Source organism: Magnolia sinica, chromosome 14, assembly GCF_029962835.1.
Source record: "Magnolia sinica isolate HGM2019 chromosome 14, MsV1, whole genome shotgun sequence".
NCBI classification, from domain to species: Eukaryota; Viridiplantae; Streptophyta; class Magnoliopsida; order Magnoliales; family Magnoliaceae; genus Magnolia; species Magnolia sinica.
Genome location: NC_080586.1, coordinates 11,621,259 through 11,693,347, shown reverse-complemented (window position 1 = coordinate 11,693,347; position 72,089 = coordinate 11,621,259). Strand labels below are relative to the sequence as shown.

The window sequence follows — 72,089 nt, the reverse complement described above, 5'->3', positions numbered from 1 at the left end:
AGGGTTTTCTATGGAAAACTGACGCTAAGACCTCCTTCCCGCTGGCTATTTTTTCTAGAAAAACAGATAGAAGGATTGGATCCCAGTCTTTCATTCGCATTTGACGGCCCTGAGAGCAACTAGGGTATGATAAAAGGAGAGTGGGTCGCGTGGCAACGGACATCTCTACCATTCTTGCGGTAGCTATGAAAAATCTGCAGTTTTCTTCTCCATGCGAACCCACCACCCAAACTCTCCTAAAGCTTCGAAAAAGCTTATCTATAAGCTTCTTAGGGTCCATATGGACTGCCTTCAAGGGTCAGATTGGCGGAAGAAATGGAGATGGAAAAAATGCCATTAATAGCAGCCTTCTTATTCCCCGTTTGAGCTACACCAAGCATCTTGAATCGAGTTTGGAGCTGAGTTGGGTTGCTGTCACGGTAAGTTCATACCTTCTACAACCTAATAAAAGGGAGAAAAGTATAATGAAGAAGTGAAGGAGAGAGAGAGAGAGAGAGAGAGAGAGAGAGAGAGAGAGAGAGAGAGAGAGAGAGAGAGAGTTGGAGTGCTGGTCCGTTCACCAGGTTGGATTGCGAGTGAGTCTCGACCTTGCTAAATACTAGATGGTCCAGATTGTTGGGCATATTTGATATAAGGAAGAAGATGAGGAGGAGAAGAATGAGAAGGTGAGGGAGTGAGTTCGAGTTGGGAACTCGAATCGTGACTTGAGTCAGCGGTCCGTGAGTTGTTGGTGTGACTGCTCGCACTACAAGAAAGTAGGCCTTTAGCCTCAATTTTTTAGCCTCGGTTTAAAAAAATGAGACTAAATGTGCTTTTTAGCCTCCGTTGTAAAGGAACTAAGGTTAAAAGTTCATTTGTTGCCTCGGTTGGTAAGAAATTGAGGCCAAAAGTTTGCCTTTTTGCCTCAGTTGGTGAGCAACTGAGGCTAAAAATCTACCCTTTTGCCTTGGTTGGTGAGTAACTGAGGCAAAAAATCTGCCTTTTTGCCTCGGTTGGTGAGAAACTGAGTTAAAAGTCTGCCCCTTTGCCTTAGTTGGTGAGCAACTGAGGCCAAAAGTCTGTCATTTTGCCTCGGTTGGTGAGCAACCGAGGCTAAAAGTTTACCATTTTGCCTCGGTTGGTGAGAAATCGAGACCTAAAGTCTACACTTTTGCCTCGGTTAGTGAGCAACTGAGGCCAAAAGTCTTCCCTTTTGCCTCGATTGGTGAGCAACCAAGGCTAAAGGTCTACACTTTTGCCTTGGTTGGTGAGAAACTGAGGTCAAAAGTTTGCTCTTTTGCCTCGGTTGGTGAGCAACTGAGGCTAAAAGTCTACCCTTTTGCCTCGGTTGGTGAGAAACTGAAGCCAAAAGTCTGCCCTTTTGCCTCGGTTGATGAGCAACTGAGGCCAAAAGTCTTCCCTTTTGCTTCGGTTGGTGAGCAACCGAGGCTAAAAGTTTGCACTTTCGCCTTGGTTGGTGAGAAACCGAGGCCAAAAGTTTGCCCTTTTACCTCGGTTGGTGAGCAACTGAGGCTAAAAGTCTGCCCTTTTACCTTAGTTGGTGAGCAACTAAAGCTAAAAGTCTGCCTTGTCGGGTCTCCTCAGGGGTGGAAATGAGCTGGGCCCACCTAATGAGTCACCGGACAAGATGGTCATATGTCCAAAATTGGAACTTATAGTTTAGGTTTGGATTTTCGACCTGTACAAGTGGGGCCCATTGCTTAACGATCAACTGTGTTGATCTGATGGGACCCACCATAGATTGGCCATACATACATTTCTAATGAATGGACTGGATCTTGGATCTTGTACCAATGTGCTAGGTCCGCACATGTGGTGGCGTGTGTGCATTATCATTATTGTACACGAGTGTGGGCTTGGCTAAGCTCTAATATGCTGAATTATTTAAGGGCGTATTTGATTTTCCAAACATTTGGTAAATACAGATGGACGCAGTGGATTTCAAGTAGGTGGGCCTCACAGGGTTAAAGGCAAGTCGCGTTCGTCACTGAAGTATTCTGTTCTAAGCCTGCATTGTGTACAACGCGATGCGTACAGAAGACGTACTCCTCATATATAAATGCGGTCCACCCTCTCCGCCATTCTCTCATACAGACACTCTCTCCGTCTCTGTCTTTTTTTCCATGGCTGCTGCTGATTCCAATGGAAAAGACCAGCGACCTGAGATCTGTATTTCTTCAGGTCTATGCTCGCCTGAAATCCGAGCTACTTCAAGATCCGGCCTTCGATTGGACTGAAGATTCTCGCCAATGGATCGATCGGGTAAGAAAAATCCGATCATTCCGTCGTCTTCTCCTTTGATTCCTATCCAGATTTGCATTTCTTTCTCATGTATTTCATCTTGTCAGAATCTGGTCTCTAATTATAATAGATCCGTCGCTGTTTTCATCATTGCTTTGATTTGATCCCTTTCGGTGTCTTTTAGTAGAGAAGATTGCAATCTCGATGTTCATCTTGATTTTTTTTTTTTTTTTTTGTTTCTTTAATTACTTTGATTGAGATGCTACTTCTGCATTTTGTTCTGGTAATTGGAATGAGGAAGTATGGGGTAATGGCAGAGCAAAATGGCGTCTTTGGTTTGGTTACTTCGGTTTCATCTTTCGTTGATCCGGACCGTTCCATTGGTAGGGTTTTTCATGTACGGATGACACCCTCAATAAAAACTTCCCATCACAGAAACTCTGCGATAGCAGTCAGAGGATTTTCTTGTTGGGTGTGGACTGTTGGATTAGTTGTCAATTTGCAGGCTACCAATCAGACGTTTAAGATTGTTCTGTGGATGAGGTCTTTTTGGGCATGGCCCATCCACAATGGGTACAGTTGCTGAGTTGAAGAAGAGGTTTTGGATAGGAAAGATGATTTGTAGATTTCATCTTTAGGGGTCGTTTGGCTGCATGGGAAAGGCGATTTGTAGAATTCATCTATAGGGTTCGTTTGGCTGCATGGGACAGACGATTTGTAGAATTCATCTTCATAAATTAGGCTGTTTCTTGTGATTCATGGAAAACTAGACGACTTGTTTCTACCCACTCAATTCATCTTCACATTGGAAGGTTCTTATTATCTTAAAACTTGATGCTGAACCTCCTTTCTTCTCATTACATATAGGTTTGGCAAACTTTACCTGACTAGGCTTTTAAAAATCATTGAGTTATAGAACTAATACATCTAGCTGTTTATGAAGGATAACTCCAAGACTCCCCAATTTGCTTATTGCAAGGTTTTTTTCCCCCCTAGTTGTCTGTGCTAAACTGATGGTTATTTAGGAGAAACTTCATAAGTAGATCAAATTCATAAACCTAGATCACCCTGCATCTCCATGGTTTCTGTGCAATCTGAATTTATGTCCAGTTCTTTGAATGTTTGTACTGATACAAAATATGTTTCTGTGCATCTCCATGGTTTTTGAGAGATTATTAATTGTGGTATTTTCCTATGCACCCAATATGTGCTGTACACTATAGGGTTTATCTTAGTAAAAGTTAAAACAGTTTATAAGGTAGCCTGAAACTTTCACTTTTGAAAACAGAGTGAAATGCTTATAATAAAACTATGAAGGTACAAAAAATGGTGTATGCAGACAATAAGCTGTTTCAGCAATCTGAAATGTGAGTCTGTTGGGCTTGGTCTCTTACAGTTTTCAATTTCCCTTTGTTGGTATGGTTGGTAGGATTGAGTCCATGATATTTTGACCCTTGAATAGATGCCAATGCAAACCTTCGTGGGTATTATAGCTTTGAACCCATGACCTCAATGTTGGTAGTCCAAACAGTAGGAGCACAATGCTTGACCCAATTACCTTCAATATATTACAGCAACTACATTTGGACGCTTCCATTATTTTCTTATTGGGCTCATGTATCTGTGAAGTGAATTGGCAGGCCGCTCTTGAGGATGCCCATGTTCTGGTTGGTGATGACATCAAGTAGGTTCTTAGGCCTTGCCATCAGCTTCACTTCAATGTGGTTTCTTCATCAGACGGGTGCTACTACATACAGGTAAACTAAAGGCCCCAAGTCATTTCATACTACTAGACACATAAAACCGATGTCATGGCTGTAAAGTCAGTCCATATAAAGCTAACTTAACTCTAAACTGAATCCAAACTAATGTTTATTTTCTTTTAGAAAAGGAAAATTACTGCTTCGAGCATCATAATAACTTGATAACATGACTGCTTTGGCTTCCAGCTTCCTACGCGACATCTCATCTTTACAGTTTACAATGCAGACCCTAAATCATGGGGTTATGATATGCAGCTATTACCAATTTCTTTTTTATGTTATTCACCCATCCAATGATCTTCAATTACTACAATGGTTCTGAAGCCAGGATGGCCATCAAGCTCCAAAGCTACAACTGCAACAACTCCCAGTAACATAATGCCAGTCTAATTATCGAAACATAAATTTTATTCCTTCACTTCCAATCTATACCATAACAGGTAAACCATGTTAGGAGTCCTAGCTCATTGCCGATATTGCTGAACTTTCAGGGATGTGCTAGGTATACTGTGCACCCACATTTGAAGCCAGCCCTCTAGGAAGCGGAGTCTTCAACAGTTTGAGCAGTGGGGCCTATGGTTTAATGATCTTGTCATCATTTTGTTAGGGCCACAATATGTATGGGCACTCACCTGAGCTGGAGGGTTATGAATTTACTTTCTTCATTTTATCTATGGCAAGTGTTACATGTATATATGTTCATCGCATTCGACACATGTAAAAAGGTTATCTAATGATCCTATACTATATATAACTCTAGTAGTTGGAACATTGGGAATTCCAGGTTGGCTCTGTCAGAATTTCTGCCAGTGATGAGTTGTGGGTGGCCTGCTACATCCTTTAGGTATCTGTTAAACTAGAATTTACTTTAATACTAATTACTTTCTTGGTGAATGGCTTGAATCACATGTTTTTGTTTTTATTGAATGGCAGGGAGGCTAGATCACTCTCGTAAGGTCTATATCCTTTCTTTGATCCTTTCTTTATTGGGTTACTGATTTCTGAGCTACTTCATTTACTTACTAGTTGAAATTTCTTGTTTGAATTTAAGCAGTTTGCCCCCACCTTTTCTATTATTATTCTCATTTTGCTTCATGGCCTCTCTTCATATATATTGTCATTGAGATATCTATTTGAAAATGGATGTCTTGTTATTTATCAGTTTTTATTCTTCTGCATAACTGTTGTGATTTTTTTGTCTACAAGTTGCCATCCACATTTGTTTCTAAAGACTTTTTTTTTTGGACGAAGGTGGTCTCTTGCCACCAAGTTCAATTAACTCAGAAAGAGATTTGAACAGCCCTTCGGGCGTGGCCAGACAAAAAGAACGGGCCACACCTATTGTGAAGACTCTGATCATCTGCTATCCTTTTCATTTGTTAGTTATGCTTCTTTTAGGATCTCTTTGGATGCTTTGTTGAACCGTATTGCAATTTTTCAAATTCATTATGAGAAGAATATGGCCAAATTGTGACTGGCGCCATTTTAATTCGTTGCAATTCCATGGGCTTTTAAGTTGGCCAGTTGGACTTGGAATGACAATAATTTCAATTCGAGTGGCTAGCCTCACTGGTGTCATTTACTCATTGAATCGAACTATTGCAATTCAATTTTGGGTGAGCATCCAAACACGGCCTTAACTGTTGGGACTTGGAGTCCAATATGAGTTTTCTTCCCCCATGCTTATTACATTTCTTTTCCTTTTTCTCTATGGGTTTTGTATCATTTCCTCAATTAGATTTTGGGATTTCTAGTTTTAGATTCTCTCTAGCTATTCTTTTGGACAAGTGTTCTCCATTTTGTTCGTCTTTTGCTTACTTTCCTTGGCTGTCAAATATTTAAGCTCAGTTCTGCATTTCTGTTTTGTTCTTCAACAGGTAGAATGAGAGGTCTCCTATGATGGGTTTAGGATAGATGAATTTATCCCTCAGAAAACATCAGCATACATATTAGCCAACATGACTTGCACTGTTGCACATATTCCAAGAATGAATTTTTAAAATTTTATTTTTCATGTCATGTGATGGAAGAGCTCCTGAAGGAACTCAAGAAAGGAGAGAGAGGCCAGAATAGTTGCTGACTTTGATTTGGATGCATACATGAATGTGGTCTACTGTTTGCTTCCTTTTATTCTAGAGGTGGTTAGAAAGTTAGTTTCTATTGGCAATGAGTAAAAGCTACAATTAATTTTGACAGGCAATAACAATCGATTCAAGCTCGGGCAAGCTCGAACTCGGCTTGAATTTTTTTTGAGCTCTAAAAACCAACTCAACTCTGTCTGAATCCAGTTTCAAGCCGAGGCAAGTCAAGTGAGCTGACCGAGCTAACTCGACTTGTGTAGAGCTCATGTTCTACTTGCAAGGTAAGTGTGGGGCTAGGAAACCTCCAACCTATGGAGAAAATTTTTAGTTTTACTTTCAATGGTCTTTATTTGTTCGTCCTTTTTATATGATTATTTTCTATATAGACTATATATATGTTCCTTTCTGAGGAAGTTACTGTTATTTTCGTTGTTAACAGATAACTCATTGAAGCGCCAAGACGTTTGGATTTTGTGGTCAATCCATGGTTTCATGGCCATATAAAATGAGAATGGTACGTAATTATCCATCCAAGCTCAAAATTAATTGATTCGCGTTAGTATGATTTATTTCTGATTTTATGTGGAAGTTCCTGACCACAACTTTGTGCTTTTCGGCTTTTCCCTGGCTTTTGCGTTCTTTTTTATTTAACCATTTGTTTGTAGCTGTCAATCAAAAGATTAGGAACTTCCAGTGTATAAGCTTACTCAACCCACACTGAGATCCATCAAATTAATAGTCTGGATTACCACATACACTGCTTGTATGGAACTGACCCAAGACGGTTTTCACACCCCAATGCATCATGGCCCATTACTTTTATTCTATTTCTGAGTTGATTTTAGTTTTTTTTTTTTATTTTTTTGTGTGTTGATTTTAGTTTTTTTTTTTTGTGTGTTTGTGTGTCTGTGTGTGTGTGTGTTTTCTGGACATAATGTAGCGAATGGTTATGAAGGAAAATTAAATGTTTGCATCTTTTCCTTAATGTAGAGAATGGTTATGAAGGAAAATTAAATGTTTGCATCTTTTCCTTTGTGTCCTAGATCCGAAGGATTAAAAGCCCCAACTTATCATACGTGTGTGTTCTTGAAGAATTAGTATTCAACCTTGGCGGTACACCAAACAAATATATTCCTTTATTGGAGGAATTGCTATAAAATTCCCTTTAAGATGGCATTTTATTGTTTGAACACTTCTGATTTTGCTGAAGTAATGACAGTTTCTTATCATATCGTACCCAATGGATTTTGATGTATGGCTGCATGTATCTTCTTTCATACACTGCATATGGTGTCATTTGCTATGATATTGTTGGCTTAGAGAAACTAGGCATTGGGATGGTTCCTCCATGTGGGTGCTTTGCACATGACCTTTTCTATGTGTCGATGTTTGCTTGCCTTGAAATTGCCCCTCCATGACCTTTTTTATGAATTCCTAGGTGAGAATTTGGGGTAGAAATATTGCTTCTTCTGCCAAAGACTTGGTTACAAATCCTTTCTTAAAAAGCTAGGCAGTTCATCTGAACTTAGAATCTTTGTTTTTATGAAAGAATTTTTATTTTCTTTTTAGTTGAAGTCATCAGCCTGATCTTTTTAATTGGTTTGATTATCAGAATCCCTTCAAATGGAGTTCAAAATAGCAACATATTAAGGTATGTCCCTTTCTTAGTTTTTGTCATGTCATATTTTAAGTATATGAACTGTAATTTGTAATGAATTCCTGCCTGTTGAGTTTTCTCTTTGATAGAGTGAAGAAGAAGAGTGTGGATTTCATTTTCCGTTCTTCTTTATACTTGGAAGTTGTGTTTAATATTGCTCAAGTCATTAGGGTATAACCCATGCATTGAGGATTTTGTGTTTCCATGCTTGAACTGCCAACCAAAAACAGAGTTCTCAACCTATGGCTGGTCATGATGTGAGCTTTTGTGTTATTTGGATGGCAAAGAACCATCAATTCCACAAAACAATTGTTAACATTTTTTGTAGTTGTTGTTGTTCTTATTGTTATTGGGGCATGTTGATGAATAGTTTTGATTGTTTTTTCATTTTTGTTAGTTAAATTCTTCATCACATACCATTAATATCATAATGTTAAGTCAGGAAAATGACTAGAAATTCTTTTTTTTCCTCTTTGCTAAAATTTTGTCTGACATGTTTTTAATTGTTGTGTTTCAAATGGTTGCAGGGGAAAGGAAGTGCGTTTTGTGCTAGTGGTGATGTTCTAAATATGACTCATTTTGTAATCACCAGTAGATGTCTCTTTTCTAGCCCATGACAAATCCTTTAATGATAAGATATAATACATTGCAATAGATTTTTTTTTTTGTGATATTAAGTCAATGTACCGAACGTTTTATGAAACTCAGTTTTGGTTCTTTGTTTGATGATTTTTACTCAATTGCTATGGACTACTTTCATTTTTTGGAGAATTGAGCATTGTTAATGACAATTGTAATGCTTGGTTTTTTTAATTAATCAAATCATAGGAGCTAATGATTCAGGATGTTTGTCAGGCAGGTACACAGTAAAAGAAACACGGCTAAATCTACTTTAGTCTCAGTACCTAAATTGAGACTACAACTCCCGTGGTTAAAGGCTTTAGCTTCTGTTGTTGAAAACCAAGGTTAAAAATAGATTTAGCTTCAATTGGAGGCAACTGAGGCTAAAATTTGGATTTAGTCTCAGTTGGAAATAATGGGGGCTAAAATTTTGATTTAGCCTCATTTCGAGAAAACTGAAGTTAAAAAGGTTCTTTTAGCCTCACTTGAAGAACCGAGGCTATAAAAGTCATTTTAGCCTTTGTTGCTAAAACTGAGGCTAAAGCCTTTAGCCACGGGGGTTTCAACCTCGATTTGGATAACTGAGGCAAAACTGAGGCTAAAGGCTTTAGCCTCAGTTTTTAACCTTTTTAGCCACTGTTTTGAACCGAGGCTAAAGCCCCCTTTTCTTGTAGTGTCGACTCGCTAGGTTGAGCTGGGCGATTGGAGTCAGAGTTAGCTCTGCGGGTTTGGTCTGTCCTAGACCCTATGAAAAGCCAGGGAGAGAAGAGGGGCATGTAAGAGAAAGAGAACGGGGAGTGGGTTGTACAGCTAGCGAGTCGACTCGACCCACCTGTGTTGGGTCTCGCCAGTCTCCTTGCTGGAGTTTTTCTGCAAACACACAAAAAAGAAGAAGAAGAAGAAGAAGAAGAAACTAGTGAGGGAAGAGTCCGAGTCAACTCGGCTGGAGCCGAGTCAACTCGGTTGGGATCGAGTCTAGCTAGGCCGGGTCATGCTTGGGCCTCGTCCAAGTTTTGCTGAGGTTGAGTTGGGACAACTCAGTTGCAGCGAGTCGAGCCGAGTTGACAAAGGTGAGTCAACATGTTCTCCCCATTCTAGACTTGTTTTCGATGCATTGTTATCATTGCTACCAATGTTATTATTAGGATTATTAATATTGTCAATGATTAGCCATTAGTAGGTTATTTATGCTAAAACTAGTTATTATAAACGAATTTCAACTATTAAATCGTAGTATTTCATTTATCATTCTTAAATAGTTGTTATTGATAGTGGATTGTACTAATTGGTGTCATCATAATGATTATTAATTAATATTAATTATAACACTAATGTTAATAAATATTTTATAATTATTCAATTAACATTAAAATTAATTGCACATTAACTAAGGTTCAAACCCTAAAAATCTAGCCTAGACCTAAGCTCTAGGATAAAATCCTAAACCTAAGTAATCTAAACCCTAAGTCAATACTTTAAAGATAAATAGTGAGTTAAGTTGGGATCTAATGATACAATTTCATAATTCATGGTAGGATCCAAGTCTAAGGGCGTGTGTACTTCCTAACGACATTAGTTGATGATTCGACACATCAGGTAATGATTTCTTCTCCTTAAGCTTTTCATTTCTAAATTGGTTAAGTAATAGTCTTTATCAGAATCACACCTGTTATCTTATAGGATGTGATCTCTTACATTAGTCATAAACTCTTAAGACAAGACTTATATTTGATTTATGATTGCATGCAATAGTTATTTACATGATGACTTCCATTTAAATTTCAATTCATGATCTTTGCGATTATTATATATCAAGTGCTTCACATATATCTGACATGATATATTTATATACTTTCACATGAATTGTTGTAAGTCGCTTATGAATCTCTATTCACTACGCTTACTAGTGGGTAATTCTCTCTTCTGTACGTGAACTCAGACTTAGGATGTAACAAGATGGGTTGTGGTAAGAAATGGGCCCTCGATTTAGAGGATATGTGGGATATGGAACATTAATGTGAGATTTATCATCCATAGAGCATACGGCTTGAGTGGCTTAGAAACGATCTCTTTTAACCTCTTTAATTTAGCATTGCTTGACTATTTTTGTAGATTGATTTGATGTTCCATGTACCCTTTTTGCCGCCGCAATTTGACATCTGTCCCATGTTTTTAGGTTTGCTTGATGTGGCTTCGATGACCTATACCATGTAATGGTAATCCCTACTTATTGAATTGGATTGGCCATTGGTCGATGGGCATCCATTAAACATCCTAAGTTGGGAGAATCTCATGAGCTGGGGATAGTGGAATGGGACACTATGCCCAAGCTGTTGGCATACGCTGAGTGACGAGCCCCCTGTAGTGACCATTAAGTTACTCAAATCGGCTGTTATAATTGGACTAATAATGGCCTGGCTAATCATGCATTCATGGCATATTAACGATGATGGATGGCTATTTCTGGATGTTGTAGCACGTGCCCTTAAGTTTATTGGAGTATCATTTCACTAGTTGATTGACCACCGACTATCGACCTACAGACGTGATATACGATGGCTTGATAATTATGCGATACGTGATATACGTACGTGATGTGCTACGCTGATGACCGGCCTTTTTGCATGGGTGACGAGCCCAACTACCGACTGGATGAAAGCAGGGTAAAATTTTCAGAGATGCATGGTTGTATTTGCCAGGAGAAGCTGCGCGATCTTGCGGCTCAAGTTCATATGCATTTTATTATTTCTTTCGTGTAAATTATGTAATTTTTGTATTTACTATTATAAGAGGCATTGGTTTGTATAAGTCATTATGGGAAGCCGCTCGTATATTCTTTGAATGTAAATGCAAGATATCTTTTATATTTAATTTGTCTATCTTTCGCTATACTACTAACTCTGAAATATATATATATATATATATATATATATATATATATATGGAATTTGGCTCTCTAAAGGTTAACACTCGGGTTTTTGAAAAACGAGTCATATACTCAGGTTCCGAAAACTCGGGGCGTTATAGCTCCTGCTTGCGAACCTACGAGAACGGGTCGCTCTGTTGCCACTGGACCGACCTCCCCTTGATCGGGGGGTGGCTGCTATCTTGTCATCTGCTGTTTCATTTGGCTGATTTCGTTGACCAATGTCTGTACTTGGTTCTACAGCACATGGTACTTGCCTCCTCGACTCCGAGTTCGTTAAGATAGTCCTGTTGGAGCTGATTCAGTATGGAGTATAGAAGATGAGTGCCGTTGTCTAGTGGGCTCGGGTTCTGTCATTGCTACTAGGAGTGCTTTCTTCTTTCCCTTAGCCATTTCTGGTAAAGTTACAAATACTTTTTTCCCGCTTCCTATTGAGGGTCAAATATTTCATATTAGACCCCAGTTATCACTCGGTTTTATGAACATGATAATGCTTAACGCTCTATTTTAATCATGTTTGTGTTGCAAGGTGAATTTAAGAGCTTGGACTGAAAAGGATGCTAAAAGCATGGATTTGGTGCTCAAGAATCACCAAGGTAAGGGACGGATCTTAGAGGACTAAGATTGAAGAATTCACACGCCAAAGATTCGAGAAAACCCAGTAATTGAAGAAAAAAAAGCCTGCAAATCGTCATAAATGCAAGATCACAGGGTTCTCACTTTCCGTTTGGATCAAAACCTTATATCTGGCTTGAGGATCATAAAGTAACCATACACGTAAAATTTCAACCATTGGATCTTTGTGAAAGTGGACCAACAGAGAGATCAGTCATAAATCATCGATTTGGGGCCTACCTAATCTCTAGATATGCTTCAAACTTGGGCTCAACCTCTTTAATTTAGGTGGCAAACTGAATGGACGGTGTAGATCTTACACTACTTCGCTGTGGACCCCACCTTGAGTGGTGTGTGTGCACGCAGCGCACGCACACCAGCTGTGCACCGAATCAACAGGGCCGGTCAAAGATCGCTGACCCGATTTCCTTCGAATCTCGCCGCGCAGAGGATTTCTCCTGCAAACAGGGACTTGCGGCCCTCCCTTGTGGGCCACCATCTTGCCTCAAAGATTTGATCCAGACCGTCCATTAGAATCCCACGGTCCCTCTTATCATAGCCTAGGTGACCAAATTCCAAGAAACAGCGAGGATGAGTTCTCAAACCATTGCAAACGCAAGTCGGATGGCCGTAAGATCAATCAGGTGGGCCACATCAAAAGCACTCTAAAACCATCTGGTCCTGACCATTTTTTGGCTATGAATTCAATTAATGGAGTAGATTTTTCCGCCAACACCGATCATGGGCCCACTGCGCTTCACAGCGCAAGAAATTTTGCAGGCCTGTGTCCGAGAAAATCGACCGCTGTGGGCCGTTGTGCGATCTTGCTCATGGTCGGATATGTGATCCGGACCGTCCAGATGAGAGATAGGGTGGCCACGACCCTATCAATGACGTCTAATCAGGTTTTTCGATGCTCCTTTTGCTAAAAACTCCATCCAAACGCAAGGTGTTTGCATTTTTTGCTGCGCACGCACGGTTGCTGCGTAAGCTACACTCCACCGCCCTCAACTAGCCGACTGACTCTCTTTGGCTATAAAGAGAGAGAGAGAGGAAGAGACGTAAGAATCATCTTTGGACGTGTGGAGCACGAGAGAGAGGAGGATGTGCGGCTAGTCTTTGGCTAGGAAGTTTCTTCCCTTTCATTGCTTTGTTTATGTTTTTCCTTTAAGAGTTTTTAGTTTGATCATGTCTGTGATTAGCTAAACCTCTTAGCTAGGGCTAAAAGGTGAAGCTTGTAGCGTGATGAGAATATTTTTATGGCTTTGATTCATATTTAATGAACTCTCTTTGATTATAGTTTGAATATAAAAAAATACTTTTAGTTTTTAATGGTTTGTTGTGACTTAAATTACAATGAATCTGCGATAGTTTTGAATATATTCTTTTCATTATTGAGATTATGAATTTAGGAGAACCTGTTGTTCACCATCGTCTCCTGGGCATGGTCGGATGATGGAATCCTTCCTAACATTCATAATTATCTTAGATTGGTTGAGGATTGGTTAAATTCTGTTGTTTGCTTTGTCTCATGAGAATGGTTTTGTGAGGGAATCAACTCTGGTTCTCATACCTCTCATATATTGAAAACTAGATCAAATGAAGTTTATAATTGATTTTTAATGAATTATCTTCCAACTGGATGAAGATGGGACTCTGATTCTAGCTGTGTTTATGAATCAAGCATAAATCCCCCTGATCTCTACAAGTGGATCCTTGGCATCCTAGTTTCCCACCTTTGAATTTTACAAGTTTTAGTTTAAGAATTCACTATTATTCTCTTACATTCTCCTGATTTAGATTACATCTTCTTCTACCTCTAGTTCTGGTTACTTTTAGATCATGTACAAAGTTCAGTCCCTGTGGATTCGACCTCGGTCTTACCAAGATTATTACTACATCGCAACCTTATACTTGGGGTGGTGAACACTTCCCTCAGACGGTGCCAAAATGTTGATGCAAAAATTTGGTTCACCCTCGCTGAGTTCCGAGCACTCACGCAGAGCCCTGTAAGCTTGCATAGGAGAAGGACAAAGGAGACCCCGACTAGAGCAAGGGACCCTCCGAAACCTATCCACGCTACTTAGACCCAGATTCCTAGCCTGACTTTGGCATCAGAGGGTCCCCTGCTCTAGTCAGGGTCTCCTTTATCCTTCTCCTGTGCAAGCTTACAGGGCTTGGCGCGAGTGCTTGGAGCTCGGCGATGATAAACCAGATTTTTGCATCAACAACGACAATTACATGAGATTGAAATAATTTGAGATTAGATACCCAAACAAATGATAGAACATTATGGATTGTCTTTTTAAATCCATTTATACTCATAATGTTATATTAAACTCTTAAATATGATTTTAGTTGTCTGAGTTTGTTTCTATTTGAGTTTGTATTAAAATTTACTTATAGTATTAGATTGTATTTATAAGTAATATCAACAATACCAACTTGTCCCCGTTCTGCTTGTGGTGATGGCCAGTCACAGTCAGGCTCAACTTGAATCATTCAACCCCAAGCCTAGCCTGTTGAGAGCCCTAATGACCAAATGAATGTGTAAATTAAAAAATACAACTAATTAATTGTAGGTAGTGTTATTGTCTAAATCTGGTCGATCTTGTAACACCTTTTGTGAGCCGATGGGTACTTGCACTTTAATGGAAAACGAAATGAGATAAGGGCGCCGGTTGTGGCCAGAGACCCTCCAATGCCTAAGTCAGGTATATGAACCCAAAGCAGGTGTGGCTAGAGTCGGGATATTTTGTGCATAATTTTTTCCTTAGGCGAGGTAATGTATTTATATATTTTCTAGACAGCTTACGTATCTGAGTAAAGCTGCGAGATACGTTAGAGGGGCACGTATTGGAGTTGGAATATATTCTCAAATATATATATCCGATTGTGCCTCGATTGGCATAGTTTTCGATTAAAATCTCGCTGGGTAATCTTCATCGTATACAACGTGAGATTCTCTCTGGATATTTTCATCCCGAGTTCGATATCGATATCCGAAGTCAAGGTCAGCATCCGTGGTCAATATCAGTATCCATGATCGAGGGATGTCGATGATTATTATCAACCTTGGTCGACTGATTCCGTCTGGTTGCTGCGTTTCCTTCGTGAGCTCAATGTCCGCCGACGTATATCACAAGTCACGTAGATTTTCCCATAACAGTAGCTTCCAAAATTACTAACCAGTTATAAAGGCAGTCTAAGGTAGTTTCTTAAATCAAGAAATCCCAAAAGCGTGTTTCTTGCATATGGCTGTGGGCCATCTTGTCTGTTACAGACAGTGGGCCCAGCCCCACCTGCTCGGCGCACGTGGTGCATTCGGTGCTTAGTACTTGAAGATTGTGACAATCTGGGTTCAGCATTCGTAGTAATTCTCCTGCTAAAGACCAAGAACCACAGCCCTTTTCTTCAACTCCGACAGTGAAAGAGGGTAGAAACGGAGTTTTCAAAAAGTAAAGATGTCCAGCAACAGATCTCCCATTTTTCCAATGCCTCAACCACATCATTTCAGCGATTATGGTTTCGACCCCCAAATCGATTATTTCCAGGTATACCCATTTTGCCCCTCTTCATTTTTCTTTTCCTCTTCGTATTCAAGTCTCTCTTTTTTCTCTTTCCAGATCCTGGAAGAAGCCAGACAGGTTAGGAGAGAAACAAGGCCAGTTGAGGAAGCTTTGGATTTCAAACTACAAAAACCCATCTCAAGAGAAGAAATAAAGAAGACAAAGAAGCGAAAGTGGTGGAATGCGCTTTCGTTCTGGAAATGGGAGAGGAGAGAAGATCAACGACAGCAACAACAGCACCACCATCTTCCACGGAGAGCGTTTTCGGGGCCCGTGTACGAGACGGAGAGCGGGTCGAGTACGCCGAATCGGAGCAGCCGGCCGAGTTCGGGTCCGCTGGCGGGGTCGCTGACGCCGACTCGGAGTGGGGATCTTGAGACGCCGTACTTGAATCTGAGAGAGATGAATCCCGACGCGCAACAGCATCGGGTCTCGACCTCTTCCCTGCCCGTATATTTCGTTACTTAAAAATGTTTTTTTTTTTTTTCGGGTACTGATATTTACACCCACCTTGTTTGATCACATACGCCCTTTCTTTTCTATTTTTGGTCAAAAAGTAATACAATTTCGTACGGTTGTTGGGTGGTTCGACTTTCGATGAAAGTAGAGACTGGAAATCCGTTCAATACCTGTTTTACGCTCCCCACCACGTCAAACGGTAAGAATGGGACGCGGTTTGGCTAGTGACTACAGAAAGCTGATGTCAAAGCTCCGTGGGCCCCACTATTATGTATTTCTTTTATCCACGCCGTCCATTCATTTTTTGAATTCATTTTAGCCCACGGGCCAAAAAGTAGGCAGATCCAAATCTCAGGTGGACCACACCACATGAAAACAGTGTTGATTGAACTTCCACCGTTAAAAACTGTCTTATTTGCCATCCAAACCTGTTGATAAGGTCACACAGACATGGATGAAGTGATCCAAACCTTCTGTGGCGTCCCAGAAGTTTTCAACGGTAAGAATTCATTTTCGACTACTCTGCCTCTTCTTTTTTTTTTTTTTCTTTTTAAAAATTTTTTTTTTTTTTACCCTGTAACCTTGAAAAAAGATGAACGGCGTGGATAACACATACATCATGGTGGAGGTCACGTAGCAGGTAGCACCGACTACAAGCCACTTGACTAGTGGCAGTGTCACTGGGCACGTATTGGATACTGACAAGGTCAGCAGCCAAATCAGGCTCCGTGGACCCACCATGATATATGTGCTGTATCCATACTCACCAACCATTTTTAGAAATGGTTTTATGACATTACAAAGAGAATGAGATAGATCTAAAGTTCAAATGGACCCACCATAGAAAATAGTGGGGATGGTGACATCCACCGTTCAGAACTTCTTATGGGCTACACTAGTTTCCAATGAAGCTGATATTTTGTTTTCACTTCATCTATCTCTATGTTAACTTATGAATAAGATAGATCTCAAAAATACATCACTGTAGGCTCTGTAAATGTTTCAACTGTGGGTGTGATGGCTTCCATGGTTTTCTGTTGTGGGTCCACTTGAAACTTAGATTTATCTCATTTTCTTTGTAATGCCATAAAATGATCTCTACAAATGGTTGGACGGTATGGATACAACGTACTCATCATGGTGAGGTTTACCGGGCTTGGTGATGTCAATTCAGTAGCAGTTCGGCTACGGACGTTTTCAGTATCCAAACCGCGCCCAGTGTAGCTACTGGCAGGTTGGGTAGCGAGACTCGCTAATGAAGTGACGTAACTAAGTTCCGTGGGCCGCACCATAATGTATGTTTGGTATCCACGCCGTTCATCCAGTTAGAGTGATCATTTTAGGACAAAATCCAAAGAATGAGTTAAATTCAAAGCTCCAATGGACCCCGCACAGAAAGCAGTGGGGACAGTGACGCCTACCAATAAAAACTTCTAAAGGCCACAAAAATTTTCGATCTGATATGTGTTTTACCTTATTTCATGTCTCTTTTAACTTCTGAACAGGTTGGATTTCAAATAAACATCATGGTGGGCCTTAGGATAGTTTCAGCGGTGTGAATCACTCTCCCACTGTTTTCTGTGGTGGGGTCCAGTACAGCTTTTTATCTACCTCATTCTTTGGCTCATGAGTCATGCCCTAAAATGGATGAACAGCGTGGATACAACATATACATCATATTGGGGCCCACAGAACTTGGTGACGTCACTTCAGCTGCGAGGCTCGCTACTCGACGTGTAAGCACCTAATCCGACGTGTAAGTAGCTAATCCGCGTCCGCTGCCCATAGGTTTGTACGTGGGCCACCGCGGTTTGCATACCGAGACGGCCACTACCGACTCTCGATGGATGGTGCGCTGAGGGCCCACCGTGACGTATGAGTTTTATTTACACCGTCCATCCATTTTGCCAGCTCCATTTTACGCTCCTAAGGCAGATCAAGTCTCAGGCGCAGAGAACAGTGGTGGTTGAACGCCAACCGTTAAAATCTTCCTGGGAGCCACTAAGCTGATATTTATGTTTTTCCCTTCATCCATATCCTTGTGTCTTAGTCAAGAGCCTATATGGCAAATAAACATTTACTGATGGGGGATCCTTGACTCTTAGGAGTTTCAACACCTGGTCAAGGGTTCCAGTACCCATGGGTGGTGAAATCCCACTGGGGCGTGAGTGTGTAAATAAGTAAAATAAAATAAAATAAAACATCTACTGATGGGTGCTCAATCATCAATGTTTCCTGTGCGTGAACGGGAACTAGTGTGTGAAGATGCGGCAAAATGCAGCCTCATTTTTTTTATTTTTTCATTTTTAACCCTTTTCATTTGTTAGATTTGTTTTTGATTGATTTGAATGTTGGTTTCAATTGGAGATAAAGGAACGTTTGATTTGGGGTTACCATTGACCCAAAAAAGCTTAAAATTTATAATTGAATAGAAACTTTAAAATCACTTACAAGTTGGAGAATTGCAACTTAAAAGACTTTGATAGTTGGTTTGCAACTATAAATTCTTGGTAACAGCCTTGGTTAAAGAAATGGAAAGGGTTAGACACCCTTTTTTGGCCTTAGAGATACATGGTCTCTAATTAAAGGGTCTGTATGACTTTTATTTTGAAAATTTAGAGAAATTCCAGCATCATTGTGTTTAACCGTGCTCCACAGAGTTTAAAATTCTGTATGGGTCAAAAGACAATATAAATAGCACCTACTCTTACAATGCAAAGTTTAAGACCTCGTCTAAACAACAAGAAAATAAATGGAACTTAGCCTTTTAGGGTTTAAGATCCTATCTGGGCAAACAACATGTAAAGTATGTAGTTAAAAGAAAAAATGGTGAAATAAAATAAACAATGTGAGTGCTTGTACTTCCGATGTTTTAATATGTGCGAAATGAAATACGCTTTGATTTGAGATGTGAGAAGAAAAAGAAAAATTCAGACACTTCTTTGTTAAAATGGATGGTAAAATGTTCTAAATTTTAACCCTACTTGTTCAGCTCAATATTTTCCTTTGCTTTCAAAATCTTGACTAGCAGAGAGGTCCTTAGGAATGACAAAAGGTCGAAGGAATCTTAGTACGTGCAATTTTGGTAAAGAGGTACATGCCACAACTGAATCGACTTCATGTGATCAATCAGATGGACCTCCTATAGTGGGATTTCACCACCTGTGATTACTTGAACCCTTAACCTAGTGTTGAAACTCTTGTGAATCTGCAAAAGGAAATCTAAAGCTCTAAAAATAAGAAAATACCATAAAAATAGCAAAGTTTTCTCTAAATTTTTGTTTTTGAACTCGGAACGTGTGTTTTCTTGCAAAATAGATGGACGCGACTAACAACGTGGGTCGGTTGACTCTGGATGGCTTGTTATGGTAAATATTGTAGGTCTTGCGTCTTGAAAGGATATCTACATCAAAAGTTATGGCCAATTTATGGTTCACACTTGAAACGACAATTTCTCTATATCCGGATTGAATTTCTTTGAATCAAATGTACATAGGGGAAGTTACGTGATGCCATACATAACACTGAGCCCAAATATGAGAGATTACCACCACTTCCATTTAACCTTGTTTTGATCTAACCATGTTGGGAATGTATCTATCCTACGTTCTACATCATATCTTCCATCCAACACATTTTGAGTACACGGATCCTAGTATCCACCGAAGTGGGTAGTTCCCTAACCATGGCCCCATTGCATGCCTTACATTTACACTGTCAATCCTTTTTGATATATAGTTCATTTTAGCGCATGATTCTAAAAATGAAGCAGAACTAAATCTCGGTGGACCATACCATAGAAAAAGTCATAATTGAATCCCCACCATTAAAATTTTTATGAGGCCTTTAATTTGGAATGTTTATTTGTCATCCAATCTTTTGATAAGGTTACAAAGATGAATGAAGAGACCATGGAAATATCAGCTTGATCCAAAACTTTTGTGGCTAATGAAAAGTTGTGACGAACGATTATCATTGTTTCCTATATCATGGTCTACCAGTAATTTGGATTTATTTCATTTCTTAGATCATGCCCAAAATGGGTTTTCAAAATAGATGGACAACCTAAATATAAAATATAAGGTACATACATAATAGTGGCCCCATGGTCGGGGATCCTACCCACTTACTGTCCATCTATTTCTCAAGATGAAAAATAAATAAATAAATTTGAAAGGGTAGAAAGCTCAGCCGCGCGACACATCGAGAAACAGTGCGAACTTAATGTCCACCGTTGAAACATTCCTGGAGCCGACCATAAAGTTTATATACCATCTAAACCGTTCACAGGGTTATTGCAACTCAGATAAACGGTAGGCACAAATATCATCCTGTAGAAATCCTCCGTGGCTCCCATAAAGTTTCCAATGTTGAGTGCTCATGCCTGCTGTTTTGTGTGGTGTGGCCTACCTAAGTTTTGGGTCCGTATGAATTTTAGGTTCCCATCGTATTTTAAACGGTGTAAATTTGCCAAGGAAATCTCTGTTGGCCCCACATAGCTTCCAACCGCATGAACTTCATGTGGCTGGGGCATATGTAGTTCTCTTCCCAGGAGTAGTTTGGATTAGAGGTGGGCATTTTTGGCCTGATTCGGGGGATCCGACCCGATCAGACCCAAACCGACCCATTCCGAACAAAACCTAGGGCCTAGATCGGGCCTGATCGAGTGTGGAAATCCAGATCGGATCGTTTTTCGGATCGAGTCCGGATAGAGGTCTATCCGAACAGATCCGATCCGAATACCCGAACCGATAAGAACCGCACTGAACCGACCAGATCTGACCCGGAGCGGTCTGAAGATGGAGATAGGAAGCTTTAAAGGAGGAAATGGCGGCAAAAAGAGGAGAAATTATATTTTGGAGGGTTTGGGGATTATTGTAGTTGTTTTGGGAGAGGGGCAGTGGTGTTTTGTTGTGGTCGGGTTTGATTATGACAACACGTCGGCTGGTGATGATCTCGTCGGTGGAGTCGAGGAGAGAGTGATCGTTATGGTTGTTGTTGTAGGCATCCTCGCATTCGGTGTCATCTTCGGCAAAGGATTCGATGTTTTGATCTTGAAGGCGAGGGTGGACTTTTGGAACATTTCAGAGATCTGGGGCGGTTTTAAGGACCGCTCCATTGATAACATTCTTGGGTTTTCGTTATATGAAATGAATCTTAGTGTAGAGAGAGAGAGAGAGAGAGAGAGAGAGAGAGAGAGAGAGAGAGAGAGAGAGAGAGAGAGAGAGAGATGGAAGTATTCATTTGGAAAGATGGAGGGATCTTCACCATGGAAAGATCTACGGAACTTTCTGGATACGGGGATCTACTGAAGCCGCTTCCCGTGGGTAGTCGACTGGCGGACCACATTGGATGTACTGAGACATGAAATAGACTTGAATCTGAACCGTTCATCATCCTACGATCTAATCTGTCCAACTAAGGAATGACAGAACTCCCTCTAGCTCTGGCATGACCAAAATCTTTCCCAGTGCAAAGGACGTACATATTGAATGGCTTTGATCATCATCCATACATGTCCCAGCGAATGGACAACAAGTTCATTCAGTAGCGCACGGACTACAAGACTGGCTAAGGTGATGATCTGTGATGATGACGGCGTCAGGGATTTCAAACTGCAAGAGAGAGAAGAACCGCACAGACTGGGAAACAGATTGGCTACTCTCCCTGGTAGGTGCTCTATGGGGCCATCATGATGTATTTGTTTCATCCATGCCATCAATCAATTTTTACAAATCATTTTACTATATGAGACAAAAAATGAGGTATATCCCAATCTCAGTTGGACCACATTACAAGAAACAGTGTTGAATGAGCGTCTACCATTAAAAACATTTTGGGTTCACCTATGCCTGTATGACCTAATCAACAGATGGGATGTCAAATAAACAGTACAGTAGACCTTAGGTGGATTTTAATGGTGGATATCCAATTACTATTGTTTTCATGTGGTGTGATCCACCTGAGATTTATATACTTCTCAATTTTATTTTATTTTTATCAAGCCTACAATGATCTTTAAAAATGGATGAACGGAATGGATGAAACACATACATTATGGTGGGGCCCACAGAGCATCGAACCACCAGCCACAGGCTAATGTCAGGGAGAGTAGCCAATCCGTTTCCCAAAGACTGATCGATACAGCTATTAACGGCTGGAACCGGCGGAGAAAAGGCTGGTCACACCTGCATTGCCATTTGCCTCAGCGGTCATTTTGACAGGGAGTACAAAGATGGTGACACGTATACTTACATTTATGAGTTTGTAGGTCACTGATCAACGACTGACTTATATAGTACACTTAAAGCAATGGAGTAGGCCTAATATTTAAATACCAAAAGAAATATATATGAAATATAACTTTAAATCGTTGAGGTGTGCTAAGCCCACATGCGTGTTTGCTCTTGCATACGCAAACGTAACAGCATGTTATAATTATGTAAGATCGTGGCCTTCCATCAGGCGAAGGCATTGTTTAAATCAGGTGCTAGAAAACGAATGGATGGAAACACATCTTTTTTTAGCCATCCATTTGTTTTTATAATATGGCCCACCTAGAGAGTGAAATGGCCTAATTTAAGCATGAAGATCTAAACAGTGTAGTTCACGGAAATATGGGCTTTACTACATGTGTCATATTGGCATGTGTGACCGTGCACGGACGTGAAGGGCTGTACACGCGTTTGTGCTTTGCAAATCTTCTCTTATGAAACATCGGCTAATCACTCGAGGCGAGGGACTGTGGAGCCTAAAACCTCTTTCTCTACGTCTGAGAAACCATGGCTTCCATCATCCGCTCCTGCCTCCGGTCTCTATACCTCTTCCAACGCAACTTCTCTGCATCATCCATCCCAACGCATGAATACCCCAGGTTGATTCTCGCCACACCCATCCCAACTCCCGACAATCCCGGCTTGAAGAAAGAAAATCTTAGTTGAATCCGAACCTTGCACCATCTAATCCGGCTCGGTTTTCTTGACCGAGTCGGACTCGGTTTGATTCAGGTCAGTAGGGATTCGGATCGATGCGGGTTAGATGACCCAGACTCGATCTCGGATCAGTTCGAGTTCGAGTCAGGCCATATAAAATCCGAGCCGAGTCGAGTTGGGCCCAATCCAATCCGACTCGGTCCGATGCCTAGCTCTAGTTTGGATAATGGAACCATGGCCAGCAGGACAAATCGACCATATAAGCAAATTGGACATATTCACATGTGTTCAATCTCAAGCTTGTATAGTTCGACATCATTGGATTTTGTGTTGATCGAGGGAGTTTTCAGTTCTACCAAAGCTTATGTCAGTTCGACCAAAAATTTCAATTTTGTTCATATATTCAAAGTGATGTTTTACATTTATTCGGTTGGATAACCGGTAGGGCTGAAAGTAGGGCAAGTTCAACCCGACCAACCCGTGATCGACTTGACATTGGGTTGGGCTCAAGCAAAATGCATTGCGTTTGGTCTCAAGCTTAGGTTGTATAGACACTAAGTCGATAAAAATTGGGTTGGACTCGGGTTGAAGTCTCGGATTGCCTGACCTAACTTGAACCCGACAGATATATAAGTTATAAATTATAATTGAGTGCAAATCGTCTATGTTGAAGGCATAGGAAATTCTAATGCCATTGGGTCTCTTTGGTCCACGCCATTTCCGATGACTCAAGCTAACAAGATACGTCGGATTCCTCTCTCCCAAATATATATTTTAGCTTATTTGTTTAGAAAAAATAAAGTTCTTTATAGTAAATAACTACATACATAACAAAATCATAGGTGCAAAAAATAAGATGTGTATTGAAATGTAATATACTAATGTAATAACGAAAATATTAGTATGTATCCACGCGACCAACCCAACTGAGCTTGGTTGGGTTGGGCTTGGTTAGGGTTGAGGTATAGGAACCTTGGGTTGGTTTAGGGTTGAGCACCAACCCGCTCGACTTTCAACCCTAATACCCAGTATGAATGAAGTATATATGTCGGTTTTAACCGATCAAATTGACCGAAAAGTATAAGCATAGGTTTTGTTTTCTAATCTTATATGATAGCTTATGAGTAAGTTTGTAATTAGGATTAGGGCATGTAAAGACAAGCCAAAGAGAATTTTGAAAAAAGGTGGGGGTTTTTTACTTTAAGTTGATTCATTTCTTACATATATATATATATATATATTGTATTGGATTCATTTCTTGTATTTTTAAAAAATTATATTGAATTGATCGTCACTTTGTATCCTAATTTTTTTACAATATTTTTTCACATAAAAAAGTTATATTTTCTATAATTTGGTTGAACTTTTTTTTTATTACATTGTTTGATTTTATCTAGGGTTGCCTTCGTACCCAAAAATTTGCCCAAGAAGAAAAAGCTCTTTCATATCCAACTAATATCATATATATATACTAAAAGTAGAAATCCCAATGTTGTGGAGCACTCTCTTTAAAATGTGGTGGCAATTAACTAATGAGGGCTAAATGGCTGAGATATCTTATCAAAACTGATGGTGAGATATACTTCTCGCTGGACATTTATTTAAAATGTTAGTTTTGCACCATTCCAACGCACACATGGCATAATAGTACAAAAATACAAATCGTTCATATCATAGGCCTAGAGAGAGAGGGTTCCACGCAATTTAGTCATGACCGCCGACTCGTCTGTCAGATGGGTCGCGCAATGTTACTGAAAAGTGATGGGGTTTTTCCTCCCCAGGATAGAAGAGCAAACAGAGCTGCTCGACCGGTCGAGTGGCACTCGACTTAAAGTCCAACAAGCAATTGGTTTTAGAACTCCGTGGTGCTCGACCAGTTGAGTGAGGTGCTCGACCGGTCGAGTGGGCCGCTCGACCGGTCGAGGACTCTACTCGACTAGTCGAGGTTACGTAGATTCATGTCCGAATTTTGTGAGGACTGCATAAATTTGAAGCGTTTTTCACAGAGGTGCGGAAAGGAGTTTCCTAAACTATAAATATAGATCCTAGGGTTGTTTTAGGTAATGCAAGAGAGTTTCCTAAAGCTTTATAAGAGTTTGTTAAAAGGTTTAGGGCTATTAAAGGATGAGAGAAAGAAAAAAAAAAGAGAGGAAGCTTGTGGAAGGGAGGTTATGCTCGTAAAGGTGATCTACTTTGCATTCAACATCTCAGCACTTCTACGTCCTTGTAATCGGTGAGATCTCTCCGTTTTTCATTATTTTCTTATTGTTCATCCACTCCTGCATGAGTGAAGAAGGTTTGATCCAAGCGGTGTGTGCTTGTGATCGGTTGTAACGTTCTACTTCATAGTGAATTATTGCTCTGGACGAGGTCCCATGATTTTTACCTCTTTGAGGGTTTTCCACGTAAAAATCTCTTGTGTCGTGTGGTTTGTACTTTGATTTATTTCATTGCTTTATTATCTCATAATTCTGGTATTTTTGGGAGGCTAGATCCTAAGGTTTTTGTGCACCGGCCCCCAACAAAATGATATCAGAGCGTTCAGGTTGATTGAACGGAGTGGAATCAGTTCTGAATTATGGAAGGTGGCTCATCAAGGATGATCAGTCTCATTGGTTCTAATTAGACCATATGGAAGGCTAAGATGGAGGACTTGCTTTATTGCAAGGACTTGTATTCTCCAATTCAAGGCATATCAGTAAAGTTAAAGGATATGTCAGATGATGATTGGAAGAAGATGGACTAGAAGGTGATGGGGTTTATTAGACAATGCCTGGACGATTCCGTATTCCACCATGTGTCTATGGAGACCTCAGCCGCTAGCCCATGGCTGAAATTGCAAGGGTTGTATGGGAGGAAAACAGCCGGCAATAAGATTTTTCTAATAAGACGACTTGTGAATCTCAAGTTCAACAATGGTGGTTCTATGGCCGAGCACATGAATGAAGTCAACAATATATTGAACTAGCTCTCCACTATGAAGATGGTCCTGGACGATGAATTACAGGCTTTGCCATTGCTTAGCTCATTGTCTGATAGTTGGGAGACATTGGTAGTGTCTTTGAGTAACTCCACACCAGATGGAAGGTGTCCATGGAACAGGTAACTAGTTGTTTCTTCAATGAGGAGACAAGGAAGAAGTCTCAGGGGTCTACTCAACAAGAGGCCCTTGTGATACAAGATCGAGGGAGAGGAAAAAACAGAAAGGGCGGGAATGCCCGAGATAAATTAAGAGGCAAGTCGAGTACCAGGAAGGATGTTAAATGATAGAATTATGGCAAGAAAGGCCACTACAAGCATGAATGTCATAAGAAGAAGAATAACAAGAAAGGAAAAAGAAAGGAGAAGAAAAATGAATCAGATTCCATTGCGGTCGCTTCAGATGGCGACGTTGTTGTTATTCTTTTAGCAGATCATGATGTGTGTCTCACGGCTACGAGTCAGGACACGAACTGGGTGATAGACTCGGGAGCCTCGTTTCATGCGACTCAACGTAGGGATTTCTTCACAAGCTACAAGTCAGGTAACTTTGGGACCGTGAAGATGGGAAATTCTAACATATCGAAGATCGTAGAGGTCGGTCATATTTGTGTGAAGATCGATGTGGGCTGCGCATTGGTTCTCAGGGATGTGAGACACATTCCAGACCCTTGCCTCAACTTGATGCCGACGAGAAGATTAGCTGATGATAGCTATGAAAGCCGTTTTGCTGGTGGGCGCTGAAAGCTTATCAATGGTTCGTTGATCTTAGCTAAAAGAAAGAAGTGTTGCACCATTTACAAGGTAAGTGTCAGTGTGTGCAAGGGTGGGTTAAACGCAGCGGAAGATTCAGCTATTGACGTGTGACACAGGTGTTTAAGCCACATGAGTGAAAAAGGGCTTCAGCTACTAGCAAAGAAGCGGCTCCTTCCAAACGTGACAGGTATACCTCTCAAAACCTATATTAGCTATTTATCAGGGAAACAACATAGAGTTTCATTTGTTAAATCTGTTTCCTATGTTAATAAAGTGCATGCATTAGATTTGGTTTATTTTGATGTTTGTGGTCCCATGAGGACAAAAACCTTGGGTGAGACATTGTATTTTGTCACTTTTATAAATGATGCATCTAGGAGGGTTTGGGTTTATGCTTTAAAATCCAAGGACGGGGTCTTTGATGTATTTAAATTGTTTCATGCTATGGTCAAGAGAGAGACAGGTAGATCATTAAAGTGCATCTACACTGACAATAGTGGTGAATACTTTGGTGACTTTCATGAGTATTGCAAGTCCCTAGGTATACGGCAAGAACAAATGGTTCTCAAGACCCCCAACATAATGGTGTGCCTGAGCGAATGAATCGCCCCATTGTAGAGAGAATTAGATGCATGTTATCCCATGCAAAGTTGCCCAAGATATTCTGGGGAGAAGCAATGTACACGGTAGTGTATTTGATAAACAAGTCTCCATCAGCCCTGTTGTATGGAGAAGTACTCGAGAAGGTGTGGACTGGACAAGATCCATTATACGGTTATCTCAGGGTGTTTGGATACAGGGCATCCGTTCACGTAGACGAGAGGTCCAAACTCGATATGAAGATCAGGCAATGTGTGTTCTTGGGGTACAGTGATGAAAAGTTCGACTACAGATTGTGGGATCCGACTGAGAAGAAGCTCTTCAGGAGCAGAGATGTGGTTTTCTTTGAAGACCAGTGTATTGAAGACATTTATACAGCAAGGTGTAGAGAACGAGGGAGTTCCTACATAAGATGGACCGGGGGAGCAACCCCCACCTGATCCACCTGTTGAGACATAGGTGAGAAGGTCATCTAGGGACAGACAGCCGTCCAAGAGGTACTCGCCACATGAGTACATTATGTTCACTGATGGGGGAGAGCCAGAAGATTATTCTGAGGCCCTAGCCGACAAGTATAAGGGGGAGTGGTTGAAAGCTATGCAAAAGGAAATGAAATCCTTACATAAAAACCACACCTATGATATGGTGAAATTGTCTAAGGGCAAGAAAGCTCTAAGCAACAAGTGAGTGTTTAGAAAGAAGATTGAACAGAAAAATTCACAAACGAGGTTCAAGGTCAGACTTGTAGTGAAAGGATTCGGTCAGAGGAAAGGTATAAACTTCGAGAAGATATTCTCACTAGTGGTGAAGATGACATCCATACGGGTGTTGCTTGGGTTGGCAGCTAGCATGGATCTGGAGATAGAGTAGTTAGATATTAAAACTACCTCCTCCATGGTAACATGGAAGAAGAGATCTACATACACTAACCAGAAGGGTTCGAAGTTAATGGCAAAGAGCATATGGTGTGTAGACTGAGGAAGAGCTTGTATGGGCTGAAACAAGCTACATGGTAATGGTACAAGAAGTTCTACTCGTTTATGTTAAAACATGAATATGACAGAAAGGAGTCGGACCACTATGTGTTCACGCGCAAGTTCTCATATGGTAATTTCTTAGTTCTGCTATTATACATTGATGACATGCTTATCATGGGTAAAGACATCAAGAAAAGTCCAGGCTGACTTGAAGAATGTGAATTCTTCCTAAGTTGGAAAGGGAGAGATTTGATGGGGGTTTTCCTCCCCAGGATAGAAGAGTAGATAGAGCTGCTCGACCGGTTGAGTGGACTGCTCGACTGGTTGAGTGGACTACTCGACTGCTCGAGGAGTCTGCTTAACCGGTCGAGTGGCGCTCGACTCAAAGTGGGCCACTCAACCGTGGTGCTCGACCAATCGAGTGGGGTGCTCCACTAGTCGAGTAGGCCACTCAAACGGTAGAGGACTCTGCTCGACTAGTTGAGGTTACGTAGATTCATGTCCGGATTTTGTGCGGACTGCATAAATTTGAGACAGTTTTCACAGAGGTGCGGAAAAGAGTTTTCTAAACTATAAATTGGGTCCCTAGGGCTGTTATAGGTAATGCAAGAGAGTTTCCTAAAGCTTTACAAGGGTTTGCTAAATTGTTAAGGGCTATCAAAGGGTGAGAGAAAAGGAAAAAAAGAAAAAAGAAAAAGAGGAAGCTTGTGGAAGGGAGGTTATGCTCGTAGAGGTGATCTACTTCGCATTCGACGTCTCAGCGCTTCTACGTCTTCGTAATCGGTGAGATCTCTTTGCTTTTCAGTATTCTCTTATTGTTCATCCACTCCTACGTGAGTGAAGAAGGTTTGATCCAAGCGGTGTGTGCTTGTGATCGGTTGTAACATTCTACTTCATAGTGAATTGTTGCTCTGGACGAGGTCCCGTGGTTTTTACCTCTTTGAGGGTTTTCCATGTAAAAATCTCGTGTCGTATGGTTTGTGCTTTGATTTATTTCATTGCTTTATTATCCCATAATTCTAGTGTTTTTGGGAGGCTAGATCCTAAGGTTTTTGTGCAATGGCCCCCAACAAAAAGTGCCAAAAATCTAATGTGACTGGGTACTACGCCACCATTACTTTTCTAGAAACAGACGGGCTATGAGGGGAACGCATGATGTATGGGTTTTATCCAGTCTATCCATTTTTCTACTTCTTTTAAGGGCATAAGCTGAAATAATTAGGCAGATTTAAAGCTTAAGTGGACCACGTAGTGAGGTTTAAACACTTATATTGAAGGTTTTTTGAGGCCATAGAAGTTTTAGATGAAGCTGATATTTTTGTTTTCCCTCATCTAGATTTATGTGACCTTATGAATAGGTTAGATGAAAATTAACCATCGCGATAGGTGTTGATTCAAAAATCTAGACCGCTCTCTTTTGAGTTTCGAGCACCTGCACAGGAAGAAGACAAAGGAGACCCTGGATAGATCAGGGGACCCTCTAATGCCAAAGTTAGGCTAAGACTCTAGGTCTAGTCGCGTAGAGAGGTTTTTGGGTGAGAGTTTTTGCGTACCTTTCACTGTAAATAGGTCTTCTATTTATAGCGTTCACAGGGCAGGATGGCCCATAATCTTAGGCACGAACTCAATCATTAGGCGAGATGTGCGCGAACGATGAATGTTGTAGGTTACCCTATAATCGTGCGTCGGGCGGTTACTTTCGTCGTGCGTTAGTGGGAAGGGAGTCTTGCGTCAAGCCGATCTGGTTAGGCTCCCTTGGGGGACTGACGATGATCCGAACCGAGCTCATCTAAGCCGAGCTCTGTCGAGCGGCCAAAGACGACTCGGACCAAGCTTATCGGAATTGAGCTCCATTGTACGGTCGATGATGACCCAAGCTAATCTAATCACGACTAAATCAATTCGAACTATGGTTCGAACCTGATCTCTTGTCGAATCTAGTTGTTCTCGATAGCCTCTTAATCTCATCAGGTCATCTAGTTTCTGGTGAGTGTGGGTGAACAGGAACTCGGGGTCACATCCTACCGAGAGCTATGTTTGTGGGAATGGGCGTCAGCTTCATGCCAGTTTTCCTAGGTAAAGAGTTTCGGGGAAAAACATTCGTTGACCTTAAAGGTGGTTGGTCCGAGCCGTTCTTGAAGGTGGACGGGTCGAGCTATCCTTGAAGGTGGTCGGATTATATTTTCCCATAACAATAGGCATTAAGAAGGTTTCAACGGTGGGTGTCATCATCACGGCTGTTTCCTATGGTGTGCTCCACTAGAGCCTTAGATCTAGCTCATTTTTGAGCTTATATACTAAAATGATATGGTAAAATGGATGGACAGTGTGGATTAAACCCATATATCATGGTGGTAATATGTGTTTTATGAACGCCATCAATAGATCCACGCCACATAAGACAGTGGAGATAATGAGACCCACTGTTGAAACCATCCTGGGGCTCATGATAATGTTTATTTGCCATCCAACCTGTTGATTAGGTCAGACACACCTGCATGAAGGAAAAACACGAATATCAGCGTGGCTCCCCAAAAGTTTTTAATGGTGGGCGTTCAATGACCATTGTTTATTGTCGTGTGGTCCATTTGGGCTTTGGACCTACTTTATTTTTGGTTTCATGTCCTAAAATGAGATGACAAAACAGTTGGACGGCCTGAATATAAAACACATACATCATGGTGGGCCCCACAGTGCCCAACACATCCACCTCAACCGCTGGGCCGGGGGTGGTGTGGGCAACACCTCATGATCTGCGTCCGCTCTCTTTTGGGTTGGGGTGGAAGGGGCTCAGTCCACGAGCCAGGACCAGCTTTGGACCGGGCTTGAACTGGTCAGCTAGCCTGTTGGGAAAAACTGGGGCCTACCATGCTTAGGCCCCATAAGTTAAAAGGTTGGGATTTGAGATCAAGTCATTTTGGCCCACTTGGTAAATGTAATCTATGATCTATCCCACATACATACCATTGAAATCATCGGTTAGGATACACAAGCATATCGCATCTAGACCATTGGTTTTCATTTTTCTTGATATACGTTACTTCATGCAAGTGTGGCCCACTTGGGCAACAGATGGATTAGAAATGTTCGTGTGGGTACCAATGAACAGGATTTGATCAATGTATGAGGCGATGAGCTGAGTCAGGTTTGAGCCCAACCAATATTCAGGTGTGGCCTTGGGTCCACTTGCTAGGCTCAGGACAGTGCGGGCCCAACCCAAACCGGTCCTGTCGTGGAGCAGGACTTTCGTACATGGGGGTAGTCCAAGGTGGAAAGAGGGACCAATGGTCTTGATTACCCAGTCATGGGCCCACTTTTTGGAAGTGAAAGCCTGCGTATACTGTTGAATGTCAGCCGCATGTCATATTATTTCTTCCACTGTTTCCTGCATTGTGGTCTACTTGAATTTTGCATCTACCTGGTTTTTATGATATGATCATAGCATGATCTGGCATAACAGATGGACGGAGCACTACCAGAAAAGGGAGCTTTAGCCTTGGTTCAAAACTGTGGCTAAAAAGGTTCAAAACTGAGGCTAAAACCTTTAACCTCAGTTTTGCCTCATTTATCCAAACCGAGGTTGAAACCCCCGTGGCTAAAGGCTTTAGCTTCAGTTTTAGCAACCGAGGCTAAAATGACTTTTATAGCCTCGGTTCTTCAAGTGAGGCTAAAAAATTCTTTTTAGCTTCAGTTTTCTTGAAATGAAGCTAAATCAAAATTATAGCCTCCATTATTTCCAACCGAGACTAAATCCAAATTTAACCTTAGTTGCCTCCAACCGAAGCTAAAACTATTTTTAACCTCAGTTCTCAATAACCGAGGCTAAAGCCTTTAGCCACGGGAGTTGTAGTCTCAGTTTATGTAACCGAGGCAAAACCGAGACGAAAGATGGATTTAGCCTCTTTTGGCATCAACCGAGGCTAAATTCGGTTTTTGACCTCATTTCTCTATCATCTAAAGCTAAAAATATCATAATCAATAAATGATTGAACCTATGCATATTTCACCCATTTAACATTCATCAAGACAACAATCAACACAATATCAACAAAACAATTAATGGTCTATTTAAAGTTTTCAAAACAAAATACAATTGCACATGAACTACCACATAGCCTTTCACATGAACTGTTTCAGTAGGGTCCCCTTCTAGCTCCTCTCTCTGCAACCGTTGCCTTGCCGCCTCCCCTTTGACAAGCTCCCCCTAAAAGAAATGGAAAGTAAAAGCTACTTAAGAAAACTATTAAGTGAATTAAAGCTAATACAGGAAACGTTCCGAATATATCCTAGTAACCATTGATGAGCTGACCCTGTTTTCCAATACATTTATGGTATATTCTAGCTCTTCCACAGACTTCTCTAATAGCTTCACCTCCTCCTCCTCTTCGGCATAGTTCTTCCTTGCCTCAGCCATCTGAGATCGAAAGGGAAAACATTGAGAATTAAACATGACACAAGTAGGGTAAAAAATCAGAAATAAGGTAATGATAAAAAGAATCAGCAAGCACCTGTCGAGCTTCTGTAGCAATTGCTTCATTTTCTTCAGCAATAGCTTGTGCCATTTCTAGCTGCTCTTTCAAGACAAGTACCTCAGAATCAAGGCAATCCCTACCCTTAGTAACTTCATTCAAATCACTCTTCAAACCTTCAAGGTCATGATTCATTTGCCCAAGTGAATCACTCATTTCAATAAGTTCTCAAATAGGATTCCTTCCAAATGTCAAATCGATTAAGCATTTTATTAGATTCCAAAAGGAATTCTGATGTAATTGAGCTCATAGCAAGATTCTCCTGCCAATTGCAAAGCAGAGACAATGGCAGTGATTCTCTGACCCTTTTTGCTACATAGTGTCCCCAAGGGCCATGGCCATCAAATACACCACAGAACATCATGTCTTCTTGGCATCCGAATTCCTACAACCCATGTAGAACCCACATTTTAAAAACAAATACAGAAGAATTGAGCTCTAAGCAATTGAAAAATTGATTCGTACTCATCAAACAACTGAAAATCGCTCTCATTTCTTCCTATACAGATCTCCATGCTGAAACTAAAACTTAAAACATTTAAACGTGTGTGGAATTAAAATAGCTTTGAAAGTAAGGAGACAATGAAATAAACTTAAAATATTTAAACAATGCATGGAATTAAACATTTAAACCTGTGTAGCATGAAAATAGCTTTGAAAGTAAGGAGACAATTGAAAAACTCCAAATATTTAAACAATCCATGGAATTAACTAGCTTTCATCGGTAAAACATCTTGGCAAGGAACTACATGATACACGACCTGAGGATGGGCCCTGTCATTTGGTGATCCACACTGTTGATCTGATGATTCCAATGCTGGATGGGCCACACCCAAAAATCACCCCAATGGGACAATCCTAACGGATTAGTTTGCTTCTGTGGGTGGGTGTGTGTGTGTGTGTGTGTGTGTGTGTGTGAGAGAGAGAGAGAGAGAGAGAGAGAGAGAGAGAGAGAGAGAGAGAGATGTAGTGAAAGAATGACATTCACCGCGTCGTACAATCTGTTTGCATCGATTGGTTCACCAACAGTTTTTAATGGAATCTGCGACAACAAGAGTGAAGCCTGCACAAGCAGAAAGGCCATGCACCTTTAGAAATGTGAAGCCTGCACAAGAGTGAAGCCTGCACCTAATCAATCAGATACACAAGAGTGTGTATAATTACCTTTAAACCTTCTGCAGTGCAATCTGATATGGGCCATCCATGATCTCTAGTTGAGAAAGGCCATGCACCTTTAGAAACGTGACAATACCAGAAACTAAGATCACCAGGGCAGTCTTCAAAACCTTCAAAAACAAAGTGGAACAGGTCATAGGAAAAAGTAGGGGAGGACCACGGTCAAGATATCCAAAAACAACTTGACTTTAAAAAATTTACTGAGAGAGAGAGAGAGAGAGAGAGAGAGAGAGAGAGAGAGAGAGAGAGAGAGTAGAAAACTACTGCTCCCAAAGTAATATAATGAAACCTGCGAATTCTTTATGTACTCATGCGCTTTCTTAAGAGTTGGACCAAATTCCTCAAGAAGGCTAGTTGAGATTATTGCCTGAACAGTGAAAGCAGTGTCCCATAATTGACTGCTATTATAACCCTGCAGTTAACCACAATCAATAAGTGAGTTTTGAATCAAATGTCCTCCAGAAAAAAAACAAAAAAAAAATTTATGCCGATGACCACTTATGCACTGAACTATAAATGGTTTTAGATTTTGAACACCTGTGAGAAACCCAGATTCAATTGACACTGGATAAAAACAAAGACAAAATGCCACTACATAAAAGTAAAGGTGGTTTATTTTATTTCCTGACCTGCATTTTCATGCCATCTTCTACAAGCCACAAATAGTCAAAAATCCTTGGCAGGTGCAACTTGCATGCCTCAGAATTTGGATCTTCGACCCAGCAGCAAAGCATATTTAAGACCTGCTTATCATGAGATAGACAAAACCAATGGACAGAAAAATAGATGATGAGTTCTGCTAATGCCTGTTCTTATTCATGAAAGGAATAAATTTTGGAACATTACAAGAAGATCCAACCAATATGTTTGCAATGGCAAGATTCCTACAATATGCTTGAATTAAATACTTTCTAGTAGGGGAATTTTTTTTGTTGATGTTACAAATATAAAAATTCCAAAAGCTGTATGAAATTATCAAGGCTACTATTGAATTAGTGAAAGTTCACCAAGTTGATTTAATAAATAATAATAATAAAGCCACCATGCCCACCAAAATGAAGAAATAAACAAAATCTCTTCAAGGAGGTTAAAGGAGCCTTATTCAACTCCAGGCTGGTTAAAGGAACTTGCTCACTCGTGCCGTCCATACTAACCAAGGTATTACTCCAATCTACATGTGTGTTAATAGCAAAGTAATTAATGTCAATCTAAGATAAACATGGGAAGAATATGTATGCTTTTAATTACCATGACATAACCTGGTGTAAATTCCCCAGCTCTCCATGACAATGCCTTCCCTGCAAAAGAATATTTGAGAACTTTTTTTTTAGCTTATACATTTTGGCAAGCAATCAATGCAAAACCAGTAAGCTTCTAAATAAGGGTTTTATTGTGAGCCACAACTGACACAAATAGATACAACTACTGGGCTGATGATTTTTTGTCCTCGTCTTTCTGTTTGGAGGGGGAGGGGTGATCAAATCTTTATGATCCTTTGATCAAAATCACAATCTGAACCATTAAGATGTGTTCAGAACATCGATGTTAGACTACAAATTAAGTTTTAGCCAATTTTGAATTTTGACAACTTAATAGTTCGGACCAATTCTTTCCAGATTGAACATTCAGCAAACTGCTCCGCTTCATCTAAAGTATTTATCATATAATTTTATTTCACTCCATCTTCTGGTTCGACTTAAGACCTTCATCTACAACTCTATCTTCTGCTTAATTAAAATCCATCACCTATCTGACCAGAGAACGATAAATTGATTGACAGAACTAAATTCCAAATTGATGCAGGACAATTAACCACTTGTCCCTGCATTACAAACTCCCTTTCTTTCTGGTAGAAAAAATCTCATGAGTAGAAAATTCACACAGATTTTTAAGAAAATAAATAGAAGCGAATTTCCTACCATCCAATTCTCATCATATGCCAGAACCCCCAGCTTCAGCTTACATCAACTATGCCAGAACCCCTTGCATTAGCCTGCATCAGTTTTTCCCATCGTTATTGAAAATGCCTACTTTGCCATGTTGAGCACACATATCACTGCACAGAATAGTAAATAAAAGCATTAGATGATGCAAAGCAAGGTCACAATTAAAATGTCCAACACCACTAAAAAATAACATGCTAATTGTTCTTTCCTTGGTATGGAGTTAGAATCACATGGAGCACAAACAACAAGAAAATACAAAGTTTCTATGAGTTATCATATCAAACATTTAGCATGAATGTCTCCCATTGGCATTTCATTGAACATCGGGTACGCATCACAATTCAAAAGCCTTAAATCCCATTTCGTTGAACATCCGGTACACATCCCATGCATGTCTCCCTTTGGCATTTCATTGAGCATCTGGTACGCATCACAATTCAAAAGCCTCAAATCCCATTTCGTTGAACATCCAGTACACATCCCATGCATGTCTCCCTTTGGCATTTCATTGAACATCTGGTACGCATCACAATTCAAAAGCCTCAAATCCCATTTCGTCGAACATCCAGTACACAATCACTCCAAATTGATAAGAGATCAAACAAGATTAGTGCTTTGAATGTCTGCTTCTCAAACTGATTCGATCAAAAACCTTCAAAAAGGAGGAATCTGCCATCTGACAAAGATGAAGCCTCCAATGAGAAAATCACAACCTTTCAGGATCCGAATACCATAACCTGATGACGACATGGCCACTAGATGAGAAATCAAATCCTATATGACGTCGAGCATCGGCAAATTACTTAGCGAACCGATACGGACTGAGCTTGCAGATCGGATTTCTCCGGGACGAAATCCGATGTATCGAACGATCAGAGAGCTTTGAAACGATCTGGGATGAGGAAGGATTTCTCGTAAATCCAGGCACCCAATCGAATACGAAAATCCTCTTGAAGGAGAGATTTCAGCGCCACTAATAAAGATTTCAAGCCCTAGATGGAGAGCTAGGGTTAGGGTTTCTGGAGGGTATCCCTAGCTTGGATTTTCCCCCGTTTTTTCTCTCTTCCGAGAAAGGAAAGTGAATTCACAGCAGCTAATGGGAATGGGGTGGGCTTCATGGAGGAATCGGTATTTATAGTTGCCGTTAGATGGGGGTTGAAAACACTATCCGATCCTTGATCTACAGATTATACTCGCGTTTCCATATCTGACAAGTGGGGCCCACTTTAATAAAATCCAAACGTTGGTCCAGTGCATGCTACGGTGGATTGACTACTTCCCAAATATATCTAAGATGTTGTGATTGATAACTATGGTTTAGATAGTAGACTTTTAGACTCGGTTGCTCACCAACCGAGGCAAAATGGCAGACTTTGGGCCTCAGTTGCTCACTTACCGAGGCAAAATGGCAGACTTTTGGCCTGAGTTGCTCACCAACCGAGGCAAAAGGGCAAACGTTTAGCCTCAGTTTTCAACAACCGAGGCAAAAAGGGCAGACTTTTAGCCTCAGTTGCTCACTAACCGAGGCAAAAGGGCAGACTTTTGGCCTCAATTCTCAACAACCGAGGTAAAAGGGCAGACTTTTGGCCTCAGTTTTCAACAACCGAGGCAAAAGGGCAGACTTTTGGCCTCAATTGCTCAACAACCAAGGCAAAAGGGCAGACTTTTGGTCCCAGTTTTCAACAACTGAGGCAAAAGGGCAGACTTTTGGCCTCAGTTCTCAACAATCGAGGCAAAAGGGCAGACTTTTGGCCTTAGTTTCTCACCAACCGAGGCAAAAAGGGTAAACTTTTAGACTCAGTTGTTTACCAGCCAAGGCAAAAGGGTAGACTTTTGGCCTCAGTTTCTCACCAACCGAGGCAAAAGGGCGGACTTTTGGCCTTAGTTTCTCACCAACTGAGGCAAAAGGGCAGACTTTTGGCCTTAGTTCTAATAACCGAGGTAAAAAGGTAGACTTTTGGCCTCGGTTCTCAATAACTAAGGCAAAAGGGTAGATTTTTGGTCTCAGTTCTCAACAACCGAGGCAGAAAGGCAAACTTTTGGCCTCAGTTTCTCACTAACCGAGGTAAAAGTGCAGACTTTTGGACTCAATTCTTAACAACCGAGGCAAAAGGGCAAACTTTTACCCTCAGTTACTCACCAACCGAGGTAAAAGGGGAGACTTTTGGACTCAGTTTCTCACCAACCGAAGTAAAAAATGAATTTTTAACTTCAGTTCCTTTACAACCAAGGCTAAAAACCGCATTTAGCCTCCTTTTTTTGAACCGAGGCTAAAAAATTGAGGCTAAAGGCCTACTTTCTTGTAGTGAGACGATGTTAGACATAAATTACCAAGTAGACCCCACACAACTTTATGTAAGCCCACGTTGTAGAAAATCTGGGTCCTTCGCAACTCAGGTTTCCCAACACGTGTTGACCCAGGGGGATCACATGCAGATCGGGTCCCATGATCGGAACCATCCATCTTCAAGTGCTACTGTGCGTGACTCACAGTTCAATCACAACCATTTATGTCTCATTTAATGGACACAGTTTAATTAAAAGTCCAACAGTCCAGATTTGAACTATTCATATCAATGGTCAGAATCATCCAACCATTGTTAGTATCAGACTCGTCATCAAAACTAGACTCCAAAAGATAAATGGTTCCGATCATCAGCCCATCTCTATATAAGTGGGCCACAGATGCTGGTGAAACAGACAAATAAATTACTATAGTCAATCTGTGGTAACCAACCAGAATCTCATCCTTCAGAACCTGAGAGAGAGAGAGAGAGAGAGAGAGAGAGAGAGAGAGAGAGAGAGGAAACCTGAAAGCTAGGGTGGGAAATGGGGTGGGCCAAAGCATATCCAACCGCAGCACATGATCTGATGGACCCAAGTCCAGTTCCCCATCCACACACACAGTTAATCAATGTTAAAGAAATCAAGACAGGCTGGGTGTTTAGGCATGTGCAAGCCCAGGTCAGCCAAATTGACCATTGACCCTAAAAGTAAGGCCATTTCCAACTCTCTTGCATGCTATTGGATCTACTACTTGCCTCATCAAAACATCGACAAAAGAATTAGATTTTCAATTATTTTTTTTTTTTAAATTTTTTTTTGGAATTTTCTTATTGTCCTTGAGAAATTAGAAATGGTGGTCCATCTATTATTATAGATGCAGTGCAAACAAATTTGCCATATTCAATTTTTTATGCCTTTTACATTTGTTATATGTGCCAAGCTACGTACGCCATGCCAGTTTATATTGTCTAGCACCTAACGAGTGCGATTATATATTTTCAAGTACACATTACATGTTTTATAAAATGCACATTTTCGAGTATAAATAACCAGGGAAATGGTACTATGAGGTTGACTTCATGGGAGCTTCTCATGAGGCCAAGATCTATGGGATCTATCATGATTTATGTCAAACATCTACACCATGCATTTGGTGGGTCCACTCTAAGTTATTAGATATCCCAAAAATTAGCCAAAATTCAAGTTTGAACATGTCATTAGAAACTATGTAAAATCATGCTTAAAACATCTAAAAGCAAGGCATAACTTAGTTTTGGATACCACTGAAGTTTGGTGTGACCCCTCATCCAAGTGGAACAAACACAATGTATGGTTTAGATGCCTGAACACATCTTAAACGGGCCTATAAACAATCACAAAGGTTTCAATAGGTGAGTATCCACTCTTAACTATTGTTTGCAGTGTGGCCTACCTTAGTGATAGATTAGCCTGATTTTTAGTCCCATGGTCCACCAGGGAAGGGTGGGTCTGATTGATGGGGTGGATGTTTGACATAGATCACAATATTCCCACAAAACTCAACTTCATGAGAAGCTCCCATGAAGTCGACTTCATGTTATCATTTCCCATATAGATAACATGATAGATACAACACGAACGATTGTTCCTATAATGGTTGTCCAATACTCAAACATTTGTTATTGCTTAGGCCAAAAAATACGATCAACTAAAATAAAATCTAATCTCTTTCTTACTATGTTTAAAGAAATAACTTTATTTTATTACTTGGTAATCAAAGACCAAGATGAAGAAAAAGGCTAAGGTAACATTCATCCAAGAAGATCGGCAATCACCCCAACGATGACAGCTAGCCGTTCCAAATTCTCATTCTTACTCGTCAATGGCGACTGTGTTCCTTTGAACGAATTCTCACACACTACTGGCTTCGCACGGACAGCCACCGCCTCCTTGCTCAAGGCCTCATATGATTTAGACTGCAGAAGCTTATACGCCTCTCCAATCTCTTCGATTGCGCTCTTGTAAGCCTGAGAACAAACACTAAGATGTTCCTTAATAACAGGATCTGTGGCCTTGCTGAGCAATTGAGAGATGTACTTAGACGTGTCCGTCGCATTGCGGGACGCTAGATCTAGAGAAATCTCAGAGAAGGTAACGAGATCAGCGGTTGGAGTGCGAGGATCGGAATTGAGAGCTTGGGAACAGAAATCGAAGTCGGTGGTTTGCTTGCATATGGTGTATACTTCAAAAATGGAGTAGTCATCGTTGATGATAACCCTTGCTGTGGAAAGATATGGAGGAAGAGAGAAAAGGAGGAAGAGAAGGATGGAAGGAATGTGGGCCATTTCTCTTTGGATGGACATGAATGCAAGGTGGGTGTATAAATAGGTGATTTTCAATTAATGAGAAGTTGCTAATATCAGCATTTTGCTAAAGAAAGAGATTTCTAGATAAGCATCCCTCTTTTTCAATATTTTCTTTGCACGAGTCTCGGGTTCAAGACTCAACCATCATGGGCCCACTTGATGAGATGGAGGGATGATCTTGGCCGTTGATGTTTACAGGTCAAATTGAGAAGAAATTGTTATTGGTTTTTAACTTTAATTCTTGGTGTTTTTTATTATACATTTAGAGGGGTATTTTGGAAGTGAATCCGTCCAAACGTGTCTGCATGGATGCACGTAGAAAATGGATGGTTCTGATCAGATTATTATTCTCATGCATGGGACCATTGGGTCTACGGTGGATGATGAGTGGGGAAGTAGATTGGCTGGTGTACCACACACCACCGACCTTGCTGGTGTGAGTACGTTTCGTGCGAAGACAATCGCTGACGCGGACGCGGATCACGTCCTACTCCGGGCAGGGCCCTATGGGGCCCACCGTGATGTAAGTGTTTTATCCACGCCTTTCATAGCTTTTATCCGATCATTTTAATGTATAAATATGGACATGAAGCAGGTCCACATGTCCAGTGGACCACACCAAAGGAAGCTGCAGTGATGATGACATCCACCGTTGAGATATTTCTAAAGGCCACGGTGATGTTTTTTTTTTACCATCCAATCTGATCATAAGGTCATGTAGACGTGGATGAATTTAAAAAACAATTATCAGCTTGATCCGAAACTTCTCCTGCTCCCAGGAAGTTTTTAATGGTGGACGTTCAATACACACTTTGTGATCCACTTAAGCCATATATCTGGCTCATTTTTTTTTCTCATACCTTAAAATGATATGATAAAAACTATAAACGGCGTGGATAAAAAAACGTACATCACAATGGGCCCCACATATCTCTGCCCGAACGGATTACCGTCCGGGCCGGGGTAGGACGCAATCCGCGTCCCGCTGACGCTCTTCGAGCTCTGAGTTGTACGAACGGTTGAAAGTAAATCAAAGTTACGTGGTCTCCAAAATGATGTATTTATCATATCCATACCATTCATCCATGTTGAGATATCAGTTTAGATCTTGATACCAAAAAATTGTTATATCCAAGACTTAGGTGGACCACACCACAAATATCAGCAGGGACAATAGTTCTCACTGTAGGGCCCACCATAGCATTTATTTTCCATCCAATCTGTTCAAAAGGTCACACAAACGGATAAGGGGAAAAACAAATATCATATTAATCCAAATTTATGTGACCCTAAAAGGGTTTCAATGGTAGAAGTTCGCTCCCCCACCTTTTTTTACAGTGTGGTCCACTTGAATTTTAGATCTTTCTTATTTTTTGGTTCAAGCATTAAGAGAAGCTTGCTAAGTGGGCGGACAGTTTGGATATAACTCATACCTAGTAATGGGACCCACTAAACTTGGTGACGTCAACACAGCAGCCGTGGTGTCTGGTGCACCAGCCAGTCCGCTTCCGTGAGCGGGGGAAACGGATTGGCTACTCCCCCTGCCACCGGCCAACGGCTGATGGTCGGCGCTACGTGGATCCCACCATGATGTATGTGTTTCATCCATTCCATTCATCTATTTTTATAGATCATTTTAGTATATGAGACCAAAAATGAGTTATATTCAAATGTCAAGTGGATCACATTACAGGAAACGGTGATGAATGAAGGTCGACTATTAAAAAATTTTTGGGGCCCATAAAAGTTTTGGATCAATCTTATCTTTGTTTTTTCGCTTCATATAGGTCTGTATGACCTAATCAAAAGATTAGATGTCAGATAAACAGTACAGTGGGCCTTAAGAGGATTTTAATGGTGAATATCCAATCACTATTGTTTTCCTGTGGTGTAGTCCACCTGAGATTAATATCCCTTTCATTTTTGGTATCAAAAAATAAAATTATCTTTTTAAATGGATGAATGGAATGGATGAAACATAAACATTATGGTAGGGCCCACAGAGCACCGACCACCAGCCACTGGCTGAGTAGCCCATCCGTTTCCGTGAGTGGGTACGTGACTCAGTCTCTCTCAAAATTCGACAGCGGGAGTAGTAAATGTGTTTTAAATGGCAATTTATTTAGTTTCTCCAAATAAAAAAAACACAGCTTCTATTATTCCAAATGCAAAGACTGCACAAACACATTATCTACCGTTGGATCTTTGTTTCTATGGTTTACAAATGTGCAAATGGGATTTTTTGAGTTACGATTTTGGGCAGGGCTCTATGGGGCCCACCATGATTTAAGTGTTTTATCCACGCCGTTCATTGCTTTTCTCAGATCATTTTAAGGTATTTTCCTAAATATGAAGAAGGTCCACAGCTCCAGTGGACCACACCAAAGGAAGATGCAGTGGTAATGACACCCACCCTCGAATCCTTTCCAAGGGCCACGGTGATGTTTTTTTACCCTATTCATGAGGTCATGTAGACGTGGATGAAGTGAAAGCACAAATATCGGCTTGATCCGAAACTTCTCTAGTTCCCAAGAAGTTGTTTTTAATGGTGGAAGTTGAATCCCCACTTTTTTGTCCAATTAATCCCTTAGCCTATTCAATTTTTAAATAATATCTTAAAATAATATGATAAAAACAATGAACAATGTGGATAAAACAATTAGATCAACGTGGGCCCAGGGCCCACCTGGGAGGGGTTAGGACGAAATCCGCGTCTTCCATGAGTGGGTTCGTGACTCAGATTCTCTCTCAATTTTTGACAGCGATAGTAGTAAATGTGTTTTAAATTGCCATCTGTTAAGTTTCTCCAAATGACAAAAACAGTTTCTAATATTCCAAACGCAACGACTTAACGGAAGCGGATTGGCTGATATACCACACACCAGCGTGTAGGTACGTGTCATTGGAAGACGAGAGTGACGCTCCTTGTGCTTCGGTTGTACGAACGGTATGGCCTCACAATGATGTATTTTTTGAGATTATTTTAGAGTATTATCTAAAAAATTGAGATTATTTTAGAGTATTATCTAAAAAAATAATCATATCAAAAGATTTAACTGGACCACACCACAAATAGATGCGGAGATAATAATTTTCATGGTTAAAAATTTTATAGGGCCAACCATGACGTTTGTTTTCCATCCATCCAATCTTTTCATGACGTGACGGACCTGAATAAAGAGGAAAAACAAAATTCATGTTAATTCAAAACTTTTGTGAATTGCAAAAGGATTTCAATGGTAGACGTGGTCAATTCACCACTGCCTTTTGTGGTGTGGTCCACCAGACCGTTAGATCTATCTTAGTTTTCGTCTCAAGCCTCGCTACGAGCTCGAAAAGATGGCTGGAAGGTTTGTATATAACACATATATAACGCAAGGTTTGTATATAACACATATATAACGCATACCCCGTGACGGGACCACAAAACTTGCTGACGTAAACACACCACCGAAGTTGGTAGTGTGTTGCACACCACGCAATCCGCTTCCATGAATTTTGTGGTAAAAATCCCAAAATAATTAAGATTGACGAGACCTTTGTCCGTTGCAGGTTTAACCCTAACCGTTTGGTACTGACTGGAAAGTCTTTCCGGTTTGAAGGCCATAGATTGGACAGTTAGGATTTGGCATTACATGGGCTTTATTTCACGTGACATTTATCACAGGGTCCGTCGGACGCGGATTAGATAAAGTGACGTAGCCAAGTTCTGTGGACCCCCCTATGATGTATGTGTTGTATCCACAACGTCCATCCATTTGGAGATATCATTTTAAGGCATGAGCAGCAGATCCAAAGCTTTAATGGACCCCACCACAGAAAACAGTGGGAAGATTGATGCCCACCGTTGAAACCTTAGTAAGGCCATCCTGACATTTTTTTCGAAATCTAACCTGTTTAAAAGTTAACAAAGACATTAAATAAGAGAAAATACAAATATAAGCTTGATCGAAAACTTTCCTGGCCTTTAGAAGTTTTTAACGGTGGTGTCACTCTCCCCACTGTTTTCTATGGTGGGATCCACTAGAGCTTTGAGTGTGACTCATTCTTTGAATCTTACCTTAAAATGATCTCCCCAGATGGATGGATGGCGTGGATAGAAAACATACATTATGGTGGGGCCCACAGAACTTGGTGATGTCACTTCAGTAGCAGTCTCGCTACTCAACCTGTCAGTATCCAATCCGCGACCGGGTCCGTCAGAGGGATTGTCCAACTCCACCGAATGATAGAAAAACGTTACGTGATGGATGGTCCCGAATGATCAATAACAACATGATCTTTGGTATTTGGTGGTCATAGATCTTAGGAGCACTGCTGTCAACGAGTCCGGATCCGGGTTTTTGGGGAAGACACGGGCCCGAATCCCTTCGGATCTTGCAATTGGCCTCTCGTACATTCCGACGGCTTCTTCACTTTGTTTTTACTCCAGAACGCCCATCCCAATTAATTCCATCTACACAGTCCATTAAGACAACGTAGTGGTAACGTTGAGACTTTAATTTATTCCAATTATACCCTGTGCCGTACCCAAAACATCTGCAACACCTCTTCCAAAGAGTGCGTAAAATATCCGAGCTTTGTCGGGCCCACCATGTTGTATATGTAAAATCCTCTCCATCCATCAGGTGAGAATGCATAAATGCACCGAATATATAAAATATCATCCTGATAGAAAGCTCAGATGGCTCACATCAATGGACCAATGTACAAGTGACCTTTATGGGCTCATGCCCTAAAATGATCTTTCAAAGTGGATGAATGGCTTGGATAAAACACATACATCATGGTGGGCCCCACATAGCCCCTACATCATGGTAGGCCCCACGTAGGCCCTGACAGGACCTTTCGTCCTTAGCTAGGTACTGGTGAGGGTAGTACCCAATCTGCTTCGAATGTCAAGTACGGTGGGTAGTAGGGGTGTCAATGGGCCAGGGTCGGGCAAGGGTGGGTAGTAGGGATGTCAATGGGCCAAGGTCGGGCTACGGTGGGTAGTAGGGGTGCCAATGGGCCTTTGTCAGGCCTGCCAAAATAAGGCCAGCCAAGCGGCCTGGCATGAAAGTGAAACTAGGGCTGAAAGTCGGGCAGGTTGAACCAGAACGACCTATGACTGACTCGACATTAGGTTAGGCTAAGGCATGATGCATCAGGTTCGGTATCAGGCTTGGGCTATATAAACACTAACCCAATAAAACTTGGGTCAAGCACAGGCTAAGGTCTTAGGTTGCCCTACCTAACCCAACTCAACCCAAACCCAACCAATATACAAGTTACTAATAAATTATAATTAAGTGTAGATCATCTGTGTTGAACTCATGGGAATTTACAATGTTGACGGTTTTCATTAGTCTACATCATTTCCAATGACTCAAGCTAATAAGATACGCCAAATGTCTCTATTTCAAATAGATTGCGTGTTCCACAACATGTCTTTTAAAGCAGTTGTCCTATATTTTAGCTAGTTTGTTTAGAAATAAAATAAAATTCTTTACAATAAATAACTACATATATAATTAATAAAATCATAAGTAGAAAAAAAAAAAAAAAGATATTGAAAATATAATAAACTAATATGATAACAAAAATATTATCATGTATCCACCCGACCAACTTGACCGAGCCTGCTTGAATTGGGCTTGTATTGAGAATTCCCAACTTTAGGTTAGATTAGGGTTGAGCACCAACCTACCTGACTTTCAGCCCTACTTGAAACAGCTCAAAATTCTGGCTAAGACCAACTCAGGCCTAGCCCGTTAACAGCCCTAGTGGGTAGGAACCACGGGGAGGTCCGATGTCTGTATGGCTGTTAACGGGCCAGGCCTGGCTTTGTTCTCGACCCGGATTTTAAACCATCTCGTGCTAAACTTGTTCAAATTTCTGATTTTGCAGGCCCGAGCCGGGCCCATTGACACCCTTTATGTTCGATAGAGAAATAAAAATAAAAATCCAAGACGTTATGGTCAGCAGTGAGCAGATGCTCCGTTTCCACAAGCAAGTGCACGTGAAGAAAAAATTAGGTCATGTACCGATCAGCAGCCAAATACGACTCACATGGCCGGCCTTGTTTGCCGGCAGCACGTGTCCTCTCGACATCCACATCGCTGCATGTGCCAAATGCATGGTAAGACGTCTGCAATGTGTTTGGTGGGTCCCACCGTTTGGATGGTTACCCAAATGTTAGGTTGGTCAACTCATCAGATAGGCTGCACATGAATGAAGACCGTAAATATTTTTTGCACACGCCGGGCCCACCTTATGAGTTGATTGGTTGAGCCAGGTCATCTAGTAGAAAGATTTTCTTGCCTACCATCCAAGGTCTAAAATATTTTAGCCTGTTGACCCTGGTCACTAATTTCTTACAATTGCAGGCCTGTTTCTGACCCAACTCGCTTGAAATTTGCTAAATAGACCAATGGATAGGATTCCTAGATTGGTAGGTCAGGGTCCAAAACACTACAGTAGATATTTTGTTTGAATTTTAATCGGTATTCAAGCAAAAACCAGCTTCCTGACCTAATCGGTTAGTCAGTTTATATGAGACTCGGCTTGAAATCTCACTGAGTTGGGTTGTCTCAACTGAGTTTGGAACTGTCCCACGGAGTTCCAAAAATATGGTGGTAACTCGAGTTTGACCCATCTCCGGTGTATATTATGTGAGCAGCTTTTGACATTTTTACCCTTAGAATTAGTCTTTGCCATATTAGTTTAGAGAGGATTAATTTGTCATAAAAATATAGAGCTGCTTAACAAGGAGTAATTGAATTTTTTGCCATACAATAGACGTTTGCAATTTCTTGAAATTTCTCTTCTGGTTCAAAATGGTGGTGCAATGCGTGAGATAAATCTAAAAATGGATTTTTGTTCAAAAATGAAATCTTATTAAAATTGCCCATATCCAATTCATCCTTTGGAACCATATCACATCTGAGATTTGATAAAATAGGATGAATTGAAGTGGTATTTTATAAATACGTATTTATCTTAAATATTAGGTTCAACCCATTTTCTCCATTGTTGTTAATGCCGAGAATGTTGGGAAAAGAGATCTTTTCTCGACCACATACAATATTGATTAAAAAGAAAACTGAGAAAAAATACAAACTACAATATAGGTATTTGGTTTAATTGCTTTTGATATACCTATTTATACACAATGACCTACTATACTCAAAAAGGTAAAATAATAAAAAAGCAACTACCAAATACAATGATGACTCTCTCTCTCTCACGGTAGAATATATATTAAGCCAGATAAATTAAAATTTATGTAAAACATTACATGAAATTATGAAATTACCCTTGATCAAGCCAATGGTTATGCATCTGGACTCCAAGCAAAGGGGTGCGACCCCTAATAGGCTCAACAAACTCAGTGCAGAGCTCCACCTGCAAAAGTGTGACTAGATGAAGGGTATATCTCTAATGATCAGGTTCTACAGAGCTTAATAGAGAAGCAACAACTTCTCTTCTTTGGTGTGGCCCACATGAAGTGGGGATCCACCAACTCTCTCCATTAGGTTAGAACCATTGTTTGATCCATACATTCAAAGCACCGATGCAAAATATCTCCCAAAACACATTGTGTGGCCCACTTGAGTTTTTATCAGATTAATATTTGTGTTTTCTCCTCACTTTGATGAGTTAGACCTGATTAATGAGTTTGGTGAAAGATACATAATAGCCCACATATAAATCTATGATTGCATCCCATTCAATCTGATAATTTATGAATCTGTCTTGATATTAGCCTAGTATCTAACATGAGTATGGAACTTGATGGACGGAAGATATTTACATTTAAAACATGGTGGGCCTCACAGACTTGATCAGAGTTTTATTACGTTGTGAATGAAACAGGCATCGTGGGGGATTGTGGTGCCTCCTCCTCTCTCTTTCATTTTCTCTACCCTTCCAAATCTCTCCCTTCCATCTGCTCATCACTCTATGTGGATCGCACATGCCATACCCTTTGTTTATTTAAATGGGCGTTGTTTCCCATCCATTACTGAGTTAGCATTGCCTGAAACTTGGAAAAGCCCAGCAAATACCTGACTGACCCACCCATCACCATGCATGCTTATCCTCACCAATTAACACAGTGGAAACATGTGCCATAAAAGTATTTCAACCCAAATCATTGAAATCATGGGCATGCTTGTAGATAGATTTTTTCCAATAATCAACACCACCAATTGAAAGATCATAACCATTCATTCGGTGGTGATCAGGCTGTATAAATAAAGAATGTAAGTGGTCCCAACCCAACGAGAAATATTTAATGGTTACTGACCATCTAATCTATGTGAATTTTCAGGCCATACTTCATCCACATTGGTTTTTGTGATTTTTGAATGATTTTGGATATGTTAGGATTTATTGAGCCTGATCATCAAAGGCATATTATTCATCTAGCTAGCATTTTCATGGGCCGTGCTTTGTGCTAAGCTAACTTGGGGGTCACAGGGGAAGTGCTCCATTGCTCGGGAGTTTGAGAGTGTTCCTCATTCTAGAGGTAATATATATTTTGTCGAGAGAGAAAGAAAGAGCCATCATTGTATTAAGAGTTACTTCTTCATTTATTTGTCTTTAAGGATAGTGGTTTGGCATGAATTCATATACGTACTAAAAGGGAACCAAGTAAATTTCTGTATTATGATTTGTATCTCTTTTTTTTCTTTTCTCTTTTTTTCTTTTGCTTCTAATATTCTTATACATATGGTCAAAAAATGATCTTTTTCCCAACAGGATTTGCATGATATATAGCTCAAAAGATACATTACACATGCGGTGAATGAATTGACAGTAATGGAGGCTAAGACATGGTAACATAGACTCTTTAATGTGCTTGGGCAAAAATTGGACAGTGGTAACAGCAGGAGGATTTTTTCTTGGGAGAAAACTCTCACAGGGGAGAAAAATATTGATGCTCTAGCAGAGTGTGACTTAATTGTATGCAGGCACCTATGAATTACTTAGAAATCAGGTATAGGGCATACCATTAATTCGAATTAAACTCTTTAAACTATGGCTTACGGTTTGGATGTATCATGAGCCAAAAATCATACTTATTCAATTTTTTGATTATTTAGCCCAGGTGTCAATGGGCCGGGCCAAGCTCTGTCCAATCTTAGCCCGATTTGTTCAATATTTGCATAGGCCCATGATGGGCTAAAATCGTCTAGTCTGAGCCCAACCTGAATTGATTGTGCCTAGTTTGACCTATGCCTGAGCCCAAGTGTTTCACAAATTGGGAAGAGAGAGATAGAGACGGACTTATTTAAGGCTTTTTGTGAGGTTGGTCTGGTTGTTCGATCGGTATTTATAAGGTGAGAATGGCGTCAGATTCAAAGGTGAATCTGGGCAAAAATCCTGCAGTTTAGCAAGAGGTGACGGCCAGATAAGCTTCTAAGGTGAGAGAGATAGAAAGAGCTTAGAAGATGAAACAAATATCATATCGATCCAAAACTTCAACACACCGGACAGGTCGGTGTTGTGTGGTGTGGTACACCAGCCAATCCGCTACAATTTCACACAATCATTTCGGTAGGGCCCACCTGTGCAGCATATCACTTGTCTTACTTGAATGGTAGGTTTTGTTTTTCATTTCACTTAGATGCGACCCTAACGAGGCTGACCGGGCTGATGTGGATCCCCGGTGTATGTGTTTTACACGCAGAGGTTAGCTGTTGATTGTTCGGAGATGGACGCGGATTACTCGCTACTGAAGTGACCTCACCATGTTATGTGGGCTCCACCATGATGTATGTGTTGTATCCACACCGTCCATCCATTTGGAAATATCATTTTATGGTATGATACATGGAATGAGGCAGATCCAAAGCTGGACTGGAACCTAACACAGAAAACAGCGAGGAGAGTAACACCCACCTTTGAAACCTTCCCAAGGTCCACCGTGATCTTTATTTGTGATCTAACCTTTTCATGTGTTAAAGAAGACATAAAATAAGGGAAAACACAAATATCAGCTTTATCGAAAACTTTTGTGGCCACCAAGAAGTTTTTTACGATGGGCATTCAATCACCGTTGTTTTCTTGGTGTGGCCCATCTAAGGGTTGGATCTACCTTATTTTTGGGATCATGCCCTAAAATGAGCCGTAATAATGGATGGACAGTGTACATAAAACAAATGCACCTTAGTGAGGTCCATCGAGCTCTTCCAGCACCCATGTAGGTACAGGAAGCGTCACCACCGAAGCCAAGTCCGACTGGCCTGAATACGGTAATCTAGTTTGTTCAGACCATTAGGGTTGTTTGGCAAAAGGATTTTATGTGAATGGGAATTCAAATCCTATTTATTATAAAATTTATGTGAATTAAAATCTTAAGTGGTGTTTAGCACTATGCGTATGGTTCCATGTGAATTAAAAATTTTTGTTTGGTGTAATTTACTATGCATAAAATGTCTTTCCCTATATTCTTAATAGTGGTCCACCCTAAGGTTATGTAAAATTCACCCCAATCACCAAGTGTGTCACTCCATATCAGCTAGGTTGGCTATCGGTTGGAAACAATAGACAAGTGATGCCTCTCTTGAATGTTTCCATTCATATGCCTCTTACAAATCACGAACCGGATTAATTTTTGGACCCTATGGCTAAAATGGAGTGGCACACCTAATGATCAAGGATGGATTTCACGTAAATATTAAGGTGAGGTATATCAATTCTTCAAGCCCACAAAGTCATTTTCATGTGGAGAACTTTTGATGTGGACTCATTTATTCCTTACAAATATTGTGGGACATGTCCATCATGATCTTTATGTAAAATATACCTTGATCACTAAATGTGTTGTTTAATTTGAACCATATAGCCCAAATATCATATCGCTCTATGATTCAAGTGGGTCATATGAAGAGAAATAATAATCCTCATATTTCAAATTATTTTCTCATGTGACCCATATGAATCGAGAATGGGTATGATTTTTTGGTCTATACGCTTACATTTTAACTTTGTATCTAACGTTTGGAGTGGATTTCATATAATCACCACAATAGGCTCTAAAAAAAATCAAGAACCAGTATCTCTCTACTTTTCCTTTGTTATGTCCCACTTCAATCGCACACATTTTTAAGCTCTATGGTTAAATTAATGAAACACTTATTGATTGAGGTGGATTTTACATAAACATAACAGTGGGCCTTACCAATATTTGGAGCAAGCATGATGGCGTTTGTCACGCCCCAAATCCGAGGACGGACAGCTTCCGTGATGCTTCAAATCTGGCACTCGACTTCCATACACTAAGTCCCGAGTTTGGCATACCACAAGGAAGATTTTCGACTAAATTTATTATTATTATTATTATTATAATACCTGAACATGAAGAACCATGATCAAAATACCAAGCAACACTCTCCATTATAAATCTTGATGGTTTCAAATACAATGCTTTACAAAAGATACATAACGTCAACATTGTCAAATCGAAAAATAGATGCAATGTATCGAGAAAGCTAAGTCTTCCAAGCTACTCCAACCCTGAAAAAAAAATAAGAAATAGGAAGCTTAGGCAAAAAGCCTAGTGAATACACACGTGTGTGCAGTGTGTCCTACATGCAAGCAAGATAAATATGCTACAAGGAAATCATATACATGAAATGCGTGTAACATGTAAGGTATGATGTCGATGCCAATGCAATGCACATGCATCATAGTAATACTCCGAGTTAATGCTACCAAAATCACCAAGTCATGTTTTTATTTCTTCTTTACCACAGCCATAATCGTATTATACGCATCCGTAATCACATCATCATCATCATATTATCATACCATATCATAATTATATATCTCGGGAAGTACTATGGTCGACACCCATGCACAGACACTAGTAATCGACCTCGCATACCCACCCTGTAGTAGACTTCCACCAACTGCATATCATGAAAAATACCATGATCGACACCAATGCACCAGACACCAGTAATCGACCTCACATACAAGCCTTGCAGTGGACTTTCACCCGGCATGCCAGTAGCGGACTTCATTCACGCTTTTCCTCGCCGACGAGTCAGACCGGTCCCTGTTTGCACCTCAGCCCTTAGGCAGGTTGGACCCACCTCTTCTCAACCCGACCTCGACAGTGGGAGTCAAATCCATGACCCATGTATCTACTCGGGCCGACGGTGAAGCAACCCTAGCTAGCATAGGGGTTTAGAGACTTTCAACCCAAGGGGCACATCATCTCTTACTATTTCCACACTTGCAGTGTCTCGATCATTTTCAAGGATAACCCAAGTCATCATCATAGATGTACATTTCATCGTCAAGATCCAACTTATGTTATATGGCACGACTGTGGTATTTCAATCATCATATATGTCATGATTATACATGAATTCAAGTAACCATGATACGGCACACGTTCATGTGTATGTGGTATGCATATAACGTCATAAGTTTAGGATATGCTTAACCTTTAAGGCAAAAATGACGTATAATCATCATATGCCATTATCGACTATATCAATCCATGATAATGTATTGAAGTACAGTTGCACATACTATCATTCCATAGTACATGAGTATGATCAATATCAACATGGTTAAGTAGATAAATTTAATATGCTAGGGAGTGGAACAACATTAATCAAGTATTAAATCACATGCTTCTATTAACCACAATCACTGACATCACTAATATCATCCATAACTTTCATAATCACGAGCATTAATTGTAATAAGAGTTACACCATATGCTTCGCAAGATAGACATTCCATTAATGGCTTTAGCCCGATATGATTTTCTTCTATTGGGACCACATGGTTATACCATAACTGGGCCTTATAGTTAATGAGTGGTGGTGACGCAAAGTACATGCACCAAGTGGTTATGAGATGAAAGGTTTAGACATAACATATAGTAAATGAGCCACAGGATGAATGGTGCTGGCGAAACTCATCTAATGTAGTGGACTTCACCGTCACGTGGGTTGTTAGTACATTGAATTTACAAATAATTATTGTAGTAGTTCTACAATGGTTTAGAAGGCACAGGTAAACTTCATAAGATATAGTGAGCCCTAAGTTAAACGACTTGGTATTTAATATACACATAAGAGTTAGTCATTGTTGGATAATGTGAGTTTGTCTTATACAACGTAGTGGGTCCCACTTCAAGTGGTACTGCAAGCAGATAGTGTAACGTCCCGTGTTTTAGAGACCCGAGTATATGACTCGTTTCCCAAAAACCCGAGTGTTAATCTTAAAGGATGGTCAAATTCACGTATTTTTTTTCTTTTCTTTATCAGAGTAAGCAGATAAGCATAGAATGGACAAGTAAGCTAAAAGAGAAGTTTAAATTTTCATTTACAATATACAAGTGGTTACCCATAATGACTTGTACAAACCAATGTCCCCATCCTCACGAATACAAATTGAAATAATATTACATGTGAAATAAGATAAACTGCAACAATCTTGAACTGTGAAATCATGTAGCAGCCCTTAGCAAATAGAATCATGCACCCTTGTCAACCATAGCCTGCTCCTCACCAATATACGGGGCCACCTGCACTACCTGTTCGGTTGTATATTTGATGGATGAGTGGCCAGCTCTGTAACACCCCGATCTTTTCAATACCCGAGTATTGAAAGTCCTCGAGTGTTAGCATGAAGTTTAACTTGATACGTACAAGTGTACGACACTAACTTAGCTATCCTAACCCTACATCCATTCCCCAACAAAAATTGAACCATTGGAAATGATCTTCTTTCATAGATCAAGCCATCTGACCGTAGACTTCAAGGTAAGACTCTCTGTCATGAGATCTAACGTATATGTCTTCCCTTAAAGGAATTGACAAATAGCTTCTTATCCATAACAATTTAGATATATGTTCTTTTGTAAGAATTGCTTAGTAACGTACCTAGAACTATGTAGAGCCATTAGATTTCACAAAACTTTTAGATCAGCAATAATTACGAAAATGCCATCAACCTATACCCTGAATTCCAACTCACAAGGTTCTCATGATCCGTTTCACATGAAACTTTATACCAGGCCTAATTATCATAAATTAATCGTACACATCAAATTTCAGCCCTTAGATCACATTAATTTAGCTACTTGATCCCTACATCCGTCCGTACACTTATCAGACTAAAATTCTGATCCATTCATCTTGTTCACACCATATGAATATGTTTAACTCACCATTAGAATTATAATCTAAGAAACCTACATGGGTGAATAAGATACCCTAATCCGACGATACACATGCTTTACCCCTAATCCTCTGAAACCCGCTTTACATATTATCCATTTACGAAACTGACCGTATACCTACTTACATACATAGTAAGAGTGCTAACCATTAAGTTCTCTTATTTTTAGCTAGTCATCTGACCCCCGGTCATATTTGAATCTGCTAAACGGGCCACAAGAACATCACGGTAAACCGATCATCATGAAGATCTTAGGTTATAAGTCCAAACTGCCCGATAACTTGTTGATTAGAGGTGTACAAATATTATATTAGAATTTTGAAGTATATTATCCATTAAAAGAACATTTTATTCATCCTCGGGAGATCGGGACCCAAACTGGATCACAGGAAAGAGCACGAAAAATGATGCATGTTCGTCAAATTTTAAGACATTCGGACGGCACCTTTCGACATAACGGGCATCGGATGCCGGTTGAGAAATGGATGGCGAGTTCGTAAATAGTGAATGCCATTACATGCCACCATTGATGCTTGAATCAGATAGTATGGCCCACCCGATCAACAGATCTGCTCCATTTTTGAACCTTAATCCTAGCAGGATATGTTAAACACAATGAACAGAGCGGATCGTACAACTACAAGTAGTAAAGTGAACTTCTCACAGAATATCTCAATTCATTCAAATTTCTACGTGCATGGGGTTTGATGGTAAATACCATTTAATGTATTAACAGATCATGCGGCCCACTTGAAGTTTGGATCTATTTTAAATTTTGGACCATGGGTTAGCACGGTGTGCCAAAGACGGTGAATGGAGTGGATTCTCTGAAAGATCATCACAGGTGGAACCCCATCTATTTTGAACAACAAGAAAGGAAAGAAACTGCTGCATGTCGTAAAAGCGGATGAAAAAGGAAAGTGACGGAATTATCACCACATGTTGACTATTGGTGTGGCTCATCCAAAACTCGGATCTACCCCATATTTTGGCCCATGGCCTAACATTATCATACAAAGCAAATGAAGGGAGAGGATTTGCCTAAGCGACATCAAGAGGGACCCTACACGATGCCACAGCCAACCATAAGAGTGGTTCCAGAGGCAATTAGACGTTGGGCAACATCTGCTGTTCAAATATGTTGTGTCCTACTAAAATGCTTAGATCCTTTCCATATCTGAACCCATAAGACTACATGATCTGGCCAAGACGATGAACGGCGTGGATTAGTCACAAACACCCCAGTGAGCCCTATATTTCTGTGCACGTACACCATGGTGTAGTGCACCTGGTGTGCATCAAACGTGCCAGGCAAGCCGACCAGCGCTGACCCGCGCCCTCTCTCGAACTGAGAGATTTCTCTCTCTCCCTCCGGTTTTCAACAGTGGACGGACAACCGTCCGTGTCTATGATCATGGCCCATGAGGGTGGACCTGATTTCATGATCCAATCCGTTCATCTTGTAGAGGGTGAGATTTTGACCACAACCCTGTTGGTCACTCACCTTGAAGCTCCCATACAGGGTTGCAATTTCCAGCGCAAGAGAGCCATTTGTGTTTCTTTCTTTCCCAAAAAAATGGAAAGCCCGGTTTTCTTCCATGCTGGCGATCCATGTGAGGGCCTCTCCTCCAATCACATGCCCTTGTTTCGGACGTTCCCAAACCATTCACGTGCTAATCACGTGCTAGGTTTTCTATGCAACACCAACGCCTATCCCTCCCACGGTTTTGAGAAAACCGAACGGATGTATTCAATCCGGGCCATCCAGTTCTCATCCAATGGCCCTAGAGAGCTAGGATTTTTTCATAAATGAAGAGGATCGAGTAGCCACAGCTGCTCTCCACCTCTTACTGTAGCTCGAGCGAAAAATGACCGTTTCCCTTCCACCAACGAACCCACCACCCAAATCATCCTAAAGCTTCAAATGAGCTTATCCATAAGGTCCCTAGGGTTCATATGAACCATCCCATGCTGTCAGATCAGAGGAAGAAGCCTCCATTCGAGATTCGCCATTAATGACGTCATCTTCTTCCTCACCGATCCACCGCACCCGGCAACCCAAACCGAGTCGAATCTGGCCGGATTGGCATCCTCAATGGGACATTTCTGACTGGAAAAGAAAGAGAGAAGATGGAAGAAAGGAGAAAGAGGAAGATGGAGTGGTGCGGTTATTGCACCGCACCATCTCAACTCGACCCGTTGCTCAAGCCCTGTCCCAAGTTAGCACTGCTGGACGACCAGCAGATAAGAAGGAAAGAAAAGAGGGAGAGTGAGAGAGCAGAAACAGAGAGAAGTAGGAGGAGAGAGGAAGAAGATACAGGTAGAGGAAGAGAGAGAGAGCCACCGCTGAGTCGACTCGGCTGAACTCCCTGAGTCCAACGGTGCGAGTCGGGTTGGGGCTGGCTGGTTGCAACAGAAGAAGAAAATGGGAAGAAGAAAGAAAGAGAGAAGGAGAGTAGATGGGCGGTTGTTTCGAGCCGAGTCAACTCAACTCGAACTGAGTTGACTAGGTGAGCCCACATCTTTTTGTCCAGATTTAATTTATTATCATCGCTATTGTTATTACCATTTTTTTTGGGGTTATTAAAATTAGATATGACTTACCATTAGAAGATTATTCATATGGGTGTTAGTTGATTCATATAAAAATCTTCATTATTAAAATGTTGAAATTTTACCTTGTTATTCTTAAAATATTATTATTAACTCTAGAACATGCTATTTATTTTCATCAAAATGACTATTAGTGCCACATTGGCTAAATGTTAAGGATATTGTTAATATTACTAATAGTTTTGGAATTATTAGCAATGTGATCCATCGTGGCTGTTGTTAGGTAATTTAATATAATAGTAGCCATGGTTAATATTTCTAAATTAATAACCAATTTATTTGACTAATCTTATTCACTTATTATTCCCTTTGATAATATCATCCATGACCATACAAAATAAGATTTCAAATCCTATAAACAAAACCTACAAATCTAGCCTAAGCCCAAACCTTAGGGTGAAACCTTAAACCTAAGTGATCCCAACCCTAGGTTAAAATCCTAACCATAAACAATGTATAAGGCTTGGATCTAATTGTATAACCTTATAATTCATGGTAGGGTTCGGTTCTAAGGGCACAAGTACTTAGCGACACTGGTAGGCGATTCAAAGTATAAGGTGATGATTCTTCCCCTTGAGCTTTTCATCTTCTCATTAGCTTAAGTTATAGTTTTTATTTAAATTTATATTTGATATCTCTCTCTTATAATCACATGTGTTAGCTAGTGGAAATTGAATTGCTATATTGCCTGCTTAATGTTCATCTTATATAATTGTTCACGGATTATTTGTGGATTGCTTATGGAACTTGAATTGGTACACAGGTGGGAAACCCCTACCTATATGTGTACACCCATACTTGGGATGTAACCCGACTGGTTGTGATAGTAATGGACCTTCGGCTTAGTGGTTATTGAATGGTGGTTTAAATTAACCAGTGATGTGGGCCTACCATCCAGGGTTGTTGTGTCCAACAGTTTTCAAGGATGGTCTTTTATCGCATGATTTTGATACTCGCCCTATGTGGCTTATTTTGATATTAGTCTTATGTGTCTTGCTTTGATATCGCCGTATGTGTCTTTGTCCTGGTATTTTTCCTATATGGGTTCGATATTTTTATACTGTGTAACCATGCGATGGCAAGCCCCATATGTTGTAATATGATTGACCACTAGTCGACGGTTTTCCATTAAACATCCTAAGGTGGTAGCCTCATAAGCCGGGGATGGTGGTAATAGGACATTATGCCTGAGCTGTCGGCCTATGCTGGGCTCTGAGCTCCCCGTAGTGACCTTGAGCTTACCTAAATTGGCTGATTATAACTGGACTAATAACGGTTTGGCTAATCATGCATCCATAGCATGTTGGCGATGACGGGTGGCTAATCTGGATGCTGTAGCACGTGCACTTAGGATCTTCGGGGTATCGTTTCGCTAGCTCCCAGACCACCGACTATCGACCCCTGTCCGACTAGATGATTTTTCCAGATCGATGATTTGCATGGGTGACGAGCCCAAGTCCGGCTGGATGTGCATCCCCAAGCCGATGTGCATTCATGCATCCATACATTTAAAAAGATTGCATCATGTATTGTTTTGATTGCCTTGTTGTTTTATAACTATGCTTACCTAATGCGGCGCTGTGTAATCTTGAGGGGAATTCACACTGAGCTGGCCACTCATCCATCAAATATACAACCGTACAGGTAGTGCAGGTGGCCCCGTATATTGGTGAGGAGCAGGCTATGGTTGACAAGGGTGCATGATTCTATTTGCTAAGGGCTGCTACATGATTTCACAGTTCAAGATTGTTGCAGTTTATCTTATTTCACATGTAATATTATTTCAATTTGTATTCGTGAGGATGGGGACATTGGTTTGTATAAGTCATTATGCGTAACCACTTGTATATTGTAAATGAAAATTTAAACTTCCCTTTTAGCTTACTTGTCCATTATACGCTCATCTGCTTACTCTGATAAAGAAAAGAAAAAAAAAATGTGAATCTGATCATCCTTTAAGATTAACACTCGGGTTTTTGGGAAACGAGTCATATACTCGGGTCTCTAAAACAAGGGGCGTTACAAGCTCAGTGTGAATTCCCCTCAAGATTACACACCGCCGCATTAGGTAAGCATAGTTATAAAACAACAAAGCAATCAAAACCATACATGATGCAATCTTTTTAAATGCACAGATGCATGAATGCACATCGGCCTGGGGATACACATCCAGCTGGACTTGGGCTCGTCACCCATGCAAATCATCGACTTGGGAAAATCATCCAGTCGGACAGGGGTCGATAGTCGGTGGTCTGGGAGCTAGCGAAACGATACCCCGAAGATCCTAAGGGCACGTGCTACAGTATCCAAATTAGCCACCCGTCATCGCCAACATGCTATGGATGCATGATTAGCCAAACCATTATTAGTCCAGTTATAATTAGCCAATTTAGGTAAGCTCAAGGTCACTACGGGGAGCTCAGAGCCCAGCATAGGCCGACAGCTCAGGCATAATGTCCCATTACCACCATCCCCGGCTCATGAGGCTACCACCTTAGGATGTTTAATGGAAAACCGTCGACTAGTGGTCAATCATATTACAACATATGGGGCTTGCCATTGCATGGTTGCATAGTATAAAAACATCGAGCCCATATATGGAAAATACCAGGACAAGGACATGTACGACGATATCAAAGCAAGACACATAAGGCAAATATCAAAATAAGCCACATAGGGCAAGTATCAAAATCATGCGATAAAAGACCATCCTTGAAAACCGTTGGACACAACAACCCTGGATGGTAGGCCTACATCACTGGTTAATTTAAATCATCATTCAATAACCACTAAGCCGAAGGTCCATTACTATCACAACCAGTCGAGTTACATCCCAAGTATGGGTGTACACATATAGGTGGGGGTTTTCCACTGGTGTACCAGTTTAAATTCCACAAGCAATCCACAAATATTCCATATAATGAATAAATATGCAGGATAAAGGTTTAGCATGTAATATATCAATTTAATTCTAACAATTAACACATATGACTATGAAATGAAGAAAATAATTACAAGTTAAAATAAAAACTATGACTTAGCTAATGGGAAAATGGAAAGCTCAAGGGGAAGAATCATCACCTTATACTTTGAATCGCCTACCAGTGTCGCTAAGTGCTTGCGCCCTTAGAACCGAACCCTACCATGAATTATAAGGTTATGCAATTAGATCCAAGCCTTATACATTGTTTATGGTTAGGATTTTAACCTAGGGTTGGGATCACTTAGGTTTAAGGTTTCACCCTAAGGTTTAGGCTTAGGCTAGATTTGTAGGTTTTGTTTATAGGATTTGAAATCTTATTTTGTATGGTCATGGATGATATTATCAAAGGGAATAATAAGTGAATAAGATTAGTCAAATAAATTGGTTATTAATTTAGAAATATTAACCATGGCTACTATTATATTAAATTACCTAACAACAGCCACGATGGATCACATTGCTAATAATTCCAAAACTATTAGTAATATTAACAATATCCTTAACATTTAGCCCATGTGGCACTAATAGTCATTTTGATGAAAATAAATAGCGTGTTCTAGAGTTAATAATAATATTTTAAGAATAACAAGGTAAAATTTTAACATTTTAATAATGGAGATTTTTATATGAATCAACTAACACCCATATGAATAATCTTCTAATGGTAAGTCATATCTAATTTTAATAACCCCAAAAAAAATGGTAATAACAATAGCGATGGTAATTAAAATAAATTAAATCTGGACAAAAAGATGTGGGCTCACCTAATCAACTCAGTTCGAGTTGAGTTGACTCGGCTCGACACAACCGCCCATCTACTCTCCTTCTCTCTTTCTTTCTTCTTCCCATTTTCTTCTTCTGTTGCAACCAGCCAGCCCCAACCCGACTCGCACCGTTGGACTCAGGGAGTTCAGCCGAGTCGACTCAGCGGTGGCTCTCTCTCTCTTCCTCTACCTGTATCTTCTTCCTCTCTCCTCCTACTTCTCTCTGTTTCTTCTCTCTCTCTCTCTCCCTCTTTTCTTTCCTTCTTATCTGCTGGCCGTCCAGCAGTGCTAACTGCGGACAGGGTTGAGCAACGGGTCGAGTTGAGATGGTGCGGTGCAACAACCGCACCACTCCATCTTCCTCTTTCTCCTTTCTTCCATCTTCTCTCTTTCTTTTCTAGTCAGAAATGTCCCATTGAGGACGCCAATCCGGCCAGATTCGACTCGGTTTGGGTTGCCGGGTGCGGTGGATCGGTGAGGAAGAAGATGACGCCATTAATGGCGGATCTCGAATGGAGGCTTCTTCCTCCGATCTGACAGCATGGGATGGTTCATATGAACCCTAGGGAGCTTATGGATAAGCTCATTTGAAGCTTTAGGATGATTTGGGTGGTGGGTTCGCTGGTGGAAGGGAAACGGTCATTTTCCGCTCGAGCTACAGTAAGAGGTGGAGAGCAGCTGCGGCTACTCGATCCTTTTCATTTATGAAAAAATCCTAGCTCTCTAGGGCCATTGGATGAGAACTGGATGGCCCGCATTGAATACAGCCGTTCGGTTTTCTCAAAACCGTGGGAGGGATAGGCGTTGGTTTTGCATAGAAAACCTAGCACGTGATTAGCGCGTGAATGGTTTGGGTACGTCCGAAACAAGGGCATGTGATTGGAGGAGAGGCCCTCACATGGATCACCAGCATGGAAGAAAACCGGGCTTTCCATTTTTTGGGAAAGAAAGAAACACAAATGGCTCTCTTGCGTTGGAAATTGCAACCCTGTATGGGAGCTTCAAGGTGAGTGACCAACAGGGTTGTGGTCAAAATCTCACCCTCTACAAGATGAACGGATTGGATCATGAAATCAGGTCCACCCTCATGGGCCATGATCATAGACACGGACGGTTGTCCGTCCGCTGTTGAAAACCGGAGGGAGAGAGAGAAATCTCTCAATTCGAGAGAGGGCACGGGTCAGCGCCGGTCGGCTTGCCTGGTACGTCTGATGCACACCAGGTGCACTACACCATGGTGTACGTGCACAGAAATATAGGGCTCACCGTGGTGTTTGTGACTAATCCACGCCGTCCATCGTCTTGGCCAGATCATGTAGTCCTACGGGTTCAGATATGGAAAGGATCTAAGCATTTTAGTGGGACACAACATATTTGAACAGCAGATGTTGCCCAACGTCTAATTGCCTCTGGAACCACTCTCATGATTGGCTGTGGCATCGTGTAGGGTCCCTCTTGATGTCGCTTAGGCAAATCCTCTCCCTTCATTTGCTTTGTATGATAATGTTAGGCCATGGGCCAAAATATGGGGTAGATCCGAGTTTTGGATGAGCCACACCACTAGTCAACATGTGGTGATAATTCCGTCACTTTCCTTTTTCGTTCGCTTTTACAACATGCAGCAGTTTCTTTCCTTTCTTGTTGTTCAAAATAGATGGGGGTCCACCTGTGATGATCTTCTGGAAGATCAACTCCATTCACCGTCTTTGGCACACCGTGCTAACCTATGGTCCAAAATTTGAAATAGATCCAAACTTCAAGTGAGCTGCACGATCCGTTAATGCATTAAATGGTATTTACCGTCAAATCCCATGCACGTATAAATTTTGAATGAATTGAGATATTTTGTGGGAAGTCTACTTTACTACTTGTAGTTGTACGATCCGCTCTGTTCATTGTGTTTAACATGCCCTGCTAGGATTAGGGTCCAAAAATGGGGCAGATCTGTTGATCGGGTGGGCCGTACGGTATGTTTTAGATTCAACGGTAGTATGTATGACATTCATGAATATTTACGATCTTGCCATTCATTTCTCAATCAGCTTCCGACGTCCATTACGTCGAAGTGCGCCGCCCGAATTTCTTGAATTTTGGCGGACATTGTTCATTTTTCGTGCTCTTTTTCTTAGTCCAGTTTGGGCCCCGATATGCCAAGGATGTCCAAGATGCTCCTTTAGTGGCTTGCACACTCCGTAATTCAAAATAACATTTGTACACCTCCGATTGACAAGTTATCAGGTAGTTGGGACTTAAACCCGAAGATCTTCACAATGACTGATTCATCCTGATATTCGGATGGCCCATTTGGCGGATCCAAACCTGATGGACGGTCAGGTGACTTGTTAAAAATAAAGAAGCTTTATGGTTAGCACTCTAACCATACATATGGGTGGATGTATGGTCAGTTTTGTGAATAGGTAAACATAAAGTGGGTTTCCGGAGTGATTAGATTCGAGTGACTTTCTTATTCATGAAAGTTTCTCAGATTTTGATTCTAATGGTGGGCTAAGCATATTCATATGGTGTGAATAAGATGGACGGATCAGAATCTTGATCTGATAAGTGTACGAACGGATGTAGAGGTCAAGTAGTTGATTTACTGTGATCTAAGGCTTGAAATTTGACGTGTATGGTTAATTTTTGGTAATTAGGCATGGTATAAAATTTTGTATTAAACGGATAGTGAAAACCACGTGATCTAGAATCAAGTGGCCTAGGCAATGGCGTTTTCGTAATTATTATTAATATGAGGGTTTCCTGAAATCTAATCGCTCCACATGGTTTTAAGCGTGCTTCTAAGCAATGCTTAGAAAAGAATGTATATCTAAATTGTTATGGATAGGGAGTTATTTGTCAATTCCTTTAAGGGAAGACACGTACGTTAGATCTCATGACAGAGAGTCTTACCTTGAAGTTTACAGTCAGATGGCTTGATCTATGAAAGAAGATCATTCCCAATGGTTCAATTTTTGTTGGGGAATGGATGTAGGTATAGGATAACTAAGTTGGTATCGTACACATGCATGTATCAAGTTAAACTTCATGGTAACACTCGAGGACTTTCAATACTCGGGTATTGAAAAGATCGAGGTGTTACAATCTACCCCCCTTAAAGAGAATCTCGTCCTCGAGATTCAGTACAATCTTTCTTACGATGTCCATATGCATCTACTGGTTTTCTGCATTAAGGTTATTTGTATAAGTGCCCATAACTCGCTACTAGAACTAGAGTCATTGCAAGCTACCCTCCTTAAAGATTTCAAATTTCCAATGTTCAGGCTAACACGAATAGATGGTCGTAGTAGGTTTAAGCCCGATACATCGATCATCTGTCTGCGCAGGACAGAGGATTTTGGTATCCATTCATAATCCTGTTAAATCTCGATCCTTTACTTGATCAGAGTATTGGAGTCATTGAGATTTGCTAGGACATAGAATTCGAGTCAAACCATGTAAACCTCGTTTAAATATGGTTCCATCAATCCGCGATCCTGATTATTCTGGACTTCTAGAAAATATCATGTAATCTTATATCCTCAAGTTTATGTGGCCCATTATGCTTCCACTGCGTGCTCTGATCATCTAATGCACTACTTGAAAATTTCAAGACCAGGATTTCTATATGGAACCTGACTTTGAAATTTTTGTAATTTATCTAGGATTTTAAATCTAGTTCTAATATGCTTAGTCTCAGGTTGAATATTTACTCAGAATTCTATGACTTCGTCACTAATTAATCTTAAGTATTGAGATTCATGAAAACTCTTGTCTCTAATTAACGAGATGCATTAGGGAATTTAAACTATAACCCCTACTATGATTCTTCAAGTTTGGGGAACATTCACGACTGACCCACGACTGACCTAATGTACGATGTGGTGAGTAATGGGATTTCCTTACAATGCCTAAGGTTGTTTCAGTCCCTGGAGATGGCAACAACATGATTTCTAACTACAAAATCTTTAAAGAAGTTCAAATTTCGAGATTTATAAAATTTGTTCACTAAGGGTTAAGTCCAAGGAATGTTCTCATTGGATCTCCAATATGTCATGGTCGGTATTTGTTCTTCCACAGTACCTAAGTTTAACTCCTAGTTCAATAGACTAAACATGAGATTTCCAAGGGAATCTAAGTTCCATTCCCAAGTCCTAAGATTATCCAACAATGTGTTAGGGGCCTAAGATCTGGAATTTCTATATTATCAATTTCTTCTAACTACAGGAGAAGTTCGAATGAGTTCAAATGGTTATTCTAATAATTTTTAAGGGGGACCTAAGTTCATTCCTAAGTTCTTCAGTCCTCCAAACAAGTTTCTAGGGGGCTTAAAGTTTTGGGTTCCTGTATTCTCAATTACTTCTACATATAAGGGATTCCACATCATTTCATCTGACTATCTTAATTATTTACGAGGGGAAGCTAAGTTTGGGTTTCTATTTTCACAATCATTCTTCTAAATCTAAGGGAAGTTCACCTAAGTTCAAATTTCTAATTTCAAACATTCTAACTTGAAACATTTAAAGTTTGTATAAGGTCATTTCCCAAGGCCAAGTTTGTCCAAACTATGCTCTGATACCAACTGTAACGCCCCGTGTTTTAGAGACCCGAGTATATGACTCGTTTCCCAAAAACCCGAGTGTTAATCTTAAAGGATGGTCAAATTCACGTATTTTTTTTCTTTTCTTTATCAGAGTAAGCAGATGAGCGTAGAATGGACAAGTAAGCTAAAAGGAAAGTTTAAATTTTCATTTACAATATACAAGTGGTTACCCATAATGACTTATACAAACCAATGTCCCCATCCTCACGAATACAAATTGAAATAATATTACATGTGAAATAAGATAAACTGCAACAATCTTGAACTGTGAAATCATGTAGCAGCCCTTAGCAAATAGAATCATGCACCCTTGTCAACCATAGCCTGCTCCTCACCAATATATGGGGCCACCGCACTACCTGTACGGTTGTATATTTGATGCATGAGTGGCCAGCTCAGTGTGAATTCTCCTCAAGATTACACACCGCCGCATTAGGTAAGCATAGTTATAAAACAACAAGGCAATCAAAACCATACATGATACAATCTTTTTAAATGCATGGATGCATGAATGCACATCGGCCTGGGGATGCACATCCAGCCGGACTTGGGCTCGTCACCCATGCAAATTATCGACCTGGAAAAATCATCCAGTCGGACAGGGGTCGATAGTCGGTGGTCTGGGAGCTAGCGAAACGATACCCCGAAGATCCTAAGGGCTCGTGCTACAGCATCCAGATTAGCCACCCATCATCGCTAACATGCTATGGATGCATGATTAGCTAAACCGTTATTAGTCCAGTTACAATCAGCCAATTTAGGTAAGCTCAAGGTCACTACGGGGAGCTCAGAGCCCAGCGTAGGCCGACAGCTCGGGCATAGTGTCCCATTACACCATCCCCGGCTCATGAGGCTACCACCTTAGGATGTTTAATGGAAAACCGTCGACTAGTGGTCAATCATATTACAACATATGGGGCTTGCCATCGCATGGTTGCATAGTATAAAAACATCGAGCCCATATAGGGACAATATCAGGACAAGGACACGTACGGCGATATCAAAGCAAAACACCTAAGGCAAATATCAAAATAAGCCACATAGGGCGAGTATCAAAATCATGCGATAAAAGACCATCCTTGAAAATCGTTGGACACAACAACCCTGGATGGTAGGCCCACATCACTAGTTAATTTAAATCATCATTCAATAACCACTAAGCCGAAGGTCCATTACTATCACAACCAGTCGAGTTACATCCCAAGTATGGGTGTATACATATAGGTGAGGGTTTTCCACTGGTGTACCAGTTTAAATTCCACAAGCAATCCACAAATATTCCACATAATGAATAAATATGCAGGATAAAGGTTTAGCATGTAATATATCAATTTAATTCTAACAATTAACACATATGACTATGAAATGAAGAAAATAATTACAAGTTAAAATAAAAACTATGACTTAAGCTAATGGGAAAATGAAAAGCTCAAGGGGAAGAATCATCACCTTATACTTTGAATCGCCTACCAGTGTCGCTAAGTGCTTGCGCCCTTAGAACCGAACCCTACCATGAATTATAAGGTTATACAATTAGATCCAAGCCTTATACATTGTTTATGGTTAGGATTTTAACCTAGGGTTGGGATCACTTAGGTTTAAGGTTTCACCCTAAGGTTTAGGCTTAGGCTAGATTTGTAGGTTTTGTTTATAGGATTTGAAATCTTATTTTGTATGGTCATGGATGATATTATCAAAGGGAATAATAAGTGAATAAGATTAGTCAAATAAATTGGTTATTAATTTAGAAATATTAACCATGGCTACTATTATATTAAATTACCTAACAACAACCACGATGGATCACATTGCTAATAATTCCAAAACTATTAGTAATATTAACAATATCCTTAACATTTAGCCCATGTGGCACTAATAGTCATTTTGATGAAAATAAATAGCGTGTTCTAGAGTTAATAATAATATTTTAAGAATAACAAGGTAAAATTTTAACATTTTAATAATGGAGATTTTTATATGAATCAACTAACACCCACATGAATAATCTTCTAATGGTAAGTCATATCTAATTTTAATAACCCCAAAAAAAATGGTAATAACAATAGCGATGGTAATTAAAATAAATTAAATCTGGACAAAAAGATGTGGGCTCACCTAATCAACTCAGTTCGAGTTGAGTTGACTCGGCTCGACACAACCGCCCATCTACTCTCCTTCTCTCTTTCTTTCTTCTTCCCATTTTCTTCTTCTGTTGCAACCAGCCAGCCCCAACCCGACTCGCACCGTTGGACTCAGGGAGTTCAGCCGAGTCGACTCAGCGGTGGCTCTCTCTCTCTTCCTCTACCTGTATCTTCTTCCTCTCTCCTCCTACTTCTCTCTGTTTCTTCTCTCTCTCTCTCCCTCTTTTCTTTCCTTCTTATCTGCTGGCCGTCCAGCAGTGCTAACTGCGGACAGGGTTGAGCAACGGGTCGAGTTGAGATGGTGCGGTGCAACAACCGCACCACTCCATCTTCCTCTTTCTCCTTTCTTCCATCTTCTCTCTTTCTTTTCTAATTAGAAATGTCCCATTGAGGACGCCAATCCGGCCAGATTCGACTCGGTTTGGGTTGCCGGGTGCGGTGGATCGGTGAGGAAGAAGATGACGCCATTAATGGCGGATCTTGAATGGAGGCTTCTTCCTCCGATCTGACAGCATGGGATGGTTCATATGAACCCTAGGGAGCTTATGGATAGGCTCATTTGAAGCTTTAGGATGATTTGGGTGGTGGGTTCGCTGGTGGAAGGGAAACGGTCATTTTCCGCTCGAGCTACAGTAAGAGGTGAAGAGCAGCTACGGCTACTCGATCCTCTTCATTTATGGAAAAATCCTAGCTCTCTAGGGCCATTGGATGAGAACTGGATGGCCCAGATTGAATACAGTCGTTCGATTTTCTCAAAACCGTGGGAGGGATAGGCGTTGGTTTTGCATAGAAAACCTAGCACGTGATTAGCGCGTGAATGGTTTGGGTACGTCCGAAACAAGGGCATGTGATTGGAGGAGAGGCCCTCACATGAATCGCCAGCGTGGAAGAAAACCGGGCTTTCCATTTTTTGGGAAAGAAAGAAACACAAATGGCTCTCTTGCGCTGGAAATTGCAACCTTGTATGGGAGCTTCAAGGTGAGTGACCAACAGGGTTGTGGTCAAAATTTCACCCTCTACAAGATGAACGGATTGGATCATGAAATCGGGTCCACCCTCATGGGCCATGATCATAGACACGGACGGTTGTCCGTCTACTGTTGAAAACCGGAGGGAGAGAGAGAAATCTCTCAGTTCGAGAGAGGGCGCGGATCAGCGCTGGTCGGCTTGCCTGGCACGTCTGATGCACACCAGGTGCACTACACCATGGTGTACGTACACAGAAATATAGGGCTCACCGTGGTGTTTGTGACTAATCCACGCCGTCCATCGTCTTGGCTAGATCATGTAGTCCTACGGGTTCAGATATGGAAAGGATCTAAGCATTTTAGTGGGACACAACATATTTGAACGGCAGATGTTGCCCAACGTCTAATTGCCTCTGGAACCACTCTCATGATTGGCTGTGGCATCGTGTAGGGTCCCTCTTGATGTCGCTTAGGCAAATCCTCTCCTTTCATTTGCTTTGTATGATAATGTTAGGCCATGGGCCAAAATATGGGGTAGATCCGAGTTTTGGATGAGCCACACCACTAGTCAACATGTGGTGATAATTCCGTCACTTTCCTTTTTCGTCCGCTTTTACAACATGCAGCAGTTTCTTTCCTTTCTTGTTGTTCAAAATAGATGGGGGTCCACCTGTGATGATCTTCTAGAAGATCAACTCCATTCACCGTCTTTGGCACACCGTGCTGACCTATGGTCCAAAATTTGAAATAGATCCAAACTTCAAGTGAGCTGCACGATCCGTTAATGCATTAAATGGTATTTACCGTTAAATCCCATGCACGTATAAATTTTGAATGAATTGAGATATTTTGTAGGAAGTCTACTTTACTACTTGTAGTTGTACGATCCGCTCTGTTCATTGTGTTTAACATGCCCTGCTAGGATTAGGGTCCAAAAATGGGGCAGATCTGTTGATCGGGTGGGCCGTACGGTATGTTTTAGATTCAACGGTAATATGTAATGACATTCATGAATATTTACGATCTTGCCATTCATTTCTCAATCAGCTTCCAACGTCCATTACGTCGAAGTGCGCCGCCCGAATTTCTTGAATTTTGGCGGACATTGTTCATTTTTCGTGCTCTTTTTCTTGGTCCAGTTTGGGCCCCGATATGCCAAGGATGTCCAAGATGCTCCTTTAGTGGCTTGCACACTCCGTAATTCAAAATAACATTTGTACACCTCCGATTGACAAGTTATCAGGTAGTTGGGACTTAAACCCGAAGATCTTCACAATGACCAATTCATCCTGATATTCGGATGGCCCATTTGGCGGATCCAAACCTGATGGACGGTCAGGTGACTTGTTAAAAATAAGGAAGCTTTATGGTTAGCACTCTAACCATACATATGGGTGGATGTATGGTCAGTTTTGTGAACAAGTAAACACAAAGTGGGTTTTCGGAGTGATTAGATTCGAGTGATTTTCTTATTCATGAAAGTTTCTCAGATTCTGATTCTAATGGTGGGCTAAGCATATTCATATGGTGTGAATAAGATGGACAGATCAGAATCTTGATCTGATAAGTGTACGAACGGATGTAGAGGTCAAGTAGTTGATTTACTGTGATCTAAGGCTTGAAATTCGACGTGTATGGTTAATTTTTGGTAATTAGGCATGGTATAAAATTTTGCATTAAACGGATAGTGAAAACCACGTGATCTAGAATCAAGTAGCCTAGGCAATGGCGTTTTCATAATTATTATTAATATGAGGGTTTCCTGAAATCTAATGGCCCCACATGGTTTTAGGCGTGCTTCTAAGCAATGCTTAGAAAAGAATGTATATCTAAATTGTTATGGATAGGGAGTTATTTGTCAATTCCTTTAAGGGAAGACACGTACGTTAGATCTCATGACAGAGAGTCTTACCTTGAAGTTTACGGTCAGATGGCTTGATCTATGAAAGAAGATCATTCCCAATGGTTCAATTTTTGTTGGGGAATGGATGTAGGTATAGGATAACTAAGTTGGTGTCGTACACATGCATGTATCAAGTTATACTTCATGGTAACACTCGAGGACTTTCAATACTCGGGTATTGAAAAGATCGAGGTGTTACAGATAGGTCCACACAAAAACATTATGGTGGGTCCCAACAAGTAGATAGTATAGGTATTTCACATAAATTAAGGTAGTACAAGGAAGAATAGTTCAGATGCACAAGGCACACGTCAATGGACTCCATCATCAAACTATTTGGTTGGCAAAACAATTGAACAGTGCAGATAAAATACGTACATTGAATGGTTTTACAAGTGTTTGAAAGTTATACGTTCAATTAACACTATTTTATATTGTCTGACTTATTAGGGATTGGATCTAAGTCATTTTGGAATCATGTTCTAGAATTAGCTAGACTAATGGATAAATGGTGAAATATGCAATACTTACATCAAGGTAGGGTCCATAATCAATCTAACATGCATCCTAAGTTCACGTACCCAAGAGGTTACACCATCAACATAGTCTACGAGTCTGAGTATTCACACAGTTCTCACATGTCCATATGGTCTTATGGCCACTCCATTAGCAAAAGTCCGTATGGTTGAGTGGCCACACAATTGTCACTCTACTTGTCATAATAATTCAAAATATCCAAACTTAGTTGAACAATCACAATCGCACCCACCATTCATGGCTACACTATATTATACTAAGTCTTATACTACAACCACTTCACACGTTATATAGCTAATGACTCATATTCGATGTCACATGATTAAGCGCCAAGTACTATCTTCCATCACATCGCATATATTTTAGTGGTCCCCACATCAGTCTCACTAATGAGCATAATATAATAATCGTATTTATGTCATATTACACTGAATTGAGGGTCATGCTAATATCACGTTGTATAATCCAACCGCACATCACAATTCATATCATGACTAGGTAATCCAAACATACAATCTGGTTGTACATGATTCGAGTACCATAAAATGTCTATAAGAATGTGGTCACGTTGTTTGGGCAGCTACCAATGCCACTTGATTTCATACTATTAGGTGGTCTTGTGCATATTTCACAATTATACGAATAAATGGCTACATATACACTACCTTTGTAGAAGATTAGGTGGCCATACTTATACTACATGACCTCATGATCAAGGGATCAGCCTCAACTCACTACATCGCATTGTTCATACCTATCCACTCCATCACACCCTCACACTAGATTAAGCGGTTATTCACACATCTTACAAACATAATATTAAAAGATAAGAACCGCCATTTTGAACCAGCAAGTGGGCCATACAAGATCACGAGGTCGCACAGGTAAGTAGCCCGCAAAAATCACCAGTTCATCAGTTTAAATGTGCTAGG

At 40.6% G+C, this 72,089-nt stretch overlaps 3 protein-coding genes and 1 long non-coding RNA gene across 10 annotated transcripts; 2 read left to right on the top strand and 2 right to left on the bottom strand.

Annotated features, from left to right (window-relative positions):
* The first annotated feature begins 3,548 nt into the window (after positions 1–3,548).
* On the top strand, positions 3,549–8,527 carry LOC131225529 (uncharacterized). 5 transcript variants are annotated; one of them, XR_009161387.1, is made up of 6 exons: positions 3,549–3,998; positions 4,789–4,848; positions 6,035–6,142; positions 6,525–6,599; positions 7,698–7,736; positions 8,270–8,527. It is a non-coding gene; the product is annotated as an uncharacterized LOC131225529 (long non-coding RNA). The 5 variants fall into 5 exon arrangements; XR_009161390.1 differs by lacking the exon at positions 6,035–6,142 and adding an exon at positions 5,882–5,907 and having other exon boundaries at positions 6,414–6,599; XR_009161391.1 differs by having other exon boundaries at positions 4,765–4,848.
* A 6,630-nt stretch (positions 8,528–15,157) lies between these two features.
* LOC131225217 (uncharacterized) lies at positions 15,158–16,064 on the top strand. Its single transcript, XM_058220696.1, has 2 exons — positions 15,158–15,458; positions 15,531–16,064. The coding sequence occupies exons 1-2, from the start codon at positions 15,369–15,371 to the stop codon at positions 15,939–15,941; spliced, it is 501 nt and encodes a 166-aa protein (XP_058076679.1). The 5' UTR covers positions 15,158–15,368; the 3' UTR covers positions 15,942–16,064.
* Positions 16,065–32,166: 16,102 nt separating this feature from the next.
* LOC131225743 (kinesin-like protein KIN-12F) lies at positions 32,167–34,779 on the bottom strand. 3 transcript variants are annotated; one of them, XM_058221331.1, is made up of 5 exons: positions 34,419–34,779; positions 33,467–33,582; positions 32,685–33,090; positions 32,486–32,590; positions 32,167–32,380 (listed from the first exon to the last, which is right to left on the bottom strand). In XM_058221331.1, the coding sequence occupies exons 3-5, from the start codon at positions 32,859–32,861 to the stop codon at positions 32,210–32,212; spliced, it is 453 nt and encodes a 150-aa protein (XP_058077314.1). In that variant the 5' UTR covers positions 32,862–33,090; positions 33,467–33,582; positions 34,419–34,779; the 3' UTR covers positions 32,167–32,209. The 3 variants fall into 3 exon arrangements, 2 of the variants coding, with proteins under 2 accessions (XP_058077314.1, XP_058077315.1); XM_058221332.1 differs by lacking the exon at positions 33,467–33,582 and having other exon boundaries at positions 34,511–34,779; XR_009161505.1 differs by lacking the exons at positions 32,685–33,090; positions 33,467–33,582; positions 34,419–34,779 and adding an exon at positions 33,171–33,377.
* A 5,124-nt stretch (positions 34,780–39,903) lies between these two features.
* On the bottom strand, positions 39,904–40,437 carry LOC131224876 (pectinesterase inhibitor-like). Its single transcript, XM_058220323.1, has one exon. It carries the CDS (start codon positions 40,435–40,437, stop codon positions 39,904–39,906), a length of 534 nt encoding a protein of 177 aa, XP_058076306.1.
* Positions 40,438–72,089: the final 31,652 nt, after the last annotated feature.

Excerpts from the sequence above, each read along its gene's own strand:
- LOC131225217 (XM_058220696.1), top strand. The coding sequence starts at position 15,369 with ATGTCCAGCAACAGATCTCCCATTTTTCCAATGCCTCAACCACATCAT. Across the intron at positions 15,459-15,530 it reads CCCAAATCGATTATTTCCAG|ATCCTGGAAGAAGCCAGACA; the intron begins GTATACCCATTT and ends TTCTCTTTCCAG.
- LOC131225743 (XM_058221331.1), bottom strand. The coding sequence starts at position 32,861 with ATGAGTGATTCACTTGGGCAAATGAATCATGACCTTGAAGGTTTGAAG. Across the intron at positions 32,591-32,684 it reads TTGCTACAGAAGCTCGACAG|ATGGCTGAGGCAAGGAAGAA; the intron begins GTGCTTGCTGAT and ends TTTCGATCTCAG. Across the intron at positions 32,381-32,485 it reads TAAATGTATTGGAAAACAGG|GGGGAGCTTGTCAAAGGGGA; the intron begins GTCAGCTCATCA and ends CATTTCTTTTAG.
- LOC131224876 (XM_058220323.1), bottom strand. The coding sequence starts at position 40,437 with ATGGCCCACATTCCTTCCATCCTTCTCTTCCTCCTTTTCTCTCTTCCT.